Here is a 72,089-nt window from a genome sequence, read left to right as displayed (position 1 = left end):
CACAAGGGAATCTGGGAAATATAGTGGTTTCTTTCTCCTCTGGAAAAGTGAGTACAGGGTATGAGACCTGGACACATTGTAGCAAGGTGGTTCAACGAATTTGGGGCAGGTGTAAACTCTAGGTGGTTGCTAAATCACTTCAGTCGTTTCCAACTCTGTGCGACCCCATAGACGGCAGCCCACCAGGCTCCCCCGTCCCTGGGATTCTCCAGGCAAGAACACTGGAGTGGGCTGCCATTTCCTTCTCCAATGCATGAAAGTGAAAAGTGAAAGTGAAGTTGTTCAGTCGTGTCCGACTCTTAGCGACCCCATGGATTGCAGTCTAACAGGCTCCTCCGTCCATGGGATTTTCCAAGCAAGAGTACTGGAGTGGGGTGCCATTGCCTTCAAGGCTTTTATTATTCTGTTGCTTCAGAAGAAAGTAATTGGAACTCAAATTTTGAGGGGCAGTTCTCATAAAGAAAACCAGATTAGTCCTATAATTGTTAATATATTCAAATTATAATATTTTAATATTTAATTATCTGTATTGTTAAGTTCTCTGAGGGAGCCTCACTATTACCAAGCTTATTTCTATGTATTAGAAATACTGATTTTAAAATGGGAAAACTGTTTTATTTTAGTAGAGATGTGCTCATTATGTATCCCTAAGGCTAGAAAAATTTCTGGCATGGAGGCAAAATCAGTTGGCTCTAGCACCAGCAAAAAGTAATAAAAAAATCAAACTTCTTGCCAAGATATTGGTCCTGGTGTTTCAGGAGGAAGTTTTATTTTAGGAAAATAATTATTTGATATTAGATCTTGTATAGAGAAAAATACAATAGCCTAAAGTATGGCACAATTAAAATTCAAATGTTCTCCAGTGCTACTTTTGAATTTCGGTTATTGTATACAAATCTTAAATTGTTGCAAACTTCTTTCATGATTTCTTCTGTACTCCTGCAGAGGAATGCTTACTCTTGTCTTTCCCTCCCTGCCTGGTCTGTGTCTGTGAAATCAATGTATTTTCTATTGCATTGTTTTATAGTCTCTCTGTGGTGGTTTCTATTGGCTAGTATGAAGAGCAGCCTGGGAGTTACTCCTTGAATATGGTCAATCATTGTACCTTCAGTAAGCCTGATACTTCTATGGAGTATATGTCAATATTTTTTGCAGACACCTCTACCTCTGTTTTTTCCTTGCATTGAAGGCTAAGTCATTTCAGTCATGTCTGACTCTTTGAAACCTTATGGACCTTGGCCCACCAGGCTCCTTTGTCCATGGGATTCTCCAGGCAAGAATACTGGAGTGTGTTGCTGTTCCCTCTTCTAGGGGTTCTTCGCAACCCAGGGATCGAACTTGCTTCTCTTATGTCTCCTGCTTTAGCAGGCTAGTTCTTTACCAGGGGAGCCCAGTATTTGTACCTTAAATACTGAATTTTTATGATTGACAGGAACCCAGTGCAACAAATTTATGCCAACAGGAAGTGTTCTGATTCATGAATGTGGGAAGAATGTGAGAGTAGCTCTCAGTAGATGAAAGAGCCTCAAGGATTTGAACATGGGTCTCAGGGCTACCCTAAATCTTCTTTCTTGTCTCCTCTTGAGTTAATTTTGTGCACAGCCACATGGCAGAAAAAGTGACAATTGGCAGTCCCAGCCACATATCACTCAAGTAAGTGATCCTAGAGGAAAAAGAGTGTCTAATTCCTAAAAGGCAGATTACCACCCTCAGAGCACAATGTCATCGAACACACTTGGCTTGCTTGGCAGTGGACAAACAATTGACAACAGTCTGGGGTATTAGGATTTTCTGAGTCTGTATCAAATGACCACTCCTTTAAAACATCCCTAGGAAAACAAATATTGTGACTGGCAAACCTACTCAGTCAGTCAGTCAGTTCAGTCGCTCAGTCGTGTCTGACTCTTTGCGACCCCATGAATCGCAGCACGCCAGGCCTCCCTGTCCATCACCAACTCCCAGATTTCACTCAGACTCACGTCCATAGAGTCAGCGATGACATCCAGACATCTCACCTTCTGTCGTCCCCTTTTCCTCCTGCCCCCAATACCTCCCAGCATCAGAGTCTTTTCCAATGAGTCAACTCTTCGAATGAGGTGGCCAAAGTACTGGAGTTTCAGCTTTAGCATCATTCCTTCCAAAGAACACCCAGGGCTGATATCCTTTAGAATGGACTGGTTGGATCTCCTTGCAGTCCAAGGAAGTCTCAGGAGTCTCCTCCAACACCACAGTTCAAAAGCATCAATTCTATGGCACTCAGCTTTCTTCACAGTCTAACTCTCACATCCATACATGACTACTGGAAAAACCACAGCCTTGACTAGACAGACCTTTGTTGGCAAAGTAATGTCTCTGCTTTTGAACACGCTATCTAGGTTGGTCATAACTTTCCTTCCAAGGAGTAAGCGTCTTTTAATTTCATGGCTGCAATCACCATCTGCAGTGATTTTGGATCCCCCCAAAAATAAAGTCTGACACAGTTTCCCCATCTATTTGCCATGAAGTGATGGCACCAGATGCCATGATCTTAGTTTTCTGAACGCTGAGGTTTAAGCCAACTTTTTCACTCTCCTCTTTCACTTTCATCAAGAGGCTTTCTAGTTCCTCTTCACTTTCTGCCATAAGGGTGGTGTCATCTGCATATCTGAGGTTACTGATATTTCTCCCGGCAATCTTAATTACAGGTTGTGCTTCTTCCAGTCCAGATTTTCTCATGATGTACTCTGCATATAAGTTAAATAAGCAGGATGACAATATACAGCCTTGACATACTCCTTTTCCTATTTGGAACCAGTCTGTTGTTCTATGTCCAGTTCTAACTGTTGCTTCCTGACCTGCATATAGGTTTCTCAATAGGCAGGTCAGGTGGTCTGGTATTCCCATCTCTTTCAGAATTTTCCACAGTTTATTGTGATCCACACAGTCAAAGGCTTTGGCGTAGTCAATAAAGCAGAAGTAGATGTTTTTCTGGAATTCTCTTGCTTTTTCGATGATCCGGCAGATGTTGGCAATTTGATCTCTGGTTCCTCTGCCTTTTCTAAAACCAGCTTGAACATCTGGAAGTTCACGGTTCACACATTGCTGAAGCCTGCGTTGGAGGATTTTGAGCATTACTTTACTAGCCTGTGAGATGAGTGCAATTGTGCGCTAGTTTAAGATGAGTGCAAGTGTGGGCGGCTGCGATGACGCACAATGCGCGGGCGGCTGTGACGGTGCACAAGCGCAGCTGAGAGGAGCTTCCCACGACTGAGGTCAGGGGCAGAAGCTGGGAGGACCCCATGCCCGAGGGGTGGCGGCCAAGAGGAGATACCCCACGTCCAAGGTCAGGGGCAGCAGCCCAGAGTGCCAGGCTGCGACGGCTCAGGAATGTCCAAGAGGATCTACCCCACACTGGAGGTCAGGGGTGGCGGCCGAGAGGAGCAACACCCCGTCCAAGGAGTGGTGGCTGTGTGGGTGCAGGAGGGCCTAGAGGAGCTACTCCACGTTCAAGGTCCAGGGGGCGGGGGGTGGGCAGTGGTGAGGAGATACCCCTAATTCAAGGTAAGGAGCAGTGGCTGTGCTTTGCTGGAGCAGCTGTGAAGAGATATCCCACATCCAAGGTAAGAGAAATCCAAGTAAGACAGTAGGTGTTGCAAGAGGGCATCAGAGAGCAGACACACTGAAACCATACTCACAGAAAACTATAGTCAATTTGGACCACAAAAATTGGAGGAAGACTTCCTGAAATATAGGACTACTGTTCAGAACACAATAGGAAGACTACACTACCAAGTTACCCAGTAGTCTGCTCTATACCTTCTTATTCTGTAGAGTTTGGCGAGACTCCTCATCCAATGAGTACATGCTTCACAGTCTCTAGTTCCAGCTTTCACCAGTCTGGGACAATGAAAAATATAATAAGAAATAATGCATATTTCAATAGCTTCAAGCCTTTGCCTGTCAGCTCAGAAAGTATTTTTCCCCCCATTGTTTGTTCAGAAAGAGTTTATAAAGGTCAGAGAGAAACCATGTGGGTTACAGTAATTGAATACCCGGTAGATTGAAAGAAACATCAGAAGTGATAAGAATTGCTTCTATTTCTGCTGCATTTCTCTAATGATTGTCTCCATGAATTTAAAGGCCATTTAGACATAAACATTTTTAATTTTTTTTTTTATTTTTAATTGGAGAAAAATTGCTTTACAATGTTGTGTTGGGAGGCTCAAGAGAGAGGGTGATATATTTATAATTATGGGTGAATTGTGTTGTTATAAAGATAAACTCTGCATTCAGATGCTTATATCTTTCCTTTTCTCCTTTGCTTTTCACTTCTCTTCTTTTCACAGCTATTTGTAAGGCCTCCTCAGGCAGCCATTTTGCTTTTTTGTATTTCTTTTCCATGGGGATGTCTCCTGTACAATGTCACAAATCTCCATCCATAGTTCATCAGGCACTCTGTCTATCAGATCTAGTCCCTTAAATCTATTTCTCACTTCCATTGTATAATCGTAAGGGATTTGATTTCTCCCTTTAGGTCATATCTGAATGATCTAGTGGTTTTCCCTACTTTCTTCAATTTAAGTCTCAATTTGTCAATAAGGAGTTCATGATCTGAGCCACAGTCAGCTCCTGGTCTTGTTTTTGCTGACTGTATAGAGCTTCTCCATCTTTGGCTGCAAAGAATAGAATCAGTGTGATTTCAATGTTGACCATCTGGTGATGTCCATGTGTAGAGTCTTCTCTTGTGTTGTTGGAAAAGGGTGTTTGCTATGACCAGTGTATTTTCTTGGCAAAACTCTATTAGCCTTTGCCCTGCTTCATTCTGTATTCCAAGGCCAAATTTGCCTGTTACTCCAGGTGTTTCTTGACTTCCTACTTTTGCGTTCCAGTCCCCCATAATGAAAAGGACATCTTTTAGGTTATTAGTTCTAAAAGGTCTTGTAGGTCTTCATAGAACCGTTCAACTTCAGCTTCTTCAGCGTTACTGGTTGGGGCATAGACTTGGATTACTGTGATATTGAATGGTTTACCTTGGAAACGAACAGAGATCATTCTGTCGCTTTTGAGATTGCATCCAAGTACTGCATTTCGGACTCTTTTGTTGACCATGATGGCTACTCCATTTCTTCTGAGGGATTCCTGCCCAGAGTAGTAGATATAATGGTCATCTGAGTTAAATTCACCCATTCCAATCCATTTTAGTTCTCTGATTCCTAGAATGTCAACATTCACTCTTGCCATCTCTTGTTTGACCACTTCCAATTTGCCTTGATTCATGGACCTAACATTCCAGTTTTCTATGCAATATTGCTCTTTATAGCATCGTACCTTGCTTCTATCAGCAGTCACATCCACAGCTGGGTATTGTTTTTGCTTTGGCTAAATCCCTTCATTCTTTCTGGAGTTATTTCTCCACTGATATCCTGTAGCATATTGAGCACTTACCGACCTGAGGAGTTCCTTTTTCAGTATCCTGTAATTTTGCCTGTTCATGGGGTTCTCAAGGCAAGAATACTTAAATGGTTTGCCATTCCCTTCTCCAATGGACCACATTCTGTCAGACCTCTCCACCATGACCTGTCTGCCCCACACATCATGGCTTAGTTTCATTGAGTTAGACAAGGCTGTTGTGATCTGCAAATCACTGCAGATGGTGATTGCAGCCATGAAATTAAAAGATCCTTACTCCTTGGAAGGAAAGTTATGACCAACCTAGATAGCATATTGAAAAACAGAGACATTACTTTGCCAACAAAGATCTGTCTAGTCAATGCTATGGTTTTTCCAGTGGTCATGTATGGATGTGAAAGTTGGACTGAAGAAAGCTGAGCACAGAAGAATTGATGCTTTTGAACTGTGGTGTTGGAGAAGACTCTTGAGAGTCCCTTGGACTGCAAGGAGATCCAACCAGTCCATCCTAAAGGAGATAAATCCTGGGTGTTCATTGGAAGGACTGATGCTGAGGCTGAAACTCCAGTACTTTGGTCACCTGATGTGGAGACTTGACTCATTGGAAAAGACCCTGATGCTGGGAGGGATTGGGGGCAGGAGGAGAAGGGGACGACAGAGGATGAGATGGCTGGATGACATCACTGACTCAATGGACATGATTTTGAGTGAACTCTGGAAGTTGGTAATGGACTGGGAGGCCTGGTGTGCTGTGATTCATGGGGTCACAAAGAGTCGGACATGACTGAGCAATTGAACTGAACTGAACTGAGTGATAAACATTTTATAGTTCCCTTTTTCACAAACACAAGATTATATCATGTCTCCTCTATGCTCCTGGGGCTTCCCTGCTGTATCAGATGGTAAAGAATCTGCCTTCAATGCAAGAGACCTAAGTTCAATCCCTGGGTTGGGAAGATCTCCTGGGAAGGGAATGGCAACCCACTTCAGTACTCTTGCCTGGGGAATTCCATGGACATGGTAGCCTCGCAAGCTATAGTTCATGGGGTTGCAAAGAGTCAGACACCACTGAGCAACTAATACTTTCACTTTTTTTTTTCTTTCAGTTTGTCTATACACCCTGTGTATATGTGTGTGTGCACTTAGTCAGTCACTAATGTCTAACTCTTGCAAAGCCTTATACTCCCAGAGCATCAATTTAATTATTACATTGAGGAAGATGGAGAGAACGTAAAGTCCTTAGTATTCATTGTGATGTTTAGCACCTCCCTTCTCACCTATATAACTGATGAAAATAAGCTTTAAGTAAAACAAAGACCCCAAAATGAAGCTGAAAAATAAATCATCATATCATTCTCCCTTATATGTAATAGTGTGAAAAGAGGTTTCTCATGAATGTATTTTATTAGATATGGTGTTCTATAATGCAGAAACAGTGGAAGAAATTCTTCATGAACACTCTCTAAAACCTAGATGTTAAACAGTTACCATAAAACTTCACTTAAGAATATCCTGAAGAGTAGAGTCTGAATGACTGTCTAAGTTGAATGGAAAGACCCCATCAATTCAACATGACTAAGTGTCTGTATTGTTTCCATGCTACTATTTGACCTGAAGATTATAGGCAGTCCCAGATTATTTAAGGGGTAAAGTCTTTGAATTTCATCTTTGGAATTTTTTTAGCAGAGTGGGCAGGAGAGTCTAAAAATGCCCTTCTTATACACATTTGGGCTTCCCTTATGGCTTAGCTGGTAAAGAATCTACCTGCTGTGCAGGAGACCTAGGTTCGATCCCTGGGTTGGGAATATCCCCTGAAGAAGGGAATGGCTTCCCAATCCAGTATTCTGGCCTGGAGAAATCCATGGACTGTATAGTCTATGCGGGTCACAAAGAGTCAGACACAACTGAGCAACTTTCACTTCAAACACATTTATTAGACAAAATCTTAACAGCTCATCTTCACTCTACACAGCCATTTGGACACCTGTCCCAGTCTCAAGATATTCCAAGACATCAGTGTTCAGTGGTTGGTTAACATTTGACAAATATCTGCTTGGATCATGATTGAATCTAAAATATCTAATCACTTCTGTTCATAAGAGGAGCATACATAATTCAGTGACAATAATTAATGAGATGCAGAGTTAAGTATTGGGTTAGTCAAAAAGTTCATTTAAGTTTATCCATAAAATCTTATGGAAAAGCCTGTATGAACTGTTTTGCCAGACTAATATAATCTGTGATCATTTCATTCCTTGATAGCCTGCTATATAATCTTATAGTAACATTTACAAATTCTTGTGCTCTTTACCTGTGTGTTTATCTGTCACTATAACATACATCTTAAACAAATTTTTTTAAAGATAGTATGTGTATTTTTTAGAAGATCAATATTTAAAGTTTGTATGAAAAATTCAAAGATTATATGAAAAAATCTTTCTTTTTCTGTCACTCAGTCATGTCTGACTCTTTGTGACCCCATGGACTGCAGCATGCCAGGCCTCCCCGTCCTTCACTTAACTTAACAGCAAGCTATTGTACCTTGTTCACTATTAAATTCTTATCACTTAGAATACTATCTAGACCATAGATGAGTAGGGTTTTAGTAAATGTTTACTGAATGAACAAATTACTTATTTTTATCATGAATAAGGTCATGGGCATACTCAAATTCAGGGGTAGTGACTTATGTCTCTATAGTCTTTGGCAGAATACCACCGATGTAGTCTCTTAAGTAAGTTGAAGTGAAAACATTTTTGGATGACTCTCAAATGAATTGTAATAATCTTTGTGTGTGTGCTAAGTCACTTCAGTCATATCTAGCTTTTTGCGGCCCCATCAACTGTGTAGCCCACCAGGCCTCTCTGTCCATGGGATTCTCCAGGCAAGAATATCGGAGTGGGTTGCCATTTCCTTCTCCAGGGGTTCTTCCTAACTCAGAGATCAAATCCATGTCTTTTATGTCTCCTTAATTGACAGGTGAGTCTGAGTGAACTCCAGGAGTTGGTGATGGACAGGGAGGTCTGGTGTGCTGCAATTCATGGGGTCACAAAGAGTTGGACATGACTGAGCGACTGAATTGAACTGAACTGAACTGAATTGACAGGTTCTTTACCACTAGCACCACATGGAAAGCCCTTGTAATAATTGTTAGGGATTCTCAAAAACATTCTAGTTTTCCTTCTTCCAGATGCATAGTAGAATTTCATTTTCCTGGCCCCTTAGAATATTCATAAGAACATGAGACTTGTTTTGCAATAAAAGATAAATATAAGTGATATGTGTTATTTCCAAATGCTGGCATTAATAGCGCAAACTTAATTTACCACACTGTTTTCCAAGTAAAATGAACTTTATTATAGAAGCAATAAAAATGAGATAAATCACTAAAGAATATTGATAGACATAAGAGATTCATTTATGAGTCAGAGAAATAGAGTTTTCAGACACAGTGTTTATTAAACTCAAAATCACAGTTTGAAGTTGCTAATAGACTTTGTTATTTTTGTGTTCAGACAAGAAAGTGAAAGGCGCTCAGTTGTGTCTGACTCTTTGTGACCCCATGGGTATAGAACATGGAATTCTCTAAGCCAGAATACTGGAGTGGGTAGCCTTTCCCTTCTCCAGGGGCTCATCCCAACCCAGAGATCGAACCCAGGTCTCCCACATTGCAGGCAGATTCTTTAGCAGCTGAGCCACAAGGAAAGTCCAAGAATACCAGAGTGTGTAGCTAATCCCTTCTCCAGCAATCTTCCCAACCCAGGAATCAAACCGGGGTCTACTGCATTGCAGGCAGATTCTTTACCAACTGGGCTCTCAGTTCAGACATAAGGACTTACTTATTCTAAGGTCACAATGGCTTCTTTTTCAAACTGTTAAGTATTATGTTTACCATTTTAGAGTAACTTAAATTGTTGTCAGATTATAGATGACTGTGTCATTATTTATAACATTTACATTAGCCATCATTTATAAAAGCCTGATCTTTTGGTGTAATTCCTTAAATTTACAGCTTGCTTTGCAGAATTTTTTGTCTTTTGTTGTGTTTCTGCTTCTTTTCATCAAAAGGGAATAGGAAAAACTTCTCTTAATCAGGATTGTTCTTCAATTCTATGATCTTCAACCTTCAATAAGAAAAGAATTATGTGTACAAGTTTAAGCATAGGTAATTTCTGTTAATATATCTTTTCATTAAGCTCTCTCCTAGTGACGCTTTACTCTTTACAAATAAGTAATGTGTTGTCATATAATGAAAAGAAGTAAAAGTCACTCATTCGTGTCGGGCTCTTTGTGACCCATGGACTGTAGCCTACCAGGCTCCTCTCTCCATGGAATTCTCCAGGCAAGAACCCACTGGAGTGGGTTGCCATTTCCTTCTCCAGGGGATCTTCCCAACCCAGAGATCGAACCCAGGTCTCCCGAATTTCAGGCAGACTCTTTACCAACTGAGCCACCAGAGAAGCCCACTGTCATATAATGGATTCTTTAAAAAGAAGCCTGGTGATGTTCAATCTATTTATTTTTAAATCCCATGATAGGATACTTAAGAAAAGATTGTCATAAAACCTGTAAACTTACTCACCTTCATGTGGATTTGTAGAAAATCTCTGTGGTATTAGGATTTTTTAAACAATTTCTTGCTCATATGTAGTTATAACATTTGTTCTTCCTATGTTAATTTTATGTCCCTGATTAGACAAATCTAGAAGAGACTACTTTCCATATAATTTATATAAACTATATAATCTATTTTCATCAACTATATATGTGTGTATTTATGTGTGTATGTGAGTGAAAAAAATATATATATATAAATTTGTTTCTCTCTGGCATATAAGAATTTAGTTTATTTACTTTGCCAAGCCTCCTTGATAATAAACCTCTGTTCCAATTCTGCCATAAACTTTAGTTTCTGTCTCCCTAACAAGTCATCAGCCTAGAAATTGGGACATAGTTTTAGCTGTTAATTTTTAAAATGTTAATATGAGTCTTCAGATGCTAATAGAGCTCTTAGAGCAGAAACATAAAATGCTTTGGAGAATGATTAAGGATTGATCACCTTTAACATGTTTTGTTGGTTGGTCCCCAAGTTTATTTCCAGGTTTCATGATACATTTAGAGGCCTCATAAGGCACAGTGGGCAATCATACGCATGGCTAAACCTTATTACAGTGAAAAGACACAAGGGAAAAAGACAGCAAGGGAAAAAGGTACATAGGGCAAAGTCCTTGAGAAACCAGGAACAAACTGTCAAAAGTCCTTTCCCAGTGGAGTCACACAGGATATGTTTACCTCCATGAACAGGCTATGACAACACATATGAAGTGTTTTTTGTTTGTTTTATTTGGCTGTGTTTGGTTTGTTGCAGCATGCAAAATCATTGAGGCACATAGTCTTCTCTAGTTGTGGCATACAGGCTTAGTTGCCTCCTGTCATGTGGGATTTTAGTTCTTGTACTAGGGATCAAAATGCGTTTCCTGCATTGGAAGACAGATTCTTAACCACTGGGGAAGTCTCATATGAAGTGTTTTCTACCAGAGAAGCTCATTAGAGAATCAGTTCTGAAAGTTTTATTGGGTAGAGTAGACACTTTTGGCTAATCACCTACCAAAATTTCAGACTCACAGAAGGAAATTAAGTACCAGTATGAATCACATTTTATAGAGTTTACACACAATGAGACCCCTATCATTTACAGAAAGTTTCAGTTCAGTGGGGGTGACTGTTTACCAGTTAAGTTCTCAGACACAAGCCAAGGGCCAAGCCCTGAAGCAGGCCTTTTGACAATAGCAGTCTCGGGCCTGTGGTGTCAACTGTTTCCCATACACACATTGTGTCCCTTTCCCTGCTGTCACTCTCTGGATTTGTTTCCTGCTATGTTTGGATCTATGAGTTGTCCTAAATTATTATTTTTCTAATTTGCCACGTTCAATTATTTTTTATTCTTAAAAGATGCCTTCTGGGCACAGAGTTTCTTTTCTTTCTTTCTTTCTTTTTTTTTTTCTTTTTCTTTGGGCAGAGGCATGGGGCTTTTTTAGGTTTTTTTTTTTTTTTTTTTTTAATATTTATTTATTTGGCTGCACTGGGTCTTAGTTGCAACGTGTAAGATCTTTATGCGGCATCTTTAGTTGTGGCATGTAGTATCTAGTTCCCTGACTGGGGATCACACCTAGGCTCCGTGCGTTGAGAGTGCAGATCACCAGAGGAGTCCCCAGAGTTTCTTTTTTTGGGTAATAAAAATGTTCTGAAATTATTGGTGCTAACTGCACAACTTTATACATATACTAAAACTCATTGAGTGATATGCAAATTTTATGTTGGTTGACTTGCGTCTTAAACAATTTTTTGAAGACAACTTTACCTTCAGATCTATTTTAAAAGTTTTCTTGTTTGTTTGGTTGTTTGTTACAGCAATGCTTTTTTAAAACACCATTAGACTTTAGTTTGCCTAGTTCCAGACTAAATGTTTTTCACTCCAAGACATTTCAGAGTGAAACATGGCCATAAAACCTTGACAGTAGGGATATCTTCTGTTTGGCATGTACTTTATGCTTCACAAAGGAAGTGTATATACATTATTTAACTTCATCCCCCTCAACCACTCTATGTTCAATATGCAATTGGAGAATCACAATATGATAACCCTTTAATACTGCAACGGTTTATTCAAAGGGCATGACTAGAATTTGTCACTTAGAGAGGTCTTCAGAGTCTGATGTCAGGACAGGTCTGCAACTTCGTACAGATTTGTGTGAATTGCTTTGAAAAAGCAGTTCAACATTCTCCCAGGTGGGTACAAGGACCAGGTTGTCTGGGCTGGTGAAAATGACACAGAATGCACTGTCATTGTTTTGGTTATTAGTTACTGTAATGATAAATCACCCCCCAAAAATTAATGACTTAAAATAACCATCTGTTATGTTAGCTTGTATTTTTTGTGGGTCAGGCATTTGGAAAGGGCCTTGACTGGGTGACACTTCTGCTCCACATGGCATGACAGTATAAACTGAATGCTATTCAGCTGACAGCTGGGCTATTCTGGAAGGTTCTTGTCAGTTTCACTCAAATGCCTGGCATCTTGGTGGGGCAGAACAAAGACTGGGTTCATTTGAGCCCTTCTGCTTAATGTGGTCTCAGGACCTCTCCATCAGGGTGGACAGACTTTATGTGTTGGTTTAAAGCTCCTAAAGAACAAAACAGAAGCTGTCAGTCCCCTTAAAAGGCTGGCCCAAGAGATCCATTAGTGTTGTTTGGATCATGCTGTACCAGCTAAAGCAGTTCCAGCCAGCCTAGACTTGAGGGGAGAGGACAGCCATGACCTTGCGATGCAAAGAATGTCAGAGAATGTGTGGTCATGTTAAACCCACCACAGTTACTCACAGCTGCTTTTGTGTCTTTGATTATGCTTCATTTTGGGTTGAAACTTAATATCTTCTTCTAGTTCCTCAAGCATGTAAAAGCAGAATGAAATTTGATAGCCTCGGACTTTTCTAGCATATCCTTGGTAAATAACAGCACAAACTGGCCAAGAAATGCCCCTGCACAATAGCTTTAAAAAAACCTTTCAGATTCCCCACTGCTATCCTTTGTTGTTACAACTAAACAATTCCTACTAGCCATTCATGCCAATCAGTTCAGTTCAGTTCAGTCACGTCCATTCATGCCAATACTTAGTTAAAATTTACAATAAAAAATTTTAGTGAATTCCTGTTTATGCCTGGGTTAAATATTAGACAGTTATCAAAGATAAGGTAAAATATACCTATTGTATCCAGGAGTTGCCCTCTCTGTAGTGAGTAAGGAATTACTTTAACACATGACCTCTTTCGAGCCACATAGAATTGATATGATAAAGGGTGAATATGTTTTAAAGATGTGAGAAAAGTAAAGTGTAGAGATTTAAAATCCACTAAAATGAGGTTAAAAAGAGAGAAAGCAGGACTTAAGTTCTGTGGTGAACATGACAGTTATTTGTATAGAAAATTGTTTCGAAAAATAAGTGTTAGAAGAAAGACAAATTTCATTTACTTTATACCTTTAACTACCAAATTCTCTGTGTGTGGTCTGAGGTAAAATACTATGAGTTATTAATACTTTAAATATTTACATTCTCTAACTTTCATGCTTAGTAAGTAGTGATATGATCTTCACTTCTGTCCTATTTTAGGAGTTTTGAAAGCCTCAAAATCAGTGAGTATTGTAGTTTTTGATATAGTTTCTCTTTGACTATAAAATATTCTACATGTTATTAAAATATTGCCCAGTATTGATTAATTATATAATTTCTTAATATATGTTAAACACATGGTGTGCAAAGGCTTACAAAATTAAGTTGAAATTGTAAATTTACAGTGACTGTGTTAGTCCATAAATTGTTATCTTCTTCTTCATTATTTTCTTTCTTGCTCTTTATTTTTGAAATAGAATTAGTCTTTTACAAAATCTTTGACCTTCTTCAAATAGTTTCCTGTCCTTTGGAGAGACCTAGACTTTATAGCTGATACCTGGGACTATGAAATGTGCACTTGCCTAAGGTGCCAGAGCTACTGTCACGTACTGTCTGTTGACATTTAAAAATAAACTTTGTCATGTCCAAACTCATGGAAAAAATAGCTACTCCTGCTGTACTTCCAGCTCTCTTCTCTGTTTGCTATCCAGAAACTCTGCCTGGGGTTGAAACGTTGAATGGTTCTCAGATATGTCTAAATGCATTCCTTGCTGTGAAGCAGGATGGAAACTGGATGCTTCTTATAGTCTGAATTTCCTTGCAACGTTATTCACTTTTTCAACTTTTTCTCCCAAAGGCTATAATAGAAAGTAAGCAAAGAAATAAAGCACATCTTGGGACAGGCAGCATACTATAAACTTTAGTTGTCATCTCGTTCACTGTAACTCCTAATGAATTCATGGCAGTACAGTCTTTCTTAAAAAGTGTCTCTTTATGTTTCATCTAAGTCTGACTTTACTCAGATTCTATTATGGAATTCTGCTTCATGCTTCATGTACCACTCTTAAAAGCATTTTTATCTCTTGTCTGCTCCAAATTCTTAGAATCCACTGAATTACAGTTTTTGGTAGTTGGTTATCTAGAAGGCAGAGATGCAGAGATGGCATTTTCCAAAGAACTATATTGTGTGTTTGAATAAAACAGTTTCTGAGCTAAAAATATGGGTATTTTCTAAAGACAATAAAGAAAAAAAGATAAAACCTCCTCACCAAGAGAATTATATATACCTTAAGATATAAAAATAATAGGGCAAGTGTTAAAGTTATTAAAATTTCCATGTGTAAATTCTAACATCAGTTTAGTACAATGATGATAATTGATGCTGTGAAAGATAAACTTGAGATTATTAAATGTCTTATGATTCTTGTTTTCATGATTCCTACTCTGAAGAAACAGCAACATATTTGGAATTATTTGTAAATCTTGAGACTGTAAATATAAATTGCAATGTGCATATATACTACTTTTGATGTTGGAAATATAGAGAAAGATGAATTAAGGGAAAAAAAAACTAAATTTTAAGAGGAAAAGTACTGGAGGTTAGAAGCAACATGACTTCCTTTCTGAATCTTCCCTCCCCTCTCTCCTGTGGTACCCACAACCAACTTCAAAAGGGTGTTTCAAAGCTCCAGTTAAATTTAAGGCATGCATCTATATATAAAGAAGTATCTAATTAAGGGGTTAGTCAGCAGTGTGACTTTATGATTTCTGGAAAATAGCAAGGCTCTTTATCAATGCAAAAAATGTTGCTTACTGAGGAAACCAATTTGGTATGAAACAAAAGGGAATGAAAGCCAGATAGAGTCACCAGGGATATGGAATTGGGCTAAGGTTAAGAGTATTCATTTGAATTCCAGAAATATGGAGAATTGAAAACTCACAGATATACTAGAAGTACAATGATAACAATGGGTTATTTTCATTCATTGATTTTTTAAAATTGGAATGTAATTATTGTGTCAGGCATTGTGCAAACAAAGACCTCAGTTCAGTTCAGTCGCTCAGTCATGTCCGACTCTTTGCGACCCCATGAATCGCAGCACACCAGGCCTCGCTGTCCATCACCAACTCCCGGAGTTCACTCAGACTCACGTCCATCGAGTTGGTGATGCCATCCAGCCATCTCATCCTCTGTCGTCCCCTTCTCCTCCTGCCCCCAATCCCTCCCAGCATCAGAGTCTTTTCCAATGAGTCAACTCTTCGCATGAGGTGGCCAAAGTACTGGAGTTTCAGCTTTAGCATCATTCCTTCCAAAGAAATCCCAGGGCTGATCTCCTTCAGAATGGACTGGCTGGATCTCCTTGCAGTCCAAAGGACTCTCAAGAGTCTTCTCCAACACCACAGTTCAAACGCATCAGTTCTTCGGCACTCAGCCTTCTTCACAGTCCAACTCTCACATCCATACATGGCCACTGGAAAAACCATAGCCTTGACTAGACGAACCTTTGTTGGCAAAGTAATGTCTCTGCTTTTCAATGTGCTATCTAGGTTGGTCATAACTTTTCTTCCAAGGAGTAACCCTAGGGATACAGTAATAAAGAAAACAAAAAATGGTCCCCCCTCACTGAATTTTATATCCTTATGGGAGAGATAGGCTCTGAAAAAAATATGTAGGGAGAAGTTGTAATTTTAATATATAAGACAAAATATAACAAGTTGTCTGAGACCATAAGGGAAGATTAATTTTTCATTTAACTATGAAGTTGAGTCCCAAATTGACAAATAAGGACCGTTCAATATTATTGTTATTCAGTTGCTAAGTCGAGTCTGACTCTCTGAGACTCCATGGATACCAGGCTTCTATGTCCTTCACTATCTTCCAGAGTTTGATCAAATTCATGTCCATTGGTTTGGTGATGCCATCTAACCATATCATCCTCTGTCACCCCTTTCTCCTGCCATCAACCTTTGCCAGCATCAGGGTCTTTTCCAATGAGTCAGCTGTTAGCATCAAGTGGGCAAAATATTGGAGCTTCAGTATTAGTCCTTCCAATGGATATTCAGGGTTGATTTCATTTAGGATTGACTGTTTTGATTTCCTTGCTGACCAAAGAACTCTCAAGAGTCTTCTCCAGCACCATAATTCAAAAGCATCAATTCTCTGGCTCTCAGCTTTCTTTACGGTCTGACTCTCACATCCATACATGACTACTGAAAAACCATAGCAGAGCTTTAACTATACAGATTTTTGTTGGCAAGGTGATGTCTCTGCTTTTTAACGAACTGTCTAGGTTCAATATTATGTGACAACCTAAAAGAAAAAATAATTTGAAAAGGAATAGACACGTGTATGTATAGTTGAATCACTTTTCTGTTTACCTGAAACTATCACAACATTGTTAACTATACTCCAATATAAATAAAAAGTTAAGAAAACACCACAAAGTTGGGTAAGAGAAGGAAGAGAAGTTCCTAATGCTATGAAAGATTGAGGACAAAAGGAAAAGAGCGCATCAGAGAATGAGATGGCTGGATGGCATCACTGATGCAATGGACATGAACTTGGGCAAACTCTGGGAGATGCTGAGAGACAGGGAGGCTTGGAGTGCTGCAGTCCATGGGGTCATGAAGAATTGGACATGACTAGGAGACTGAACCAGAGAAGGTAATGGCACCCCACTCCAGTACTCTTGCTTGGAAAATCCCATGGACGGAGGAGCCTGGTGGGCTGCAGTCCATGGGATTGCGAAGAGTTGGACACGACTGAACGACTTCACTTTCATTTTTCACTCTCATGCATTGAAGAAGGAAATAGCAACCCACTCCAGTGTTCTTGCCTGGAGAATAGCAGGGACAGAAGAGCCTGGTAGGCTGCCATCTCTGGGGTTGCACATAGTCGGACATGACTGAAGCGACTTAGTAGCAGCAGCAGCAGCAAGAATATACAGAAGAACTTCATGACCCAGGTAATCACGATGGTGTGATCGCTTAACCTGGAGCCAGCCATTCTGGAATTCGAAGTCAAGTGGGCCTTAGGAAGCTTCACTCAGACCAAAGCTAGTGAAGGTGATGAAATTCCAGTTGAGCTATTTCAAATCTGAAAGGATGATGCTGTGAAAATGCTGCACTCAATATGCCAGCAAATTTGGAAAACTCAGCAGTGACCACAGGACTGCAAGAGATCAGTTTTCATGCCAATCCCAAAGAGAGGCAATGTCAAAGAAAGTTCAAACTAATGCACAATTGCACTTATCTCACACACTAGTAAAGTAATGCTCAAAATTCTCCAAGCCACGCTTCAACAGTATGTGAACGGTGAACTTCCAGATGTTCAAGCTGGATTTAGAAACACCAGAGAAACCGGAGATCAAATTGCCAATATCTGCTGGATCATTGAAAAAGCAAGAGAGTTCCAGAAAAATATCTACTTCTGCTTTATTAACTATGCCAAATCCTTTGTGTGGATCACAACAAATTGTTGAAAATTCTTAAAGAGATGGGAATACCAGACCACCTGACCTGCCTCTTGAGAAACGTGTATGGAAGTCATGAAACAACAGTTAGAACTGAACATGGAACAACAGACTGGTTCCAAATAGGAAAAGGAGTACATCAAGGCTGTATATTGTCACCCTGCTTATTTAACTTACATGCAGAGTACATCATGAGAAATGCTGGGCTGGATGAAGCATAAGCTGGAATCAAGATTGACAGGAGAAATATCAATAATCTCAGATATGCAGATGACATCACCCTGTGGCAGAAAGCAAAGAAGAACTAAAGAGCCTCTTGATGAAAGTGAAAGAGGAGAGTGAAAAAAATTGGCTTAAAACTCAACATTCAGAAAACGAAGATCATGGCATCTAGTCCCATCACTTCATGGTAAATAGATGGGGAAACAGTGGAAACAGTGTCTGACTTTATTTTTTGGGGCTCCAAAATCACTGCAGATGGTGACTGCCACCATGAAATTAAAAGACACTTCTTGGAAGAAAAGTTATAACCAACCGAGACAGCGTATTAAAAAGCATGGTATGTCTAGTCAAAGCTATCGTTTTTCCAGTAAGCTTGTATGGATATGAGAGTTGGACTATAAAAAAAGCTGAGCGCAGAAGAATTGATCCTTTTGAACTGTGGTGTTGGAGAAGACTCTTGAGAGTCCTTTGGACTTCAAGGAGATCCAACCAGTCCATGTTCAAAGAAATCAGCCCTGAATTTTCATTTGAAGGACTGATGCTGAAGCTGAAACTCCAGTACTTTGGCTACCTAATGTGAAAAACTGACTCATTGAAGAAGTCCCTAATGCTGGGAAAGATTGAAGGCAAGAGAAGGGGACGACAGAGGATGTGATGGTTGGGTGGCATCATTGACCCAATGGACATGAGTTTGAGTAACCTCTGTGTGTTGGAGATGGACAGGGAGGCCTGGCATGCTGCAGTCCATGGGGTCGCAAAGAGTCAGGCATGACTGAGTGACTGAAGTGAACTGAATCTATATTCTAACCTAATACATTCTACAATGAGTTGTGTCCTTTTGGCTAATAGTGAAACTGTCTCAGAGCCTCATTATAAACAGTTTTTCTACTCAAGTTTATCAGAATAAAATGAACAGGATATGACTGCATGTTGTCCTCTACTATATTAGGTAAGGTGACATTTCTACATTCTGAATATAGAAAATTTACATTTTTTTCCAATCAAAATAATCAAGACACTCAAATAAAACTAGTTTGCCTCCATGAGTGTTGGGATATGTGGGGGTAGCCTGGGATTTTGGATGGAGCTTCCCTGATGGCTCAATCAGTGAAGAATGTACCTGCAATGCAGGAACTCTGAGTTTGATCCCGGGGTAGGGAAGATGTTTTGGGGAAGAGAATAGAAACCCACTCCAGTATTCTTGTCTGGAAAATCCCATGGAGAAAGGATCCTGGTGGACTACATTCCTTGCGGTCCCAAAGAGTCTGACATGACTGAGTGACTAACAATTCATTTGCCCCCTCTACTCTAGAGACCAAACAGTTGGGCAATATATTAAGGAGCTAAGTGGAAATTGAAATACTCTGAGCACTTCATTGCTCTCATAAAGCTCTATCTAAGGACTTGATGTGGACCTGAAGTGCTATGTTTTCTCCCCTAAAATGTAACCATTGCCAGGAAGGAAAAAAATAGGTTATTGGAGCTTACCTAGGCAACGTAGGGAGAATAATAACTTGCCATGTTCTGTCTTATGTTGTAGAATAGCCCTTTCCCAATGAAAGTATAGAGTGAGGCAAGAGTAAAGAGAAAGTGTGTGTGTGTGTGTGTGTGTGTGTGTGTGTGTCTGTGTGTGTGTGTGTGTGTGAGAGAGAGAGAGAGAGAACACAGAGAGAGACAAAGAGAGAGAAGGAGACAGAGAAAGGATGGAAGGAAAGGGGAAACTGATTGTGTTAAAAGAAAACTCTGAAAGAACAAGTGACTTTTCTTCTCATAAAAGCAAGAAGATATAAGAATGGGCTGGCTGGTGCTAAATAAGATGCCCTTGTGTTATCACTAGTAGGTTTGTCTCACAGGCACAAAGCATAGATACATGTGGCCTTCTACTTTCTAGCCAGTAAACCTACTTCCCCTTCACATGGAGATTCTTCCTAACCCTTTACAAAGAAAACAAAAAGTTCAATGTGAAACACTACCAAGGAGTCAGGGACTTGTGAATTTTGGCAGATATAGTCAAATAGAGAGTATTTCACTTTACTGAGGTGGTGGTTTATACAAAAAATAGAGAAGATGCATTTTTCAATAACTTTTCATTGGGGATTTAGGATTTCAAGACTAATACTCTAGTCTGTCTTCTGATAAGTATCTTGGGGAATGGGTTTGACCATTCTAAGCATTGTAGTAACTGGATTAAGGGCATCCTTTGATATACCCTTGCCTTTGACATCTGACAGCCTCACCCTGTTCCCCAATGAAGGGGTTAGCAGGAAGACATATGATCTCTGACAAGGGTTGTGTATAGATCAATAGGAAGTAGGCATAGCTGACCCAGTGTCTTCACAATTTAACTGCTTTGTTGTACCATCTGTCAAACAAGTCTAGTGATAAGTGCTATCGGGTTACATTGGAGAAAATTGTAGACTCAAGCCATAGGGCTCACTACTTTGGGAGGCCAACCGCATGATTCACCAGGCTAATAAACTCTCCTTAACAAATTTGAGGCTGAGGAAACATACTGTGAGACCCATTACAAGTTAGAGCCCTAGTTTCATGAGTTTCTTTTGCTATGCAAATCATGACTTGATAGAATGGCCAAGATAAAGTGACTTTAATGTTCAATTATATTTCAAGGAACAATGTTGTAGCACACTTGCCTTGCAACAATGCCCAGCAAATAATTAATTACAAGTGGAGTAGTTTAATAGCAATTAAATATATATTTAAATTAATATATATTTAATCCCATATATGTTAAATATATTATTTACATATTTAATAAATTTTGTTAAAATTGTGCATTAAATTAAGCACACACACTGGAATTGGGACCAGAATCTTCATTTTAGTGTATTATTAAAGTTAATATATACATCGGGACCCAGAAAATGGAGGCCACCCCAGTAGTCTGGCCCATGTCATAAATCTAAACTTTAGTCTAAGTCTACACTGATAGGAAGCACCTGTCAAGGAAACCTAACATACATCAATGGTAGTCCTCTATTTCAACTTTAGCCAACTTACCTTACCCTTGAAAATAGGACCCGCTGGCCTTATAAGGAAATTCCCCATCTCCTAGTTAATCTTGTCTTGTTTCCGTAGTGCCTTTTCTAAAGCTCTATAAAAATCTCTCTTGCCCCAAATCTCTTGTGAACAATGTTCAACTGTTTGTAAGGCACTGCATACCCCAATCTATGGATTGTGTTCCTTTGAATAAAGGACATCAAATTCATTACTAGGTCACTTTAGTTTTGTGACTTAACAATGCAGTTAACTGTTGATTAATGTGAGGGTTGATCCTTGTATAACTTAAGTTGGTTGGCCCTCCATGTCCCTTGTTCTTCCACATCTGAGGATTCAGCCAACCACAGATCCTATAGTAATGTAGCATTTACTTTTGAAAAATATCTGAAAGTGAATCCAAGCTGTTCAAACCCATATTGTTCAGGAGTCAACTATATATATATATATATAATGTATTACAAGGTAAGTATACAGTACAGATGATATTGCTACTGTTGCCTAGATTTTTGTGGTTATCTCATTTTGTTAGTTTTTTAGAGGAGGAATGACTTAATAGATTAAGTTTTCAGCAGCCACACACTATATTGATATAGATTCAATATATTTTAGGTTTCCATGGTGGCTCAGATGGTAAAGAATCTGCCTTCAATGCAGGAGACCTTGGTTTTGATCCCTGGGTTGGAGAGATACCTGGAGAAGGAAATGACTACCCACTGCAGTATTCTTGCATGAAGAATCCCATTGACAGAGGAGCCTGGCGGGCTACAGTCCATGAGGTAGCAAAGAGTTAACACAACTGAGCAACTTTCACTTTTCACCTTCAATATAGTCTCTTTTTTCTTCCTGATTTTTTTTTTCTTCCATTATCTCAAAAGGTGCCTAAGTTTTTCCTTAGTAATTACACAAGTATCATTTTGTCACTTGAACTAAATCATTAATCCTTTGGACTAAGACTCTATTATGTCCCTTACTTTCTTGATCTATATTGTTTGAGTCTAAGTGTCAATTCACCTGTAGATTTCTCTCACTCTGAGTTCTATTTTCTTTATCACATTAAGAAAACAGTAAATAGATAAGGTCTTGTGCTCAATTGAATTATATTCTGAGTTGTTATGACTAACAATGATAAATGCAGAAAATAACTGGTTAATTTATCACTCTCTTCTGAGATTAAAGGCATTCTTTTCCATTCATCTTTAGGGGAAAGAAATGTTTCCTTTGATCCAAACTTCAGGCTTTTGTTGTTGTTCAGTTCCTAAGTCATCTCTGACTCTTTGACATCCCGTGGGCTGCAGCCCACCAGGTTCCTTGGTCCTTCACTATCTCCTTGAGTTTGCTCAAATTCATGTCCACTGAGTCAGTGATGCTGAAAGTGAAAGTGTTACTCTCTTAGTTATGTCTGACTGTTTGCCACACCGTGGACTGTAACCCCACCAGGCTCCTCTGTCCTTGGAATTCTCCAGGCAAGAGTATTTGAACAGGTAGCCATTCCCTTCTCCAAGGGATCTTCCTGACCAGGGATCGAATCCAAGTCTCCTGCATTTAGCTTGATAAATTATTTTTTTAAGATCAAGTATGAAAATTTATGACTGTCAGGACATCTGTCAAATCAAGTAGCTGAAATATTTATCTGATACTCTTCTAAGGCCTTAAACTTTGTTATTGACTGGGGTAGTTATATCATCTGTATTAAGGGATTTAGATCACCTTTAGTTGATGAATAATTTAATACCAGAAACAATCTATTTAAATAGTTTTTGAAAGGTAAAATTTTTCTTAAAACCCAAAGGAAAATGTTAAAAAGCAAATAGAATGCTATGTCAGTAAGAAAAAAAAAAGTCCTTAAAAATGTTCTCTTAAAATCTTTATTGAATCAGCAGTAAAATAAAAGCAAATATAATATATATATATGTGTGTGTGTGTGTGTACAAAATAAAGATGGTGCAATTATCAATGTAATTACTGAATTTACTACTACCAGAGCTTCCCTAGTGGCTCAGATAGTAAAGAATCTGTCTGCAATGCAGGAGATCCAGGTTCAATCCCTGGGTCAGGAAGATGCCCTGGAGAAGGGAATCGCTACCCACTCCAGTATTCTTGTCTGGAGAATTCCAAGGACAGAGGAGTATCATTCTCTTAAAATCTTTCTTGAATCAGCAGTAAAACAAAAGCACATATATGTACAATATAAAAATGGCACAATTGCCAATTTAATTTTTGAATTTACTACTGCCAAGAAGTAATTAATGAGCTTAGCTCAGAAGCAATACTAGAAGACTACAAACTTGTAGAGATGACAAAACACAAATGATGTATATTATTTTGAAAGACCATATGTTTGCATTTTAGTGCCTCTTGAAGATTATACTAGAATGATAGTCACATATGTACACAAAATGTGGATCTAAAGAATAGCATGAATTAATTATATTGTTACACAATTAAATTTAAAGAATCATTTTCAAAGTCAGCTTAATGTATAATCCTTAAAGAGTATTTAATTAGTAACATTATAAATGCATTATAATGATCAGTTCTTGAGACTAGTTGACAGACAATGGCACTTCCATTTAAAGAGAGAAACACTTCAGATTGTTGCTTCTAAAAATTCTTTAATTCACCTAATCACTGTTTAAAAATTAGACATGTGGCAATATGTGAGAACCTAAATTATATCATACTGATTAAGTAAACAAACTTCTCAGTTTTAAAGAACACTGATTTTATTTTCAAGTGACAGATAGAAGAACAATCTCCTATATGTTTACAACTATAACAAAATACTGTAAGGTGGCTCATAATGTGCTTGAGTTCCTTAATGTTCTTCTTTCAAGTAGAATTTACAATATCAAACTGCAAAGACTTTTAGAAAATGTAAATTATAGATTTAAATTCTTGGTCTAAATTAATAGACTTTATGTTGTATTGAAACTGTCTTGATATCATTAAAAATAATTCTGATCACTTTCTATTTTAATAGTAAAATAAATATAAGCTACTTGGAAAATACCAAATGTTATTTGCAATTAAATTACATTTTGACAAAAATACACTTATACTGTGATAAATAATTCACAGAAAGTTTAATATCCTCATAAACATTGACATAAATGGCATATCTTGGTTTGCTGACAGCTTAGCCTTCAGTTACAAAAAAATATTGTTCTATTCTAGGAAACCAGGAAAATTTCATCCTTGCCCTGTCATCTTTATTTTTTTATCTAATAATAATAGCAGTACCATTTAAGGACACAGTGTGGACACACACCATTATTCCCATCAATCAGAACAATTTCTATTTTCCTAACTTGAGTTTTTAGAATGTCAAAGTTATTTCAAATTCAATTATAAATGGCATAAAGTTACTGACTACAGTGGTGGCTGTTTTTGCAAAGACTTTTTGGGTTAAGGGTGACAGGAGTGTAACAGTAATGTTATTTTGCTTTTAAAAATGTGTATGGATCATCTATATAATTTTTTTATTATTCCACATATATGCATTAATATATTATTTTTTTTCTTTCTGACTTACTTCACTCTGTATAGTAGTCTCTAGATTCATCCACATCTCTACAAATGATTCAGTTTTAGTCCTTTTATGATTAATATTTCATTGTATATACATATATCTTCTGTGTCCATTCGTCTATTGAATATTTAGGTTGCTACCATGTTCTGTAAATAGTGCTTCAGTGAATACTGGGGAGCATGTGTCATTTTGAATTATGGTTTTCTTTGGGTATATGCCTAGATGTGGGATTGCCAGGTTATATGTTAGTTCTGCTTTTATTTTTATAAGGAAACTTCATACCATTCTCCCTTTTGGCTGTATCAATTTATATTCCCACCAATAGTGTAAGAGGGTACCCTTTTCTCCACACCCTCTCTGACATTTATTGTTTATATATTTTTTGATGATCATTCTGATGCATGTGAAGTGATATATCATTGTAATTTTGAGTTACATTTCTCTAACAATTAATGATTTTGAGCATTTTTTTCATGTGTTTGTTGGCCATTTGTGTGTCTTCTTTGAAGAAATGTCTATTTAGGTCTTCAGCCTATATTTTGATTGGGTCATTTGTGTTTTTGATATGATCTTATTTGCAAAACAGAAATAGAGAAACAGATGTAGAGAACAAACACATGGACACTAAAATGGGATGAATTGGGGGATTGGAATTGACATATATACACTCTTGATACTATGTATAAAATAGATAGCTAATAAGAACCTATTGTACAGCTCAGGGAATTCTACTCAGTGCTCTGTAGTGAACTAAATGGAAAGGGGATCCAAATTAAGGGGATTTTTTTTTTTTTTGATATGTACAAATGATACAAGTGTTGATACAAGTGTTGATACAAGCGTTGATTCACTTTGCTGTACAGGAGAAATTAATACAACACTGGGATTTGACTTTTTTTTGATACACATGAGTGATACAAGTGTTGATACAAGTGTTGATTCACTTTGCTGTATAGGAGAAGTTAACACAACACTGGGATCATTTCTAAAAGTAGGTGAAGAGACCTAATCCTTATGTCCTTGATGGAGAAACAGGGCAAAAAGGTAGAAGATCAGTATACTGGGAAAGTTTCTTTGGGTTGAAAATTAGATAAAAAATCTCAGCTTAATAAGCTATAGAAAGTAATATGAAGTGTCTTGAAGGCTTCAGAGCAATAGCTAAGGAGCTGAAGGGAAGCCATGTAGATGGTCCCAATCATCTTTTGAGTTATTCTGAAGTTTTACCCACATAAACTAGATGTAACACATAGAGATTCACACACACACACACACACACACACACAAGATTAAAAAATGTATCTAAGCAGGTGACATGTGAAAATCCTTTTTAGACCATGTTGCATATGTGGAAAACTGCCTGACCTAACCTCTAGCTAATATAGTACAAGGAAAAACAGTGCTGCAGTGATAAAACGCAGCAACTGGATGTGCAAGTGGAGTATTCAGATGAATGACCTGTGCTGGGACAGAAACCTTGCAACCCCGTCAACTTTCAAAAATGTTAAATTCAGGACAGAGAGTCATACTATTATCTTTTTAAGACATAAAAGAGATTTAAGGAACATATATGAATAATACTTTTGTAGTATGAAAACTTAATTATAAATTAATATAACTTTAAAGTAAGTAGGGTAAATATTCTCTTTCTTAAAAATGCTAGGTATATTTTGTTTTATTTTAAAAATATTAGTACTCTTCATTTGGTCATACTGTATATCATCAAATTCATTATATTGCTGTTTACTCTTAGGGTGAGTCTGAGAGTGTTATTTTTTTTTGCTTTTTGACTGAGTAACTTGAAATCCAAACATGTTATTTTTCCATAGCTTATTTAACAAGATTTGTTTTGTGAACAAATGCTTAGGCAGGACTTTTAACTTACTCTGATAATCAATGTATATGGATAGCATTTTTTTTTCTCATAAGGAGTATTTTATTAAGGTGTAATAACTAAAACTGAGGTCTGAGATTTAATATGTAAAGTGAGGAGGTCACACTTTCTGTCTTCCACTTCTTCCTTCTCTGGTGGAATCTATAGTTGAGCATAGGAAGGGGGCCTGTGGAGTAGCTGAGCCATACAGACAGGCCTGGGATAGTCCCAGACCACAGGGTAGGGAGGAATGATGTAATGACTCCCTGAAACAGCCCAGAGAAGGCCACAGGCTTGTATGTTGCTGGTCTAGGCTGGTCGTTAAGATCAGCCAGATAATCTTTAAAAATACCAGCGTTGGGTTTCCCATACACTGAAATTCTCATTTAGTTTTTCTAATGGTAAAGAATATAGTTAGATCAGTCTTGGACCGTCGGGCAGCGTTTGGTGTTGTTTATCACGTCAGTGATTCTAATGACCAACCAGTTTTGAGAACCAGGACTCAAGAGGAGCCTTGCAGTTGGCCAGGTCCAAAAAGAAAGAAAGAGAGAGTAGCAGTAGTGTGAAGTGATTGGCTGTAAGTTCCTGACTGCCAGGATCCAGTGTGCAAGAATCTAAATGTTCCTGTGTGCCTTGCTCACAGAGGGTGAAATTATTGGTCAGATTTCTGTTTCACAGAAGTAATTCAAAAGATCTGCTCAGGCAGGGTCCTGATGACTGTGAGCATTGGCATGGTAAGAAATGAGAAATAGATGACTTTTAGTATCAAAAGGCAGGAGGAATGGGATCATGGCTTGGAGAACCTAGTTTTAGGCACCCACTTCTACTCAGACATAAAGAATGACATATGTGGACCCTGACATCCAGTGAACATAATGCCCAGGGTACATAGATTTAGACACTTTCATTGACCCCTAGATAGAAACTTGTCTAGGAAGTTCAACCATGGAATTTAATGTGTGTGTCTCCATTTGTATTGGAAAGAACCCATCTTTTAATAGAGAACCTTAGAACCTAGAAATGCTGAGATTCACAAATTTAAAGCTTGCCCAATTATAGCCCCTTTTTTCCTCTAAGCAGAGGCTAAGAAGAGAGGTTAGAAATAAATAGCTGTATTTTTTATTGTGTTATACATATAGCATAATTTTACACAGCCATATTCTAAAATATAATTACTATAAATATATTTTTAATCTTGGAGTTGAGATATTTTTATTGATAAAATTGACTATAAAACATGATGAATTTTAAGTGCTGACAACTGGAAATAAAATAATTTTGAAGCCAGAAAGTACCTCCTAGCTCTGCCATCTGCCAGCTACAGGACTTCAGTTCAGTCAACCCTGGTTTCTGCATTTGTAAAGTATGAATGAATATGTTTAGTTTACTTTTTTTTTTTTAATTGAATGTGCTAGTACATATTGTAAAGATACTTTTATCAATAGGAAATAGTATGTAAATGTTTAAATTCAGTTTAGTTCAGTTCAGTCACTCAGTCATGTCCAACTCTTTGTGACCCCATGGATTGCAGCACGCCAGGCCTCCCTCTCCATCACCAACTCCCGGAGTCCCAAACTCATGTCCATTGAGTCAGTGATGCCATCTAACCATCTCATCCTCTGTCATCCCCTTCTCCTCCCACCTTCAAACTTTCCTAGTATCAGGGTCTTTTTAAATGAATCAGTTCTTCACATCAGGTGGCCAAATATTGGAGTTTCAGCTTCAGCAACAGTCCTACCAATGAACACTCAGGACTGATTTCCTTTAGGAGGGACTGGCTGGGTCTCCTTGCAGTTCAAGGGACTCTCAAAAGTCTTCTCCAATACCACAGTTCAAAACCATCAGTTCTTCAGGGCTCAGTTTTCTTTATAGTCCAACTCTCACATCCATAATGACTACTGGAAAAACCATAGCCTTGACTAGATGGACCTTTATTGGCAAAGTAATGGCTCTGCTTTTTAATATGCTGTCTAGTTTGATTGAAACTTTCCTTCCCAGGTGTAAGCATCTTTTAATTTCATGCCTGCAGTCACCATCTGCAGTGATTTTGGAAAAATCAAAAGTCTGTCACTGTTTTCACTGTTTCCCCATCTATTTGCCATGAAGTGATGGGACCAGATGCCATGATCTTAGTTTTCTGAATGTCAAGCGTTAAGCCAACTTTTTCACTCTCCTCTTTCACTTTCATCAAGAGGCTCTTTAGTTCCTCTTCACTTTCTGCCATAAGGATGGTATCATCTGCATATCTGAGGTTACTGATATATCTCCTGTCAATCTTGATTCCAGCTTGTGCTTCATCCAGCCCAGGGTTTCTCATGATGTACTCTGCATATAAGTTAAATAAGCAGGATAACAATATACAGCCTTGACGTACTCCTTTTCCTATTTGGAACCAGTCTGTTGTTCCATGTCCAGTTCTATCTGTTGCTTTCTGACCTGCATACAGGTTTCTCAAGAGGCAGGTCAGGTGGTCTGGTATTCCTGTCTCTTTCAGAATTTCCAGTTTGTTGTGATCCACATAGTCAAATGCTTTGGCATAGTCAATAAAGTAGAAATAGATGTTTTTCTGCAACTCTTTTGCTTTTTCCATGATCCAGCAGATGTTGGAATTTGATCTTTGGTTCCTCTGCCTTTTCTAAAACCAGCTTGAACATTTGGAAGTTCACAGTTTACATATTGTTGAAGCCTGGCTTGGAGAATTTTGAGCAATTGTCAAAATTCGAATTGGGGTTGGAATGAAAACTGACCTTTCCAGTCCTGGGGCCACTGCTGAGTTTTCCAAATATGCTGGCATATTGAGTACAGCACTTTCACAGCATCATCTTTTCGGATTTGAAATAGCTCAACTGGAATTCCATCACTTCCACTAGTTTTTTTCATAGTGATTTTTACTAAGGCACACTTGACTTCACATTCCAGAATGTCTGGCTGTAGACGAGTCATCACACCATCGTGATTATCTGGGTTGTAAAAATCTTTTTTGTACAATTCTGTGTATTCTTGCCACCTCTTCCTAATATGTTCTGCTTCTGTTAAGCCCATACCATTTCTGTCCTTTATTGTGCCCATGTCTGCATGAAATGTTCCCTTTATCTCTAATTTCCTTGAAGAGATCTCTAGTCTTGCCTATTCTATTGTTTTCTTCTATTTGCACTGATTGTTGAGGAAGGTTTTCTTATCTCTCCTTGCTATTCTTTGGAACTCTGCATTCAGATGGGTGTGTCTTTCCTGTTCTCCTTTGCCTTTGTGTTGTCTTCTATTCACAGCTATTTGTAAGGCCTCCTCAGAGAGCCATTTTGCTTTTTTGCATTTCTTTTTCTTGGGGATTGTCTTGATCCCTGTCTCCTGTATAGTGTTTAAATTATGTCATAGGAAATGTTGCTTTTTCTTGCCAAAGAACAGAAAATGGTATATGCCTTACAGTTGTTGGTAAATTTTTAGAACTTGCTTTGTAGTATAGTAAAATTATGAACCTCAATCATGACTTATTTTACTGACCATGTAAAAATCAGAAAGGCAGTTTTCTTTGGCTAATTTCTCCTGTCAGCTCCTGTCCAATATCCATATGTGCCCTCACTCTTATAATCTATTTTCCAAAAATATGAAAAAGTTAAAGAGTAGAATAAATTTACAGTATTCTGTGCTTCAATTCTTGTATGAAGGTATAATTTCAAAAAGAGATCAAACTAAAGATGAAGCAGGTTTTGGTGATCAAAAATGATTTAATGAGTTTTTTGTGTGATGTATGATTTACTCATTTCTGTTAGATATTAAATAATATTTCTTTAGATTTTATTTAATATGTTCTATAAGGACATTGATTTTTAAAGTAGAGTATTTTCTTTCCATTTAAGGGAGGGAAAAAAAAAACTCTCCATAGAGAATTTGCTTAGGCCAGTGCTTTTATGAATGTATCAAATATATAATTCTAGAAAACAGTTTCAGTTGACTGTACTTGCCCACTGTTCCTTGACTTCAGTAATAATGGTGGCCTCAGTACTGCTGTCCATTAAAATCCATGGATGTACAGGGAGATGGAGCCTGAAACTAACAGACTTGACAAAATTATTGGCCTCATTCCATTCTGCAATTAGCATAAAGATAGTTTACATTCTGGCATTTCACCTTTCCTTTCTCTTCCTTGTGTCATTTACCAAATGAGACTGTATTTCCTTTAAAAAGAAAAAGGAAAGTCCAAGTATTACTCACATATCTGCTCTGCTGATTAGTGACACATTGTTCCACTATGCATAAGAAATCAGAACTCGATATGTTCACCTTTAGTGCCAGGAAATTTTAGGAGAAGGGGGAAGTTAAAAGAAATGTATATTCAGCCTCTATTTGAAATATTAACTGACCCTCCCAGGTAATAAAAACTAATCCCCTGCAATAAATTGGGTTCTAAGCAAACCTATATTATGATCTTCATATTGAATTGAACCTAAGGCAGCTACAAAATTCTGATCATGCATCTTTAATTTCAGGCTTAATATTGGCTGCAAAGCTTCTGGCAAGATACAGGATAACTTCTAAAGAGCCAGGTAAACTTTAGAGTAGAAAAAAGCAAGGCTTATTATTTCCTCATGATAGAATATTGATTGTGAATATGAAAATTTCATACTCTTAAAATTTGATCTTCAATAGTACTTGCAAGTTGCTCATTTCTTACACCAAGAAGTATAATATTTGCCATCTGTAGTTATGGTATTATATTAGCTCACACATAAATCAATAATTTTAACATTCCTGAATCTTTGTTTGTAGAAGTGAGATGAATTCAGCGTGTCTCATTAGAGATGTACTTTTTCGGAGGGAAGATTAGGTAAATACTTAACAGATTTAGAAAGAAATGAAAGTTAAGTTTCAAGATTACAGTGATTCTATTCTAAGACATTTGTAGATTCATTCTCCATATTTACCAAAGTAGAGTATGTCATGTAAATTATTATGGAATAAAAGATATTAAAACTAATCAAAGATAATAGAGAAGATGTTTATATATGATTCTGTATAATCTCCTCATTTAACTGACAATTATAAGTAAAAGGGTGAAATGACTTCACCTTTTACAGAATTTATCAGTGACAGCATTAAATTTACATATTTTTTCTCTCTATTGATCATGGTCTGCCATTTGGTTCCCTAAAAGCTAAAATATAAGAAATAATTGCTGGTGGTTAAAGAGTTCTGTTTGGGTGAAGGGAGAGAGATAGATTGAGGTCATCATCCAACAATTTACAGTTCTTTATACTGCTGCTCTATCTGTATGTCTTTGAAACTAAGCATTTAAAATATTTTAATTGCAGAGAAACTCCTGATGTAAAAATCAGCCTCTGGTATGTAGGCAAATTAGTTAACTTTTGCATACATGCTATAAATATCCTTCCCTTCAGTCTGCTCCCTGTACCCACCAACCCAATTCCCAACAGCCATTATTAATACTGTGAATTCTCTTCCTGCTGCAGACAGCTATGGCCATAATACTTGACTCACAACACTATTATTAATTTTCATTTTTTCCCAAATATGCTTTTCTTTTGATTTTCATGTGACAAAGTATTGGTTCCCCATTGCCTTTAGAAAGGGAAACCAAAGCAACTACCAGTTTATGGCCCCTGTGAAACATTATTATATCTTGTGGTTTCATTCATTTATTTATACATATATTCATTCATTCAGTTATATCAGTCAGTCAGTTCAGTCACTCAGTTGTATCCAACTCTTTGTGATTTCATGGACTGCAGCACACTAAGGCTTCCTGTCCATTAGCAACTCTGGGTGTTTACTCAAACTCATGTCCATTGAGTTGGTGATGCCATCCAACCATTTCATCCTCTGTCATCCCCTTCTCTTCCTGCCCTCAATCTTTCCTAGCATCAGGGTCTTTTCAAATGAGTCAGTTCTTCACATCAGGTGGCCAAAGTACTGGAGTTTCAGCTTCAGCATCAGTCCTTCCAATGAATATTCAGGACTGATTTCCTTCAGGATGGACTGGTTGGATCTCCTTGCAGTCCAAATGACTGTCAAGAGTCTTTTCCAACACCACAGTTCAAAATCACTGATTCTTCAGCACTCAGCTTTCTTTATAGTCTAATTCTCACATCCATACATGACTACTGGAAAAACCATAGCCTTGACTAGACGGACCATTGTTGGCAAAGTAATGTCTCTGCTTTTTAATAAGCTGTCTAGGTTGGTCATAACTTTTCTTCCAAGGAGCAAACGTCTTTTAATTTCATGGCAGCAGTCACCATCGGTGGTGATTTTGAAGCCCAAGAAAATAAGGTCTGTCACTGTTTCCACTGTTTCCCCATCTATCTGCCATGAAGTGATGGAACCAGATGCCATGATTTTTCTTCTGAATGTTGAATTTCAAGCCAACTTTTTCAATATTCTCTTTCATTTGCATCAAGAGGCTCTTTAGTTGTTCTTATATTGGTGGTTATTGATATTTCTCCCAGCAATCTTGATTCCAGCTTGTGCTTCATCCAGCCTAGCAGTTCTCATGATGTACTCTGCATATAAGTTCAATAAGCAAGGTGACAATACACAGCCTTGACATGCTCCTTTCTCTGTTTGAAACAATTCTGTTCCATGTCCCATTCTAAATGTTGCTTCCTGACCTGCATACAGATTTCTCAAGAGGCAGGTCAAGTGGTCTGGTATTCCCATCTCTTTAAGAATTTTCCACAGTTTGTTGTGATCCACACAGTCAAAGGCTTTGGCATAGTCAATAAAGCAGAAATAGATGTTTTTTCTGGAACTCTCTTAATTTTGATGATCCAGCGGATATTGGTAATTTGATCTCTGGTTCCTCTGCCTTTTCTAAATCCAGCTGGAACATCTGGAAGTTCATGGTTCACATACTGTTGAAGTGTGGGTTGGAGAATTTAGAGCATTACTTTGCTAATGTGTGAGATGAGTGCAATTGTGTGGTAGTTTGAGCATTTGTTGGTATTCCCTTTCTTTGAGATTGGAATGAAAACTGAACTTCTCCAGTCCTGTGGCCACTGCTGAGTTTTCCAAATTTGCTGGCATATTGAGTGCAGCACTTTCACAGCATCATCTTTTAGGATTTGAAACAGCTCAACTAGCATCGAATCACCTCCATTAGCTTTGCTCGTAGTGATGCTTCCTAAGGCCCACTTGACTTCACATTTCAGGATGTCTGGCTCTAGGGGAGTGGTCACACCATTGTGATTATCTGGGTCATGAAGATCTTTTTTGTATAGTTCTTCTGTGTATTCTTGCCACCCCTTCCTAATATCTTCTGCTTCTGTTCGGTCCATACCATTTCTGTCCTTTATTGTACCCATCTTTCAAATAAATTTTCCCTTGGAATCTCTAATTTTCTTGAAGAGATCTCTAGTCTTTCCCATTCTAATGTTTTCCTCTATTTCTTTGCATCGATCACTGAGGAAGGCTTTTTTATCTCTCCTTGCTATTCTTTGGAACTCTGCATTCAAATGAGTGTATCTTTCTTTTTTTCCTTTATCTTTCCCTTCTCTTTTTTCACAGTTATTTGTAAGCCCTCCTCAGATAAGCATTTTACCTTTTTGTTTTTCTTTTTCATGGAGATGATCTTGATCACTGCCTCCTGTACAATGTCAGGAACCTCTGTCCATAGTTCTTCAGGTACTACATCTATCATATCTATTGCCTTGAATCTATTTCTCACTTCCACTGTATAATCACAAGGAATTTGATTTAGGTCATACCTAAATGGTCTATTGTTTTTCTCTTTCTTCAATTTAAATCTGAATTTGGCAATAAGGAGTTCATGATCTGAGCTACAGTCAACTCACAGTCTTTTTTGTTGTTGTTGTTGATTACTGTACAGAGCTTCTCTATTTTTGGCTGCAAAGAATATAATCAATATGATTTCGTTATTGACCATCTGGTGATGTCCATGTGTAGTCTTCTCTTGTGTTGTTGGAAGAGGATGTTTGCCATGACCAGTGCATTCTCTTGGCAGAACTCTATCAGTGTTTGCCCTGCTTCATTCTGTACTCCAAGGCCAAATTTGCCTGTTATTCTAGGTATTTTTTGACTTCCTACTTTTGCATTCCAGTCCCATAGAATGAAATGGACATCTTTTTTTGGGTGTTAGTTCTAGAAGGTCTTGTAGGTCTTCATATATCTGTTGAACTTCTGCTTCTTCAGCTTTACTGGTCAGGGCATTCACTTGGATTACTGTGATATTGAATGGTTTGCCTTGGAAACGAACAGAGATCATTCTGTCATTTTTAAGATTGCATCCAAGTACTGCACTTCAGACTCTTTTGTTGACCATGATGGCTACTCCATTTCTTCTAAGGGATTCCTGCCCGCAGTAGTAGATATAATGGTCATCTGAGTTAAATTCACCTATTCCCGTCCATTTTAGGTCGCTGATTCCTAGAATGTCAACAATCACTCTTGCCATCTCCTGTTTGACCACTTCTAATTTGCTTGATTCATGGACCTAACATTCCAGGTCCTATGCAATATTGCTTCTTACAGCATCGGACTTTACCTTCCATCACCAGTCACATAATCACCTGGGTGTTGTTTTTGCTTTGGCTCTGTCTCTTCTTCTTTCTTGAGTTATTTCTCCACTGATCTCCAGTAGCATATTGGGCCCCTACTGACCTGGGGAGTTCATCTTTCAGTGTCCTTTTTTTTTCTATCTTTTCCTATTCAGTTATATATTTATATTTAACAGTGATTAAGGAATAGAACTTATGGCAATTAGGTGGGGAAAAAACTGGCAACCGTGACAGATTTTATTTTCTTGGTCTCCAAAATCACTGTGGGTGGGGACTGAAGCTGGGAAATTAAAAGACACTTGTTCCTTGGAAGAAAAGCTATGATAAACCTAGAGAACATATTAAAAAGCAGAAACATCACTTTGCTGACAAAGGTCCGTACAGTCACATACAGTAGTGAGAATTGGACTATAAATAAATTTTTTCAGTAGTCATGTACAGATATGAGAGTTGGAAAATAAAGAAGGTTGAGCTCTGAAGAACTGATGTTTTTGAACTGTGGTGCTGGAGAAGACTTTTGAGAGTCCCTTATACTGCAAGGAGATCCAACCAGTCCATCCTAAAGGAAATCAGTCCTGAATGTTGATTGGTAGGACTGATGCTGAAGCTGATACTCTAATACTTGGGCCATCTGATGCAAAGAAGTAACATATTGGAAAAGACCCTGATGTTGGGAAAGATTTAAGGCAGGAGGAGAAGGAGACAACAGAGTGAGATGGTTGGATGGCATCATGGCATCATTGGCTCGCTGGACATAAGTTTGAGTAAACTCTGGGAAATAGTGAAGGACAGGGAAGCCTGGCATGCTCCAGTCCATGGTGTCACAAAGGGTCAGACACCACTGAGTGCCTGGAAGTCAATAACAAAGAAATAGGACAATGATATCACAAGGTCTTTGAAAATCCCCATGTAAAGTTTGTACATAATCAGATCCCACAGATTTTAATTCAAGTACAATCTCTAATTTGAATGTTATTATCATTCCCTAGTGGCTCATTGGTAAAGAATCAACCTGCCAAGTCAAGAGATGTGAGAGGCGTATGTTAATACCTGGGTCAGGAAGATCCCCTGCAGTAGGAAATGGCAACCCGTTCTGGTCTTCTTGCCTGGAAAATTCCATGGACAGAGGAGCCTGGTGGGTTATGGTCCATGGGCTCACGAAAGAGTCAGCACATGACTGAGTGACTGAACAGGCACACATCATTCTGTTGCTTTCCTTTGTAGTTTACTACATGTTTGGGCTTCCTGGTGGCTCGTGTGGTAAAGAGTCTGTCTGCAGTACAGAAGACCTGGGTTCAATCAATCTGTTAGAAAGATCCCCTGGAGAAAGGAAATGGCTACCCACTCCAGTATTCTTGCCTAGAGAATTCCATGGACAGAGAAGCCTGGCAGGGCAACAGTCTGTGGGGTTGCAAAGAGTTGGTCTTGACTGTGTGACTAACACTTTCAGTTACTACTTGTTTTGATTAGTAAAACACATACTGTTTATTTTGCAAGTTTGAAATTGTATATGAGTAGTGTCATACATTTAGTATTCCTGTGAGACTTATTTTATCACTCAATATTGTATTTTGGAGATGCATTTATAATGAAGTATAGGACATAGTCTATTCATTTATACTACTGCACAGCCTTCTGTTTATGGATATACCACTGTTCATTCTTCCATTCACGTTTCAAAATACATTTCAGTTCCCAGGTTCTTGTCATTATAAGTACTTCTGCTGTGGTCATTATTGTACAGGTCTTACTTAACAAGAATGAGGGTTTCTCTAGGTTATGGACTTGATGTGGATTTGTTGGCTCAAAGTCTGATCTTATTAGGTTTTACTAGGTAATATGAAATTGTTTCCAAAGTGACAATATCAAGGTTCTCTTTCATCCACAGTGAATGAAAGTTTCTGGTGTTAATCCTGGCCTTATCTTATCATTGTCTAACCTTTTAAATTTGTCAACCTGATGGGTTTGTGATGATTTGTTACTGTTGTTTTAAATGACATTGCACTAAATTTTAACAATATTAATCATTGTATTTATTGGCAAATCATATTTTCTCTTCTGTGAAATATCTGTGCTATTTCTCTTTCCCTTTTCTATTATTTTATTTCCTATAGATATGCATGAGTTATCTATTTGCTAAACAAATGTTTGCCGTATATGTAGCAAATGGATTCTCCTTGTTTTTGCCCTGATTAGCAGCACTTAAATGGACAAATGGATTTTTAAAAATCACTGTTTAAGAAATTTGATATGCATGAAGCATTCTTAAGTATGTATTATTTTTAAAAGCTTCATATACATTTGAAAATAAGGGTGATTTAAAAAGGAAATAAAAGTTATCATAAGTCTGTATTGGTATCTTAGGGACAGCTTGAAACTGTTAACATTAAAATGTTTCACTTTGATAATATTTAAAAATGTTTATATTACCTGTGCTTAATGTTTTGTATATTTTACATATTTAAAAAATGAACAGTTCCTACAATATGTATGCAAGAAAATTGTAGCCACATTTTCTCTATGAAAACAGTAGTTGATATTCACCTGCTCCTTAAAGCCCCCTTTAAAGGAGAATTTTGACTGCATTCTGTTAACTTCCCTAATGAGAGCAAAGATGTTGGAAGAATGAGGGAATCTCTGATTTTAGAAAATACAAATGAAACATTTCCAAGTCTGCAGCAGTCTCTTTTTTGGAATTTTAGCTTTTACCTATTTTCATTGTTGTGCAGGATTTCTCTCCACTCCCATCCATTCCCCACCCCCAACACACACACACACACACACACATACACACACACACACACACACACACACGTGTGTGTATACATATATATATATATATATATATATATGTATATGTAAAGGAATTTTTTCTGTTATTCAAATATGGGACTCTTATTAATTATAAACATTTTTCTCTAGCTTTTAGAGAAACTTTGGTGGTTTTCAGAGGAAATTATCTGATCATCACTTTATCTTTTATTTTGTAACTGAGGCTTTATACAGAGATAAAAATGCTGACTCTTACTGTTTTGTGATAAAAAGTAAATAATAAGGACACATAGCTGTCAAAGGGTGGTGATTTTCAGTCAGCATTAGGCTTGGAAAGAATCAAACTTGTGACCTGAAGATGATAAACTTGAGTGGCCTTCACCCAGAAAAGCAATCCCATGTGTTCATTTCTTTATCATTTGAGTGTCTTGAACTGAGTTAGAAACAATCTATCATCTTTAAATCAAAATTTGTCTTTCTTTGTAACTTTTAAACAAAGTAAAATATTTTCAAAAAGTATTTCTTTTTGTAAACAAAACCTTTATCAGTTGAATTTTACCTTATTTAGTTACTGGTATTCATCATTGTCATAAATTAGATGTTTAGGAAAAATGTTTTCTTTATGAAAATGTAGGAAAATAAAAAGCATAATGATTCAATTCTATGAATCAGATATATAGAATGCAATCCTTTGGTTAGAATGCAATTTCTTGAATGACCTAAACCTGTATACAAATGTGGCTCCCCACATATCACCTTGATGATCTTTGGAAATTATTTAATTTCTCTGAGTCTTGTTTCCTAATCAATAGAATGGAGTTAATATGGAATATCATCGCAGAGTGCTTTGATTCATTAAACAGATGTAAAAGAACTGGAAGCTTTGGGGCAAGGAAGCATCCACATTCTGAATCAGTGGACAGCTATGATTTACAGTTGGCCAGCAAGCAATTGGGAACAAACTAAATGTCCCTCAGTAACAAAGTGCATATCTAAAATATAAAATATATGTGCTATGGACTACTACCTGCCAGATAAAATGGGAGACATTATTTCATATTAACACCAGAGAGAGACAAAATATAATGTTAGATAGAAAAGCAAGTTAATAAGAGGAGTCACACAGAAACATACTCACAGACACTCTGTATTGTTTCTGAATATATTCATATCTGGCAAAAATATAAAATGAGAAGCTGGAAAGATGCATCTTATACTGGTAATGTTAGTTTTCTCAGGGATATTAATGAAGAAATGAAACTGGGATGAGTACAAATGAGATCTCAGTTTTTTATGTAACTTCTTTTTTGGCTTAAAAGTTTTGAATCAAAAAATACGTTTGTGTATACAAATATAGATAAACATATATACATTGTGTATATATATGCATATATTTTACATATATGCACTTATGTGTGTACATACATGTATTTATATGAAATGAGGACTTCTCAGTTGGCACTAGTGTAAAGTATCAGCCTGCCAATGCAGGAGACATAGAAATGTGGGTTTGATCCCTGGGTCGGGAAGATCCACTGGAGGAGGGCATATAAACCCACTTTAGTATACTTACCTGAAGAATCCCATGGACAGAGGAGCCTGGTGGGCTACAGTCCATGGGGTTGCAAAGAGCTGGACATGATTGAAGCGACATGGCACACATATGAAATAAAAGCCATAGGATGAAATAAGTGATTTCTTGGTTAAAAATCTAAAACCAATATTCCTTAAAAAAAAAAAAAAAAAGTTATAATCCTGTTTCCTCTTTTTCCTATCTTCCTCTCACTCTTCCTCTCCCTTATTTTATATTTTTATTTCATACTATTCCTTTTCAAAAAGATGGAATATGTTACTCTGTTTGCCTGCATATATTCTTTTTAATCCTTTCTCTTTTTTTTGGCTGTGCTAGATCTTCATTGCAGTGTGGACTTTTCTCTAGTTGTGGCTAGTGGGGGCTGCTCTTTGTTGTGGTCCATGGGCTTCTCATTTTCATGACTTCTCTTATTGAAGAGCGAAGGCTCTAGGGCATGTAGACTTCAGTAGTTGCAATTTCCGGGCTCTAGAGCACAAACTTGGTAGTTATGACACACGGGTTTAGTTGCTTCTCTGGCATGTGGGTTCTTCCAAGATCAGGGATCGAACATGTGTCTCCTTCATCGGCAAGAAGATTCTTTACCACTGAGCCACCAGGGAAGCTCCTTGAATCCATTCCTTTTAAGTTGTGTATAACATATTCTCATGTGAATTTCCCTCAATTTATGTATACCTCCCATTAATAATATAATTTCACTCTTGTGTACTGTGGTGCAACTGCTAAGCTTGCCCATATCTCCTAGGTGTCAGGTTGAGAAAACATTATTCTCTTTATCTTATAGCCTCCTCAAACCATGCTGATTTCTCTGATGTCTTTATATCAGAATTCCACAAGGAAGTTTCAATTCTTCTTCCAGTCTATCTCGAACCAGTTTTCAATAGGCATTTGTCTCCTCTAGTCTGTTAAAGCCATTATTAATACTATCCAGGACACCAAGGCCCTTAATTTCCTAAATGTAAGAATCTATTCCATTTCATCTTCCTTATTGGAAGCATTTGACACAAGTGATCACAAATATTCCTTTCTACATTTGTTTTCCAGGATACCATATTTTTCTCATTTTTCTTCTACTGAGCTGGCTCTTCCTTTTCATTCATTGAATTCCCCACATTTCCCCAAACTCTTAACTTTTAATGATCAAGGTGCAGTAATTTATCATTTACTATTATTCACTTATTGTTGAGTTTGTCTATTTTTCTTCATTTTGTATATAATCTGTATGCTGATGACTCCAGAATTTATATATCCAGTCTTGTTCTCTACAGAATCCTAGATATATTTATCTAATAGTCTGTTCAGTATTTCTATGTGGATATCTAAAATATAATTTAAACTTATTATGCCTAACATCAAGCCCCTTGTCTTCCCCTTTAAACTTCTTCCTCTTGTCGTTCTCTTCATCTCAATGAATGTCTAATCTTCCCTTTCAGATATTCAGGGCAGACAACTTACATTCATCTTTGACTCTTCTTTTTCTCTTAAAAATCACATCAGCTAACCTGTTGACTTTCCCTTTAAAATGTACTCAAAACCCAGCCACTTCTCACATACTGACTCTATGAAGTTCTGAAACTGTCATCCCTCTGAGAGGGTAACAGGCAGAAAGGCCAGGGGTCTCCAAATGGAGGAAATAGCCTGCAAGTGTCAGACATTTTTATCTCTCTTAAGCGGCAGGATGAAACAAACTAGCAATATTTTTTCCTCCTCTATACAAATTTAAAGGGAGGTTTCTCTTAAAATACTGTGTTGCCATAATGACACCTGGTTTCACCTGAATTTAGCTATACTTGAGCCTAGAGATAACCAATGCCTTTTTCTTATGGAAATGTTTGTCTCAAGCTATGCTAATGTACTATGCCTTTACCCCAAACTCTGTCTCCAAGTCGGTTCTGCCTCTTGGCCCAGAACCTACTTGACAAACCAGTATGTTATACTCAGATATTGTTCCCCTAATCTATGTAAATGAAACTATTTGTATGGTGGTCTGCCCTTCTTCAAGATTCAAGTTAATCATTTTATGGCCCAGGATAAACCATTTGGTGCCAAGATTATCCCAAAATGCATCTTATGGGTGAGGGGCCTGGTGCCATTCTGAATTTTAAGACGTTCCTTTCTTTCATTAACAGACTGCTAGTGACTATATAACATCCAGCTGAAGACTAGCAGGGGGGTACTCTTTCTGCCCCCTTCTGATGCCTATGTCAGAAGCTTTCTCTATCTCCTTTATACTTTAATAAAACTTTATTACACAAAAGCTCTGAGCGATCAAGCCTCATCTCTGGCCCCGGATTGAATTCTTCTCCTCTGGAGGCCAAGAATCCCGGTATATTCACATGATTCAACAACAACCTTTCACCTCCTTTTTGTTATAACTTGTTTCCTTAGTTTGTGCCCAAAACCTTAGGCAGAATGTTCTCTTTTTAAACATAGGTCAAATCATAGTGGGCTTCCCTGGTGGCTCAGCCGGTAAAGAATCCGCCTGCAATGTGGGAGACCTGGGTTCGATTCCTGGGTTGGGAAGATCCCTGGAGAAGGGAATGGTTACCCACTCCAGTATTCTTAAAGATTCAGACAGGACTGAGTGACTTTCAATTTCACTTTTCATTTTCAAATCATAGTATGCCTCTCCACGAAATTCTCCAGGGGTTTCCCATGTGAAGCAGAATCGGTCAAACTCTTGTGACCTTCAGGCTCCCTGTGATCCTCCCTCTTTATTTCTGTAACCTCATGTTTGTGATTTTTTTTTCTCTCAGTATGTTATCCTCACAATTCCTTCCACTAAACATGGCCCTTATATGACACCTTTGCATCAATTTTTTCTATCTAAAATATCCTCCCTATCCCTTTTCAACTTTCTGTTCAAAAGTCATAGTATCCATCATATCTCCTTTGATTATCCTATTTAAAACTGCATATTCCAATCATCTGCCTTAATTTTTCATTTATACATATTATTGATTCTCTTTATATCTATATTTCTATGTGTATATTTATTTATTTATATTTTATCTCAACTCAGTAACCTGTCAGTTTTGGTTGTGATAACATCACATATTAGAAATTCAAACTTTTTTAATGCATAAATAAGTCTCTAAAAGGTACAAATCTATTGACTTGGTCTAGTTCTCTATGGAATTAGAAGCTTGTTTAAATTCAAGGGAGAAGAATATGCAAATTATACTAAAAAGAAGTAATCACAGAAATAAAACTGAAAGAAACTATAAAACAGCAGTTTTTATTAATAAGCATGTAGGGAAAAGGGCGCTCATATGTTGCTTGTCTGAATGTGGAATATTATAGTCTTTTTCTAAATCAGTCTTATAACATTGCTGCTACTGCTGCTAAGTCGCTTCAGTCGTGTCCGATTCTGTGCGACCCCATAGACAGCAGCCCACCAGGCTCCCTCGTCCCTGGGATTCTCCAGGCAAGAACACTGGAGTGGGTTGCCATTTCCTTCTCCAATGCATGAAAGTGAAAAGTGAAAGTGAAGTCGCTCAGTCGTGTCCGACTCTTAGCGACCCCATGTACTGTAGCCCACCAGGCTCCTCTGTCCATGGGATTTTCCAGGCAAGAGTACTGGAGTGGGGTGCCATTGCTAACTTTAAAACTACTCACTGAATACACACTTGCAGGACAATTGACTGTGAAGAAAGCTGAACGCCGAAGAATTGATGCTTTTGAACTGTGGTGTTGGAGAAGACTCTTGAGAGTCCCTTGGACTCCAAGGAGATCCAGCCAGTCCATCCTAAAGGAAATCAGTCCTGGGTGTTCATTGGAAGGACTGATGTTGAAGCTGAAACTCCAATACTTTGGCCACCTCATGCGAAGAGTTGACTCATTGGAAAATACCCTGATGCTGGGAGGGATTGGGGGCAGGAGGAGAAGGGGACGATAGAGAATGAGATGGCTGGATGGCATCACCAACTTGATGGACATGAGTTTGAGTGAACTCCGGGAGTTGGTGATGAACAGGGAGGCCTGGTGTGCTGTGATTCATGGGGTCACAAAGAGTCAGACACTACTGAGTGACTGAACTGAAATGAACTGAATAAGGATACATGCCATAATGATTTTTAAAATATGATTTTAATATTATATGAGAGCCTATATAGATATTTAATAGGATTACTGAGAAAAATATCAAGAAAAACTACAGATAATTACCTCAAAGTAAGTTTTGGTTAAATAGATAGGAAAATTTCATAAGCATGACCTAAAATAAAATGATAAAAACTATGTAAGCAGCAATTTAATATGAATGACTTTCAGTAAAAATGCCAAATTTCTAAAATAAACTCACATTAGCACTTTGTCTATTTGCTATATCAATTAAAATTAATCTTTATAATCAGATCTTCAGCTTTATTTTAAATTTGTCTTCAGGAATTGATACCAATTTTGGTTTCTGAATCATGCACCTTTTCTCTGAGGCTCAATATTTAATCAGTCATTGCTTAATTATCTGGAATTCCTAGATATCTAGATTTGTATAAAAGTAGTATTGAAGTTTGGTATATTTCTAAATATCAAATGGAAACAATAGATTTAATAGTAAAAGATCTATACCAGGTAACTGACTTGACAAATGTTGCTTAGAGTTCTTTTCCCAATACAGTGTTTTATCATTGGTATAATTTTATTTACCTCAAAGCTATTGTTGACAAGCATATTTATTGCTGATTGAAATAATGTGAAGATATTTCCACCTTTCATATGCTAGTAGTGTCATAAGCTTCAGTTTAGAAAAAAAATTCATATAAAACTTTTCTACTTATTACATGTATAACATATAGTAGATAAATAAATAAATATATTATTTATTTTTGATTGCACTGGGTCTTCATTGCTGTGCCCAGGCTTTTCTCTTGTTGTAGCAAGCTGGGCTACTTTTCTTTGCCGTGCACAGGCTTCTCATTGTGGTGGCGTCTCTTGTTGCAGAGCACAGGCTCTAGGTGCACTGGATTCAGTAGTTGTAGTGCGTGGGCTCAGTACTCATGGGGCACAGGCTTATTTGCTCCATGGCCTGTGGAATCTTCCCAGCCCAAGGAGCAAACCTGTGTCCCCTACATTGGCAGGTGGATTCTTATGCACTGCACCGCCAGGGAAGTCCTATATGTGTGTGTGTGTGTGTGTGTGTGTGTGTGTGTGTGTGTGTGTGTGTGTGTGTGTGTAATGCTTATTCTTAACCTGTGACTTCTGGAGTTTTAAGGATTATGTTTCATGATCTGCTTTACTGATCTGCTTTACTGTGTTTCTCCAATAACTCAAATTTAAGCAGAGGATTGTTAACTTTAAGTGCAGTTCAATATATTCAGAGGCCGCTAATGCATCATATTATGTCAAAAAGCATGAGAAAATATTTCAGAAACAACTATTGCATGATTCAGATGATGACATGATTTCATTCATGATTCTGAGTTTACTCCTTAAGAAAATAAAATTTTTTGTCACTTTAAGGATGACAACCATAGGTTTGATTTTAGTGTAAATGGCTTTACTTTATAGGATGATATTAAAGGAAATTCAGCAAATTCATCATTTATGCCCTGTGTTTTTCTTATTTCTCCTCAGTAACTAGGCATAAGGCCTGAAATGAAATATATTCTCATCAGTCTCTCCTTGACAGGCCACTTTTATCTGTTGCATGCTGTGCTTGTATGCAATAGATCAGAGTGTGTGAACTTGACACTTTCATCACAAGGTATGACTCCCCTTGAAATGGTGTCTACTCCAGTCACAGAAACCATATACTAAGATTACAGCAAGAGCTCCAATTCTGTGAGTTCACTACAGAGATAATTGAACAAAGCTTTGTTCACCTTCAAAAAGGAAATTCTATCAACATTTGGGATGGAGGGCAAAAAACAATAGCATGAAACTAAGTTTACTTGGCACTCTGATAAGGATGATAAATTCATGCTCTTTTTTCTTTGGAGAAATTAAAAGTGAAGTAATGGGATAGTATCCTATAAACACCAACTTTCTTCTAAACAGCTTAAGGCTTTTTGATACTCAGTTCTATCAAGCTTTATTTTATTGATCATCTATTCACCAGAGACTGAAAGATTCTGGGATACATATACGAATAAGATTTGCCCTCACATTTAGAGACCTCATAGTCAGACATGATTGATATTTACACAGATATTAGCAGTTAGTTATAATACATTTTTGACTGACTTCCCTGGTGGCTCAGACGGTAACGCATCTGTCTACAACACGGGAGACCTGGGATCAATCTCTTGGTTGGGAAGATTCTCTGGAGAAGGCAATGGCAACCCACTCCAGTACTCTTGCCTAGAAAATCCCATGGACGGAGGAGCCTGGTGCAGGCTACTATCCATGGGGTTGCAACGAGTCGGGCATGACTGAGCAACTTCACTCACTGAGAGTTGAAGCATACCATGTATTCTAGTAGATACAGATATTAAGGAATGATCATGGAAGGTCTCCTGTGAGATAGGAAGATTAAAGAGACACCTGAAGAAATCTCTCTTAACACTTACAAGTATGGTGCTTATACATTTCTGAAGTATTGAAATTATACTAATTTGTGACATCTCTTTTTTCCTCTCCTACTCCCTACTTGGTTTTAAGCAATTAGTTATTCACTCTATGCCTTCTCTCACACTTATCTAAAACTCCTGGACATCACTTGCTTCTGGAAAGGGCTTTTGAGCACATTTCTGTCATTTTAATCCTGAGATAGAATGTGACCAATGTATATCTTGTGCAGAAACTGCTCTTTTACTCTTGCAAGAGCTAATTATCAAACATTTAGGAATTTAGCAAGCCAATTTTGGGGATCTTAAAGGTACCATGGCAGTCATTTACACCATGGAAGTTTGTATATGCTGCTAATCAACCCTGTTGTCCTTTCCCACAACTTATTTACTCTTGCACCATTATACCAAATGGGCCCTAAATTAGCAGCCTGCTGCTGCTGCTGCTAAGTCACTTCAGTCGTTTCCAACTCTGTGCGACCCCATAGACAGCAGCCTACCAGGCTCCCCCATCCCTGGGATTCTCCAGGCAAGAACACTGGAGTGGGCTGACATTTCCTTCTCCAATGCAGGAAAGTGAAAAGTGAAAGTGAAGTCGCTCAGTCGTGTCCGACTCTTAGTGGCCCCATGGACTGCAGCCTACCAGGCTCCTCCATCCATGGGATTTTCCAGGCAAGAGTACTGGAGTGGGGTGCCATTGCCTTCTCCAAATTAGTAGCCTAGATAGATAATATTTTGGCATTCATCCAAACCAGTATTCTTATTTTTTTCAACATTAATCCAGTGGAGTCATTGAGTGTTAGAGTGAGAGAGAGAAAAGACAGATAAGAATATGTTTTTGACAAACTTGAGCTCTTCTTTATACAAAGGAATTTGATACTTTTCCAGACTTCCTTATACTACTGAGGGAGAGGGAGAGGTGGAGGGAGCACAGCGCAACTTACCATTTTGATCCTCTTTAGAAGACAATTTAACAAAATCCATGGGATTTGGAAGGAATGATGCTAAAGCTGAAGCTCCAGTACTTTGGCCACCTCATGCGAAGAGTTGACTCATTGGAAAAGACTCTGATGCTGGGAGGGATTGGGGGCAAGAGGAGAAGGGGGCGACAGAGGATGAGATGGCTGGATGGCATCACTGACTCGATGGACGTGAGTCTGGGTGAACTCCGGGAGTTGGTGATGGACAGGGAGGCCTGGCGTGCTGCGATTCTTGGGGTCGCAAAGAGTCGGACACGACTGAGCAACTGAACTGAACTGATGGGATCTACAGTAGATCTCAGATTTTTCCTCCTAATCATATAATTTCCTCTCTGAACAGGGCTCTGACATAGAGATTTGTCTCTATATTATTGCATTCCTTCTCCTCTACTTACCGTCCAGTGGTACTTTATTTCCTATATAATGCTGACCACCAGAAGCTTCCAACCTCGATTCCTGTTTAATTTATCTTTGTTAGGAGGTGCCCAAAAGTAGGTAGTGAGTCATATGGCCTGTCTGCTGGAATGTGTTAACTGCTGGTCACTTATTTTAACTGATAATATTCCAAGATAATCCATAATCTTGATGTACCATTTACAGTCATTTATACCATGGAAGTTGGTAGATGCTAGAAATCAAACCTATTATCCTTTCCCACAACTGATTTACTGTACCATTATATCTCATGTGCCCAGAATTGGTAGCCTAGGTAGATAATATTTTGACATTTATTCAAATCATTGAAATGCCTCTGTTATTTCACCTTTTCCATGCTTCTTCTTAAGCATTGCCAGGTAAAATACAACACAATATTATTTCTTGTTTATCTGCAATTAAATTTTTATTGGATGTACTATAATTTTTTAAAACTGACAGCCCTACTTCTCTCTAAGTTTTAGCCTGATGTCCAGACAGACAATAGAATTTTGGAAATATTATAAGCTTTTTAGATTTATAATCAAAGAAAGGGACAGTGATAAGGGAATGATCTTTCTAATCTACTACTTCTCTGTGGAAAGTTACCGAGGCTTACAGGCTCACCTCTAAAAATCCTGTTTCAGAATATGTTTTTAGTACACTTTAAGTTTGGAAAAGGAGCAAAGTTTGAGTTGGAAAACATAAATGTCTTTCTCAGGAAGAAAAGATATATCATAAACTTTCTAAAAATAATAAACCTATATAAGTATTTTATTTAGAAAGAAATTTTCTAATATGTAATTTTAAATGAAAGCCCTTATATGCTATACCTTCAAGTAACTATTTGGTATTGCAGTGTGTGAGGTTTTAGAACTGAAAAATATCTATTTCAGTGTCTGTAAACCTTGTTCTATGGAGCTGGTACTTTGCAGTGATTAGATTGCAGGCTTTAGGTTTGGTCTAGCTCAGTGTGAATTCTATCTTCATTTCCTCTCCACTATGTGCTCTTGTGCAAATTCCTTAATTTTCTGAGTCACAGTTTTGTCATTTCCAAAGTGCTGGTAACTAAAGCACCTTACTCAAAGAATTGTAAATAGGAGGTTAGTGTATATAAAGCACTTAGAATACTGCCTGTCATGACATAGGTACTCAATCCCCAATCAAATATTATTATTACCAGTATAATTATATGATAAAGGAGAGAATGAACACCAAACAACCAACTGTGAAAATGGTTAACAAAGAGTGATTTTAAATGTTTACTATGTTCAAACACAGTGTAGTTTTCATGGTTTATGGTAATAATTATGCAGTGTATTCGTGAAATAAACTGGAAAAGTCAGTATAAAGTGTTCCAGCTGTCTGCCACTGACAGTCTTCGTGAAGTTTATCTTTTGTATTGGTTGCCAATAAACTGATGGAAAGCTGAGTGTCCTTTTCATGTGAAAATTTATATTCTTGATCAAATCAGTTTTATATTATCCTTGTCCTGTGCTCATGCTCTGTTGTGTCCAACTCTTTGTGACTGTTGGACTGTAGCCTTCCAGGCCCCTCTGTCCATGGAATTTCCCAGGCAAGAATATTTGAGTGGATTCTTCCTCTGGGGGATATTCCTGACCCAGGAATTGAACCTACATCGCCTGTGTCTCTTGCACTTCAGGAGGATTCTTTACCTGCTGAGCCATCATGGAGGCTTTTTAAAATTATTACTAAGGATTTATTGAAATATCCTCATAGCTCAGCATATTGTTCTATCCTTAATATTTAGAGGAAAAAATGGATAGCAGTCTATAATATCAATCATTTTGTTGATTAAGACTATTGAAATTTGCCGTGAAATACAAATCATAAATTGACATAAGGATCAAATGGAGACTTTTTAACTGACACTTAAATTCACTATTACTTTAAAAGAATGGCTTTATAGAAAGCTAGCAAAACTTCTTTAATTATAATTTTCTGGTTTTATCTCATATGCCTTTTTCATTGAATCCATTTCTTTCAGAATATGGTGTTTCTTATTTTCTGTTAGTTCATATGCACGGTATACAAGCAAATGGGATTTTTTTTTTTTAATGGTCAAGACACAATCTCAGCAGCTTCTTAAACAATACTAACAACCACAGTGATGTCTTGCATGGACATAATTAAATAACAAGCAGAGTGATATTTAACATGTGCCTTTTATAAAAATTGGCTTCCCTGATGGCTCAGTTGGTAAAAAATCTGCCTGCAATGCAGGAGACCTGGGTTTGTTCCCTGGGTTGTTAAGATCCCCTTGAGAAGGGAATGGCTACCCAATCCAGTATTCTGGCCCCAGAGAATTCCATGGAGTGTATAGCACCTGAGTTCACAAAGAGTTGGACACAACTGAGTGACTTTCACATATATAAAAAAGGATACCCTTCTTTGCTAATCACTGGAAATATTTCTCCATGAATTGTGGAAAATGGCAAATGTGGTCGAACACTTGTAATTTAGAAAATTTTTAAGTGACCCAACCTAATTTATTAACAAATTGGGTTGTTTCTTTCTTTTTTTTTTTTTTGGTCAAAGGAAATAAACCAAAAAATAAAGAAAAAGTATGGTTTATTCTAGCCAAAAATTGAGTGAATGTATCATTGAAATAAAGCCCATTAACAGAATGGGAAAGACTAGAGATCTCTTCAAGAAAATTAGAGTTACCAAGGGAACATTTCATGCAAAGATGGGCTCGATAAAGGACAGCAATGGTATGGGCCTAAGAGATGCAGAAGATATTAAGAAGAGGTGGCAAGAATACACAGAAGAACTATACAAAAAAGAACTTCATGACCCAGATAATCATGATGATGTGATCACTCACTAAAGCCAGACATCCTGGAATGTGAAGTCAAGTGGGCCTTAGAAAGCATCACTACGAACAAAGCTAGTGGAGGTGATGGAATTCCAGTTGAGCTACTTCAAATCCCAAAAGATGATGCTGTGAAAGTGCTGCACTCAATATGCCCACAAATTTGGAAAACTCAGCAGTGGCCACAGGACTGGAAAAATGTCAGTTTTCATTCCAATTCCAAAGAAAGGCAATGCCAAAGAATGCTCAAACTACTTCACAATTGCACTCATTTCACACGCTAGTAAAGTAATGCTTAAAATTCTCCAAGCCAGGCTTCAGCAATACGTGAACCATGAACTTTCAGATGTTCAAGCTGGTTTTAGAAAAGGCAAAGGAACCAGGGATCAAATTGCCAACATCTGCTGGATCATCGAAAAAGCAAGAGAGTTCCAGAAAAACATCTATTTCTGCTTTATTGACTACGCCAAAGCCTTTGACTGTGTGGATCACAATAAACTGTGGAAAATTCTGAAAGAGATGGGAATACCAGAGTACCTGACATGCCTCTTGAGAAACCTATATGCAGGTCAGGAAGCAACAGTTAGAACTGGACATGGAACAACAGACTGGTTCCAAATAGGAAAAGGAGTACGTCAAGGCTATATATTGTCACCCTGCTTATTTCACTTATGTAGAGTACATCATGAGAAATTCTGGGCTGGAAGAAGCACAAGCTGGAATCAAGATTGCTGGGAAAAATATTAGTAACCTCAGATATGCATATGACACTACCCTTATGGCAGATTATGAAGAGGAACTAAAAAGCCTCTTGTTGAAAGTGAAAGAGGAGAGTGAAAAAGTTGGCTTAAAGCTCAACATTCAGAAAACGAAGATCATGGCATCTGGTCCTATCACTTCATGGGAAATAAATGGGGAAACAGTGGAAACAGTGTCAGACTTTATTTTGGGGGACTCCAAAATCACTGCAGATGGTGACTGCAGCCATGAAATTAAAAGATGCTTACTCCTTGGAAGAAAAGTTATGACCAACCTAGATAGCATACTGAAAAGCAGAGACATTAGTTTGCCAACAATGGTCTGTCTAGTCAAGGCTATGGTTTTTCCAGTGGTCATGTATGGATGTGAGAGTTGGACTGTGAAGAAGGCTGAGCACCAAAGAATTGGTGCTTTTGAACTGTGGTGTTGGAGAAGACTCTTGAGAGTCCCTTGGACTGCAAGGAGATCCAAGCAGTCCATCCTAAAGGAGACCAGTCCTGGGTGTTCATTGGAAGGACTGATGATAAAGCTGAAACTCCAACATTTTTCCACCTCATGTGAAGAGTTGACTCATTGGAAAGGACTGATGCTGGGAGGGATTTGGGGCAGGAGAAGTAGGGAACGACAAAGGATGAGATGGCTGGATGGCATCACCAACTCGATGGACATGAGTTTGAGTGAACTCCGGGGGTTGGTGATGGACAGGGAGGGCTGGCGTGCTGTTATTCATGAGGTCTCAAAGAATCGGACACAACTGATCCACTGAACTGAACTGAACTGAACTGACTGAACCTTTAATTAAAGAAGGAAATGGCAACCCACTCCAGTATTCTTGTCTGGAGAATTGCATAGACAGAGGAGCCTGGTAGGCTATATAGTCCATGGGGTTGCAAGAGTCAGACACAACTTAGCAACTAAAACCACCATACTTTTTAATGAATCATCTTGAGTCAGCATTTAACACACAATGTTTGTTTCAATGCTAGTTTTCATTCACTGTTTCGGTGTCTTCTACCCATATGGCACTTTTCATCCTAATTTCATTTGCCTCAAGTCAAAAGTCTCTGGTGCAATTTTATTTTTATTAATATTTTCCTCATATTCCATGCCATAGAAAACATTTGGCCAACTTTGGTTTCTTTTTTTTTTTTTTTTAATTTTTTCTCTAATTTTATTTTATTTTTAAATTTTACATAATTGTATTAGTTTTGCCAAATATCAAAATGAATCCGCCACAGGTATACATGTGTTCCCCATCCCGAACCCTCCTCCTTCCTCCCTCCCCATACCATCCCTCTGGGCCATCCCAGTGCACCAGCCCCAAGCATCCAGCAACATGCATCGAACCTGGACTGGCAACTCGTTTCCTACATGATATTTTACATGTTTCATTGCCATTCTCCCAAATCTTCCCACCCTCTCCCTCTCCCACAGAGTCCATAAGACTGTTCTATACATCAGTGTCTTTTTTGCTGTCTCGTACACCACCACCAACTTTGGTTTCTTATGGAGAAAATGTTTTACTACTTGATTGACTTTTGGATTATTTTAATTTTCCTTTTTTTTTTTTTTAAGATGCTAGTACAATATTAACTTTTTTCTAGAATATATTAATCTATTCAGTTTTTAAAAATATATTTATTGCTGTATCTAGAAAATTATCTATTAGATACAGGTTTTACTCATTGCATTTACTGAAACAATTGAGTAAAACTGCGTATTTTTTTAATTTGTATTTTTATTAGAATTTAGTCAATTAACAATGTTGTGTTAGAGTCAGGTTTACAGCAAAGTGATTCTGTGATGCATATACATATGTCTATTCTTTTTCAAATTCTTTTCCTATTTAGGTTTATATCAGAATATTGACCAGAGTTCTGTGCGCTATAGAGTAGGTTCTTATTGGTTATCTGTTTTACATATATCATTGTGTACATGTCAATCCCAAACTCCCAATCTGACACCACCCATTCCTTTCCCATTTAACCATAGGTTCAGTCTTTAAGTCTATGAGGCTGTTTCTGTTTTGTAAATGAGTTTATTTTTATCATTTTTTTAGATTCTGTGTATAAGTAGTGTTAGACTTCCTTCACTCAATATGGCAATCTCTAGATCTATCCATGATGCTGCAAATGGCTGTATTTCATTCCTTTTAATGTCTGAGCAACATTCCATTGTATATATGTACCAGTTCTTCTTCATCCATCTATCAGTGAACATTTAGGTTTCTTCCATGTTTTTCTTAGCTATTGTAAATAGTGCTTCATTGAACACTGAGGGTGGGGGTGGGCATTTATGCTTTCAAACCATGATTTTCTCTGCTTTGTTACAACGTTTACTGGTGACATTGTAGAATTAGGATATCAGACTGCTCTGGATCCTTCAGAATTTACTGTGAAATTCTTTGGAGTGTGTGAATCTCCTCCCCATCAGTTGCCATTCTCAGATTGATAATTCAGGCTTTGCAATGAGTACCTCTTGACTCATAGTCAGTCAAATGCTCCACTGCTTCCTCTTACATAGTTGTGAGCACAGCACAGTTTCTGCTGTTACCAGTGTTTGTTATTTTGAAGTTAACCTGGTCATCTGGCTTTCTTTTTTGATGCTATTTATGAATTTTTGTTTTGCTATCCTTGTTTTTCTATTGTTAAATTAAGAGCTATAGATGAATGAAAAAAAAAAAAATGCTGGTATCTTTTCATCCCCTCCTCACCAAATTTGGTATTGGGATTTTTTTGTGTGTGTGTGATTTAAGATAAGAAAGGAATGAGGGTGATTTTACTATTATATGTTTTTTTAAAATATTGTGAAAAGTCATACATAGAAAGGTATAAAGAATAATAAGTTAATATTATAATAATTCTCATCTGAAGAAATATATATTATAGCACAATAATATCATTCTTATTAATCTTTTTTCTGGAAATACTGCTAGCTTGGCTTTTTTTCTCATTCCCAAGCATTTTTTAATCCTTTTAATTTTGTATAAATGTGATGGTGTTGTTTAAATTTTTCTGTGAATTGATTTTTTAGCTTACTCATGTTTTAATTTGTTTTTATTGCCATTAGAATTTCATTTTTTCTATATACTTCAAAATATTCATTTTCTTGTTTAGGTTTATAGATACTTCTAACATTTGTTTTCCACAAGCTTTTACTTATCTTTTCATTTTTTCAGTGTTTTTACTTATCATTTAAAATACTTGAATTTTAATGTGATCAACTTTATCAGTCTTTTCCTTTAAGACATCATTTTAGAATTTATAATTTCTTCTGAGAGTCTACCTACCCAGATCTCATACAAATAAGTTCCTACATGCCTTTTAGAAGTTTCAAAGTTCACTTTTCATATTTACTTTTAATCTATCTGGAGTCATTTGTTGCATAGCAGAAGATTTTAATTTTTTTCTCCTCTATGAGTAAACAACTGTTGAAGCAACATTTAAATGTTCACCACTGATCTATAGTACCATGTCTTTCACAATACAAGATTTCATGTATATTTAGTTCTGGTTCTGTGCTATTTAATTAGGTCCATTCATCTATTTGTTTGTGTGACAGTGTTACAATGTCGTAATTATGATAGCTTAATAATTTTTCATTGCATAGTAGCTCAAGACCTATAACCAACCATATTCCTTTCCTTCTAATTTGACTTGCCTGTTATTGACACTTTGTTCAATTCCATAAATCTTAGATTTACTTTGTTTGAAGTCCACATCAATATTCAAAAATATTTTGTTATTTTGACTGTAATTACACTGAATTAATAATTAACGCATGGAGGACTTTTTAGGATATTATAAAAAGTTGAGTGATCTAGACATCTATATTCAAAAAACGAAGGTCATGCCGTCTGGTCCCATCACTTAATGGCAAACAGATGAAAAAAAAAATGGAAACAGTGACAGATTTTATTTTCTTGGGCTCCAAAATCAGTGCAGACGGTGACTGCAGCCATGAAATTAAAAGATGCTTGCTCCTTGAAGAAAAGCTATAACAAATGTAGGCAGCATATTAAAAGCTGAAGCATCACTTTACTAACAAAGGTCTGTCTGGTCAAAGCTATGGTTTTTCTAGTAGTCATGTACGGATGTGAGAGTTGGACCATAAAGAAGGCTGAGCACTGAAAAACTGATGCTTTTGAACTGTGGTGTTGGAGAAGACTCTTGAGAATCCCTTGGATTGCAAGGTGATCAAACCAGTCAATCCTAAAGGAAATCAACCATGAATATTCACTGGAAGGACTGAAGCTGAAACTGAAGCTCCAATACTTTGGCCACCTGATGGGAACAGCCAACTCATTGGAAAATACCCTGATGCTGGAAAAGATTGAGGGCAGCAGGAGAAGAGGGCAGCACAGGACGAGATGGTTGGAGGGCATCATCGACCCAATTGGCAGAAGTTTGAGTAAACTCCAGGAGATGGTGAAGGATAGGGAGGCCTGAGGTGCTGCAGTCCATGGGGTCACAAAGAGTCAGACATGACTGAGTGACTGAACAACAACAAACACATTAACAAGGCATATTTTCAGTATAGTTAAATTTGTTCACTTTGTGTCAAGACTTGTTCAACTCCCTCTCCTTAATGCCTAATTATTCTTAGGGTATGCATACTTTCAATTATTTAATGTGTTAAACTCAATATTTGTCTGCATTTTTGTGGAGCCTATTGTGGGTTGCATCCTGTCTCTCAAGGCATGTTGAAATCATAACCCTCTATACTTGTGGATGCAACCTTATTTGGAAACCATGTCTTTGCTGATGTAATTATATTATGGTGAGGTCATGCTGGATATGGATAGACCCTAAATCTCAAGAGCCAATGACAGATGTCTTTATAATAAGAAGAAAGAACAGGAGGTAAAGACACAGAAGGAAGATGGCCCTTGAAGGAGGAGGCAGAAGACGACAAGCCAGCATTGCTGACATCTACCAGAAGCCAGAAATAAGCCAAATAGAATTCTTTGCTAGAGCCTTCAGAAGGAGCACATCCTGCTAACACTTTGATGTCAGAGTTCTAGCTTCCTGAGCTGTGAGAGAATAGATGCCTGTTTAGAGCTGCCTTGTTTGTGGTATTAAGTAGTTTGTTACAGCAGCCCTAGGAAGCTAACACAGAGTCCTTTTTTCTTTTGCTTTTTTGAGGGTAGCCTTTGACTAATTGTATTATAAAAATGCTATGATTAATAACAAAATCAATTTCCATTTAATATTATTATTATATTTGATTAAGAATACATATTATGTATGACAAAAAGTGAAAGAGCATTGATGATATTTTTTGTGTGCCTACTGTTTTTTAACATCTGTAATAAGTACTCTTTTTGGATTACTTAATTTGCTAGTTAAGCTACCTCATGAGGCATTAGTTAATATAATCCCCCTTTTTATAGATGAAGTGATCAAGAGAGGGAGATTTTGTTTTCTCTCTTAAAATTGGTTAAGTAGCTAATCCATGATAAAATTTCAATTCTAACTTACATTAAATTGAGAGTTTTTAAACACCTTACAGTAACTGCATTATTGTTAATCATGCTTGAAGGTTTAAATATTTAAATAAAGATTTTCCTAGAACTACAATATATGAAAGTGGGCAGAAGCTTCTGGAGCTCTGTTAGCATGTCATCATGCCCCTGAAAACACAGGTCTTTGCAAACATAGAGTTAAAACAGACTTAAGGAGTATAATCTGTAAAAATAGTGAATCACTATACTGTATACCTGAAATGAACATAATACTGTAAGTCAACTGTACTTCAGCTAATAACACAGACATCTTCATTTTACTAATAAGGAGAATGACACTTGTGGAAACAAAGTGCTTGTCCACAAGCCTTGGATCAGATCCTGACAGAACTCAGATCAATAGGAGTCCTGCTGGGAAGGAGAACACCAGCCAACACTTTTTACAGCATAATTGATGCAGACCATCTGGGCTTCATGTTTTTATTCTCACAGGTAAACTAGGAAGTCCAGGCATTACTAAACAAACTATCCAGCAGCTACTAGGCAGTACCATGAAGAGCTGTAAGTAATGTGCATTTTATGAAATAATACAGATGTTCTGCATTATAAATATTACTGAGACATTAAATGCCATTTTAAATAAAGTTGTATTACAAAGATAATAACTGACAGGAAGAGAACACATGTCTTAGTTATGTATAAAACACATTGTCTTTCACATATTATTTATCAGACCTTGAAAAATGCAGATTTATTGAGCCTAATGAGGAAATAATGAATTTGAACCAATGGCTGAAAATTTTCATTTACTCTTTTTCCTTGTATCTAACATATGGAGAGAAGCATTGATCTTAGGTCAGCACAAGTAAATATTTCCAATTATTATTTTTTTTAAATTAAAACTCCTGTACACACAGGGACTTCACTGGTAGCTCAGACGGTAAAGAATCCACCTGCAATGTGGGAGACCTGGGTTCAATCCCTGGGTTGGGAAGATCCTCTGGAGAAGAGAGCAGCTACCCATCCAGTATTCTGGCCTGGAGAATTCCATGAACAGAGAAGCCTTGCAGGCTGAAGTCGATGAGGTGGCAAAGAGTCAGACATGACTGAGCAACCTTCACTTTCATACACACAGAGCATCACAGTCTTGATTGTGTAACCTGGCTTCCCTAAAATGCATCAGTACCTTCCAGCATCTATTGGTTATAAATTTAATAAACTTTCACATGTTGGAATATATTAGCTAGAATGAGCTCATAAATGATGTCAGAATATCCCCTGTGGTCATATTTCCTGGAAATATGTTTGGTATGATAAATGGCAAGAGAAGGGTTAAAAATAAACCTTGCATATTTTGTAAGAAAACAAGATAAAATCAGGATTTATTGAGATACATGTCCAAACACTGGTTGCATTTAATGCTATTAGTATATCAATCAATTTATAATAAGCAACCATTGATATAGTGTCAAACTAACTGATACAGAAACTTTGCCTCAATACTCTAGAGTAATTTATATGGTATTCAAACATGGCTGGGGCACAACAATAAAGTGTTAGGGGAAAACTTAAAAGAAGAACATCTTTGTGACATTAAAGTAGGCAAGAGTTATTTAACTGGACACTAAAAGAATTAACTATGAATGAAAAATATGAAGTTGGACTGTATCAAAATTAATAACTCCTGTAGTCAGTTACCATTAATAGTGTGTACTAATAAGACATAGAGGAGAAAATATTTATATGTATATGAAAAATGGCTCATCTAGAATACTTGAGGAAGTTTTAATATATAAGAAAAAAGATTAGTAATGCAACAGCAAAAGGAGGAGAAAAGTTGAAAACACAATAATAAAAAAAATCCAAGTATTTAATAAAGATATGATTAACATCATTAGTCATTAAGACATGCAAATCAAAACTTCCAATGTGATACCATAAGAATGACTAAAATGAAACAGAGAGGAAGGTCAAGTGCAAGGAAGATGTATAGCCAGCACAATTTTTCTACAATCCTGTGGGTGTATAAATTACTACAGTAACATAGGAAAGCTGTTAATCAGCATTTACTAAATCTGAATTGAATACTTCATGATGTAGCAGTTCTATACCTAAGTATATACTCAGAAAAAATAGATCTGAAGGCTTAAAGATATGAGGTAGGATGTTTATAGCAGCACTAGTAATAATTGCCTCAAACTAGAACATGACTGAAGCGACTTAGAAGCCGCAGCAGCAGAAATTATCAAGGTGCAGAGTAAGAGAGTAGTAGGTAAATTGTAATATAGTGACACAGTGAACTATTATTCAGCAATGAGAATTAATGACCTACAACTATAGAGAAAAACCTGATGAATATTACAAAATACTCTTGAGTTAGATAAGTCAGATGTAAAACTTATATACTATATAATTTAACTTACAAAGGTGAAAAAAGTTAGGCAAGACTAGTTTATGCTTTTATGTTCAGGATAATGGGAACTTTGCAGAGATGGTAATGACTGGAAAGGATCTTTAAAGAGGCATCTAAAGCCCCAATGATACTCTATTTCTTATTTTGGGTCCTGATTACATAGGTATGTTTAATTTGTGAAAAGTTACCATGCTGACTGTTAACGATGTTTGTACTTTCATTTTACATTATAATATAAGAAAATGTTAAAAATAAGTGCTTTTCAAGTGTCAGGCACTTATAAGCAACTGATTTTTCTGCTCCTAAATCACTTCTTATTTTCCTGCCTAACTGGTGGTCTATCATGGGATCCACTTCCATTTTATCACTTGAACAGTGTTTTGTTCTCAGAGGTCACATACGTTGCCTGGGGCTCTCTCCGTCTCCGGGCAGTTTCTTTTTTCACTTGGAGTTGAATCCTGCTTCTAATAAACCTTGCACATCACTCTGATGTGCTCCCTACTGACACTGACATAAAGCCCCTCCAGTTTTGGGAATCTCTACTGCTCCATTTTGGATACATGGGCACTGAGGTCTGAACCAGGCATGGGTTTTTTATGCCCCATCAAGATTTAATGACTTGAGCTTCAAATGTCCCCAAGAAGGAGACTGAGGAGAAAAACATAATTCCTTGATGAGTTTATTCTAGTCCTATCGAAGTTGCCTCCACACAGACTCAAGATACACCAAACCTCTGTAAGAAGAGACCCATTAGGCTAGTTATGTATTTTTCTGAAAAGTTGTCTGGTTAAGTTATGCTTGAAATTTAAGTTATTATGCAGATATGACTGCTTTTTGTATTGTTATTTAAGAGAAATAAAGATTTATAATTTTTGTGAAGTAATATATAAAGTTTAATTAGTTTTATAGAAAACATTTCAAGGCAGTATCAGATCTAAGTTTTCTTTCACAATTCATCACATTTCTCATTTAAAAGGTACTTAATAGGCAGAAATGAATAGTTATATAAGAAAATTATTTTTTCTTGCTGCTTATTTCAAACGTGTTTTATCACATGCTAATTTTCTATCCCATGGGATCTTGGGTATATCGCATAACATTTTGTTTACTTCTAGACATTAAAAACAATTAACAATACAATAATATAAAATAAAATATTTGTTTATACTAATTCAAATTTGGGACACGTCTAAATCAAAGCTTTGCTCTCACATTTATTTTCAGTCTTTTCCTTGAACTTCAGCTCAAGCCTGATCTTTTTTTTTTTTTTCCAGGGCTGTAGGGAAGAATATTGTGGTCTGTTTCAGACCCTCCATGTTCCATTTTATTCCTTGCCTCAGCTCCTCATTCCCAGCTTCTGGCTCATTTAGAGTTGGACTGGTAAAGCAGGATGAGAAGAAGGGCATATACTTCTCTACTTAGCTGACCCCTGTGATTCAATATTAGCTGGTGAGAAACAGATGTTCTAGTGCTGGCTCCTTTGTGTGGACTTATTGGTACATCTTTTCAAAACTGTGAAAAGCTTTCTGAATTTCACTGTTCCCTGACATGGTGATATAATCTCTGGCTGACTTTATATTAATCAACCAACAGCCATTAACTTGTAGTGGAACTCGAGACAGATTCTTTCTTCTGGAACCCCTTTGGCCCCAGTAGATACTTCTCTTGGGCAGTAGCCTTTTAAGATATGCCAAATCCAGCTACCTTTGTGGTATCTATGCGGCCTTAAGGAACTGAAGTACTCTGTCCCTCACCCACCACTGGAGTACAACTTGTTTCCATTATTGTTCTCTCTCTCTCTCTTTCTCTCTTTTTTCCCCCACACTGTTAAAGCAAGCCTCCTGTTGATACTATTTTGGAGGAAAGTCATTACAGGTAGCTTTGCCCTACCCCTACCTCTATATAAAGATTCTCTCAATAGTGCTCTTGAATTTTGTCCACCCTGAACAAGCTGAAGAGTTTAAGCAGATCAGTCAGCATGTTTTCAGTAGTAAGCTATGAGTGTCCCTCCTGGCAAGCATCCACAACCTCTGAAAGTGTTCTTTTGGTGCCTTCTTCACTTGCCTTGAGGTGGGAAGGGGAAGAGGGGCATCCCCATACTCTCCACTATGGGGATATAGAGTATTTTATATTCAGTGTTCCATACTCCTGGCAATTCCTTCATAACCATTCCCCATATTCCAGTGACTAAATCCTTATCGTGCTTGATGTACGTTGGAGACAGGTATTAGTTACTAAACCTGATTACCTTATTCTTAGTTAGTCCTGCATTTGTTTCTACCTTTGCTATTTAGAATTATGTGCATTTGTATCTTATTCACTTCAGCTTTGAATCTTTCATGAAACTCTAAAAAATGTCCCAATTGACATATTTTTATGTATCTAATACTCTAGAACATATTTAGAACATATATTCCCTTAAGTCTAAAAACTGCATCTATGATTCTATAGGCCATTGCAATCTAATGGGAATATAGCGTAAGCCACAAATGTTATTTAAATCTTTCTAGTAAAATGATTAAAACATTAAAAATGGATGGAATTAACCAAATAATATGATATTTAACCCTGCATATTCCATATATAATCATCTCAACACGTGGTCATTATAAAAATGTTAGTGAGATATTTTATGTACTTTTAAAAAATCTTCCAGTATTTAAAGTCTGGTGACTATCTTACATCACCTCTCATTTCTAAGTACCTGTATTTCAAGTGCACAGTAGCCACATGCCCTAGCAGCTAGCATATTGGACAGTGCAAACATAGCTAACTTCTTAGGGGATGATCTAGGTTTTATTCATCTCATTATGCATTTGGCACATGAAGTAAATTGTTAAATATAAGATAAATGAAGACATGAATTAATTTATGAGTACCTATGAGAAAAGTTAAAATATGTTATTGTGAAGAAAGTTATGAGAAATGTTCATCCAAGATTTGGAGGTTTTCATTAACATTATGCAAGATAAATGTTTAGCTATTCCTGCATGAAATAATTAAAAATTAAAAACAAGGGAAAATGATATTGAATTAGGAATTATTGGATAAAGTACTGAGGAGTTGGCAGTTCCTTAAAATATGATTAAGAGTTTGAATTGAGCAACTTAAAAATAAGTTATTTTTAAATAAAAAGCAAACCAAATAGAATATTACAGTAGTTCCTGTTATGGATTTTCCTGATGATTAAGACCGTAAAGAATCTCCCTGCAATACAGGAGACCTGGGTCCGATCCGTGGATTGGGAAGATCCGCAGAAGAAAGGAATGACAACCTACTCCAGTATTCTTGCCTGGAGAATCCTTGTGAACAGAGGAGCCTGGCAGATTGCAGTTCATGGGGTCTCAAAGAGTCAGACATGACTGAGCAACTAGTTGTTAAGCGTATTAGTGGTGATCCTGGACCTTCCCAGGGTCAGGATCCTGAGGACATCAATGCACCATCCTTCCCCTGTTGTCAAATCATGCTAACTCTAGGTCAGGTAACTAGGAGGGAAAATCCAATATTTTAATTTAGCCTGCAAACAGAAATGAGAAGCACACAGTAATGTATACTAAAAGTGTTTTTGGTACGAAGAGCAGGGCACGATTTGCTTTTTCTTTCTCACATTTGCTTTTTATTGACACAACTGTTCAGGATAAGACTTCCACTGCTTATATATTCTATTTCTGTTTCACTTAGTAGAATTTCTGAGTTATACATAAATATAGTAAAGTTGTACTGCCAGACAAGCCTACCCACAGACAGTATTGACATTTATATTCTATTGAATCTGCAGGGGGCTATAAATGTTTTTACTGCCTTCCAGTGAAATTTGAAGATATCCTATTGATATCAATCAGATAATTTATAAGAATAGTAGTAACTTATAACCAGAATGAGTATACTGACTATCTTGAGAATATCTTTTGTTTTATCCAGAATAAAAGAAAATATATTTGTACAGGATACATGAGATTTGGAGACTGGTATTCCTAAATTCAAATCCTAGTTGAACTTGTATCACCTTTGGAAAACTACTTAAGTGTTCTAAAGTCCATTATGAAGAGCTGTTGCTAGAATTAAAAATAAAACAGCAAGTGCTAATTAACAGAGAGGAGCTAACTCAGTTATTGGCCATTTTGCTTCTTAAATATAGATTCGTTTTCATTTGAAGTGAGGTAGTGATTGGGAAGTTCCCATGTTGGTGTTGGCATTTAAACTGGTCTTTAAAGAGTACGTATAACTGTGATAGGCTGAACAGGGCAGAGGAAAAAACAAAAAAAAAAACACAAAAAAACAGAAATAGATCTATTAAAAATGTTCTTATGAAATTATAGACAGCTAAATTCAAAAACTTAAAAATTCAACTGAACCTATTTATTTCCTCCCTTGGTCATTATCTTTCTTAACCCCTTCATTAGTGATTTCTCAGTATAAATCTTGAACCACTTGTAAACAAAGCAAACAACTTTTAGTCTGTTATTTTTGAATGGAAGATTGCCATTGAGATTACAAATGGAAATGCTAAAGTGTTTGTTTATATTTCCTTGTTAAGGACTTAATGTTGTTGCCCTCATAGATTTTCTATCCTTTACTACATACAGTACTTTCTAGACATTCTAGCAATTCATCCTTAGATGAATAAATTGTTGATGTTAAAATTATATATATATACATATGTATATATACACACACACACATATATATATACATATATATAACAATTATCAAGTAGGCATTAATATTGAAATAAAGATTTGGAGAGAAAGGCAAGCATATTTCTCCTAAATTAGTGGTATAAACTACTGTGATTCTATGTTTGAGCACAAATTGATTCTAAATATATGGATTGTAAGGTGAGGGACTAAGTTTTAAGATGTGATTTCATATCAGAGGTTGTATTGAATTATTTTTTCCCTGAATATGTATGTAGTATTCTGATATACTTTTAAAGAATGATATACCATACTTTTAGAACTACATTTTAGTTGATCACTTTGCTTTAAAAAATTTAAGACTTGATGTCCTAGTAGGAAAAAAAAATGAGACTAAAGGTATAATTTAAACTTACAACCAGAATTGAAAGAGGCACGTGTACCCCAATGTTCATTGCAGCACTGTTTATAATAGCCAGGACATGGAAGCAACCTAGATGTCCATCATCAGATGAATGGATAAGAAAGCTGTGGTACATATACACAATGGAGGATTACTCAGTCATTAAAAAGAATACATTTGAATCAGTTCTAATGAGGTGGATGAAATTGGAGCCTATTATACAGAGTGAAGTAAGCCAGAAAGAAAAACACCAATACAGTATACTAATGCATATATATGGAATTTAGAAAGATGGTAACAATGACTCTGTATACTAGACAGCAAAAGAGACACTGATGTATAGAACAGTCTTTTGGACTCTGTGGGAGAGGGAGAGGGTGGGATGATTTGGGAGAATGGCACTGAAACATGTATAATATCATATATGAAACGAGTCACCAGTCCAGGTTAGATGCACGATACTGGATGCCTGGGGCTGGTACACTGGGATGACACAGAGGGATGGTATGGGGAGGGAGGAGGGAGGAGTGTTCAGGATGGGGAACACATGTATACCTGTGGCTGATTCATTTTTATATATGGCAAAACCAATACAATAAAGTTAAAAAATAAAATTAAATTAAAAAAATAAAATTAAAAAAAAATTACAGCCTAGTTCATTGTTCTATCTTATAATGTATTTTTTGCAAGGTAAAGAAAATATTTGGAATTAGAATATTAAACTCAGTAGAAAGTGCAATAGATGAAAGATTGTTCATATTTCCATGGAAAATTGCATATATGATCCCATTATCTCCTACAACTCCTCTCTCATAGAGCACTCATTCAATGGATGTATTTTATAGTTCTGTAAAACTTTTTTAGATTATAAGGTGTTCTGATACGGGAAGCAATCCTAAAGCCTTAGGCTAGAATTAAGGTTATTGAAAATGAAAGAGCTGTGTAATATTTTTGGCCTTTGGGAAATTTCCAGACATTATATTGGTGATTTTCTTTTTAAAAATTTAATACTTCACAGATATACTAGAAAAACAAAACAAAAACTTCATGTATCAAATGAAACATGTACAGTAAAGAATGGTACTTAATTTGTTTTCCAGCCAGGGGTTAAATCATCAGTGTCATAATGGACCAACACAGGTTATTTTCTAGCCAAAGCATCTAAAATGACAACTTCTGAAGTGCCATATTCTTTCATTTCCCTAGGTTTCATGGTTTATTTGAATAGTTGCAGCACATTTTTAGGCTATTTGATTTGGAGTTAAGGACAGGGGTAAATCAGAGCTCTCAAATATTTTAAGTCAGTACTGAGTATGACCTTAGCACTTTCATATGCATCAGTATTCTCCATCCAGGATTCATGTTAGGAAGTTGCTAGAAGGAAAAAAGAAAAATAAAACCCTGAACCAAAAACCTTATTATTCCTTTGCTGCAGGCCTCATTGTCTATTTCATATCAATCAAGAAAGAAACTGCAGTTTTTCTTGTTTCAAATGTCTATCTGCAGAGTTTCCTCTTGCTATGCCTGGCCTATTAATTCTCTTGAAGAACACACCTTACTTCATGCAAAACCTTCCAATAATTCCTCTGTTTCACTGATCATGTTTAAAGACATTCAGCTGGGCAAGGAGACCTTTCTTGTTTATGCAGCAACCACACGTTCACCATTTCATGCATTTTCCTGGAATACATTTTGTGTTTTCCACTGAATTTTCTTTCCATACTCCATTCTACTTCTATTCTTCCCCCTTTAAAAAAAATTCACTTTAAGATACATATATTAATAAACATTTAGTTTATAAAGTGTAAGAATAAATGGCTAATACATCCAAAATCATACCATCCAAAATAATATTGTTAACATTAGCTCAAACATTTCCCTAAGCATAGTTAGAGAATGTTATCTGGCCAGATGGGCAAGCAGAAAAAGTAAGTCATGTATACAGTGGGAAAAGTCATAGCTCTCCAGAATTTTTCCATTCTATTTGACACTATTGTTAATGAAACGATGTTTAAAGGAGTTTTTAAAATAACTTTTGGCCTATGAAAAATATATAGTTACATGCTTATTCAGGCTTAATGAAGATATTTTGGTAGTCTTACACATGAAAGATCTTAAGAAAAAGAGACTTCCTGAAAGAAAGTGAAAGTGAAGTCATGTCCAGCTCTTTGCGACCCTGTGGACTGTAGCCCACCAGGCTCCTCCGTCCATGGGATTCTCCAGGCAAGAATACTGGAGTGGGTTGCCATTTCCTTCTCCAGGGGATCTTCCCGACCCAGGCAGACGCTTTAACCTCTGAGCCACCAGAGACTTCCTGAACCTGAATTAAAAGAACACCTACAATGAAATTATTTTTAAAATGTAATTGTTTTCATTGCCTTAACTGGAAATGTTAGGAACCATTATCTCTTCTACTAAAGAAACATTAATCTGAAGTTCATAAATTCCTGAAAAAAAAGTCCTGTTAAATTCTAATACTTGCTCATATACTTATGTATCATACAGCCATAATTCTCAAATAAGAGAAGATAAAGAATGACTTGGAGAAATCTGTAAAATGATAGCTTCTCAATGGTTGGACAGCTAGAAAGATTATTTTACAAGAATAATGCATTTAGTTTTAATTAACTTTAATAGCTTATTTAGCCACTTATGACTGGGCTGGATTTCATCAAGTTGTTTTTTGGTCCATGTTGTTTCTTTTGATTTATTTTGTTCTGTGTTATTCCAGAAGAGCTCACCAGAGTTATATTACTGAATTCTTTTAATGGTGAGAATATTTACTATTTTTCTTTCTAGTTAATAGTAGTGTTGATGGGTATCATATTCTGAGGTCAGCTTTTCACCATTTCAAAACTTTTAGGAAATTCTAAAAATATCTACAGACTTTTATTCATAGTTTACTGATGATGGATAAGACAATAGTCTCCTTCATTCTTCTCCCATTCTCCCAACCACTACTTGTAGTCAATTGTTTAGTTCTTTTAAGTTACTTTTCTCTGTCAATCTGAATATTTAGATTTTCTTTCATTTCAGGGACTTTTTTTTCTGATATTCGTCTTTGAATAATTTTGATTCTCTTTTCTATTCTCTACCTCATGGAAGCCAATTATTTTTAAAAATTATTATATTTTATCTTTAATTATTTCATTCTGTATTTCACTGTTATTTCAAGACTTTTTTCTAAGTTACTACTTGAATTTCAAACCATTGTTATTCTCCTACTCATGGTTTCAAACTCATTTTACTGTGAAAAACAGACTTCTAGTTTCCATTCTGCAATATCAAGATAGAGCTTGGAAGTTGCCACTCCATCCGAACAAAAAGTAAAAGGCTGAACAAACTAAAAAATCAACAAGTCTTCTTACTAGATTTGTCAGAGAAAAAATATCATGGGGCTAGCTGCTGCTCCCAAAATCTGAGACACAAAATTAGAGAATGGATAGAGAGCATCACAACTTACTGAAACATAAACCTATGAACAGACACTTCCATGGGAAGCAGTACCAGGGTGAGGAGACCTAAACAGTAGTAGACAGATTGCTAGAGGCTCAATGTGGACTACTCTGAGAGTTAAAACCTGGAAGGCAGTGCAGTCATCGAGGAACCCTCACTTCTGTTTTACCTTCAGGAGTTATATTTATTTTGTGGATATCAACAAACTAAGTCTGAATTTTAAATGGAAAGGCAAAAAATCCAGATGAGCCAACGAAATATTTGAGAAGAACAAAATCAGAGGATTGACAACATTGGATGTCAAGATTTTCTGTAAAGCTAAAATAATCAAGATAGCATGGTATCACAATAGAACAGACATATAGAACAATGGACTAGAATACAGAGCCCAGGAATAGACCTGCATAAATATAATCCACTGATCTTCGACAGAGGAACAAAGGCAACGCAATGGAGCAAAGATAACTTTTTTAACAAATGGTGCTGGTACAACCGGGCACAAGTGAAATAAAGAAAGACTACATGCAGAATTTAGATTCTTCACAAAGGTTAACTCATAACTGATCACAGACCTAAATGTATTTTAATATAAAACTATAAAATTCCTAAAAGATAAAATAGGAGAAAATCTTAATGATCTTCAGCAAAATATGACTTTTTCAATGTAACATCAAGGGCATGATACATGAGAAAACAAATAAAAAATGTAGAGTTCATTAAAATTTAAAACTTTTTCCCTATGAGAGCCACTGTCAAGAGAATGAGAAGACAAGCTGCAGACTGAGAGAATATTTGCAAGAGATATGTCTGATAAGGGACTGTTAGCCAAAATATACAAATAGTTCTTAAGCTCAACAATAAGAAACAAAGAACCTGACTGAAAAGTGGGCAAAAGAACTGAAAAGACACCTCATCACAAAGTTATACAACTAAAAAAAATAAACATATGAAAAGATATGTAATGTCATATGCCATTAAATTGAAAATCAAAACAACCTCAAAATAATACTATAGACCTATTAAAATGATTAAAATCCAGAACATTGATAGCACCAAATGCTCAGGAGGATGGGCAGGAACTCTCATTCATTGCCAATAGGAATGAAAGTGCCACTTCAGAGAACAGTTTGGCAGTCTCTCATAAAGCTAAATATACTGTAACCATATGACCCAGCAATCATGCTCCTTGGTATTTACCCAAATGAATCAATAGCTTATGTCCACATCAAAAACTACACATGGGTGTTTATGGCAGCTTTATTCACAATTGCCAAACTAGAGGCAATCAAGATGTCCTTCAGTGGATATATATAAACAAACTGTGGTACATTCAGACAATGGAGTATTATTCAGCACTAAAGAGACATGTGCTATCAAGCCCTGAAAAGACATGGGGGAAACTTACATTACTATTACTTAATATTACTGCCTGAAATAAGCCAATCTGCAAAGCTATTCATTGTATGATTTCAAAAGTACCTATGTTATCCCAGAAGTGGCAAAACTATGGAGACAATCAAAAAACAAAAAAAAAGAGATTTGTCCAGGATTGTGGCAAGAAAGGTATGAATGGTAGAAAACAGAGAATTTTTATGTCAGTGAAAACTATTCTGTTTGATTCTCTAATGTTTGATATATGTTACTATATAGTTGAAAACCCATATAAGAAACATCAAGTGGGTGAGTTTGTGTGTGTGTGTGTGTGTGTGTGTGTAGACAGGGGCACTTGGGAACACTGTAATTTCCAATCAGTTTTGCTCTGAACCTAAAACTGCTCTAAAAATGTTTATTAACTAAAAATAGAGATTAAAATAATAGCTGTTTTTGATAGCCAGGAATTGGCCTGGCATTGCTGTTTATTCTTTGATATTTCTAGGCGCTAGACCTATATTGTCTGGCCTTGGTGTTCTGCTATTGAAGCTGAGCGATTTCACAGAACACCTGCATTAGACAAGGTCACTATGTGACCATAATGGATCAACATAAAATCAAGATTACTCTGTAATCACATCTGAATGAAGGTAAAACATGCAGTTTATTCATACTACAAAAGTGGCTAAATGTTTTACTATTTTGCTTAATATAAATGATTGATGTTTCCTTTCAGTTACATGTTAAGTCTCACTTCACTCTTTCTGTCTCTCTGATAAAAATTATGAAGGTAGTCACTGAATTATCTTGCTTTCTGACAGCATCCAATGCAAAGTAAAGTCTTTCTTTATTGAAGCCATTCTCCCAAAACACTGAACACAGATCAAATCCTATAATAAGTTCCAACATTCTCTTCATGGGACATCCCATGGTTGCTCAAGGTGTGAGATCTCCATCAATGAAATGCATCAGTGAGTTCAACTTTGTTCAGCTACAGTTGTGTCTCTGGTAGTCTTTGAATGAACATCAATAATTATTCCTTTAATAGTATAAATATAATATTCTTAGACCTCCCATCCCTCCTTTTCACCCTTTCTGTATTTTCAAATTGGGTCTAGGTTTTCCTTATATTCAGTTCATTTTCATATTAAATTATCCTAGAGCACAAAACATTTTGGGAAAAGATATTCCTATCCCTAAATCTATATCTTATTCCAGACTAGAGTTTGTTTGTTTTTTTTTTTTTTGTTTTTTCCTGCCTACTGTTTCTCTTTTACTTATTTTCCTATACTCAGTAAAATTTCCCTTGGCATCTGTTTTTCAAATTGATTATACTTTAGTTGTCAGGACTATGCAACATTTAATTTGTGTAGTTAACATGAGTAAATTATTGTTACCACCCAACCCATCTCATCTGAGAACTGTTTTTCTTCTTTTCACAACTAGTGGTCAACATGCATTTGCGTGCTAAATTGCTTCAGTCGTGTCCAAATCCTTGTGCTCCTGTGAACTGTAGCCCTCCAGGCTCCTCTGTCCATGGGATTCTCCAGGCAAGAACATGAGTGGGTTGCCATGCCCTCCTCTAGGGGATCTCCCTGACCCAGGATTCAAACCTTCGTCTGTTACTTCCCCTGCATTGGCAAGCAGGTTCTTTACCACTAGAGCCACCTGGGAAGCTCTAATCCAATCAATGAGTACTGTTGTATTTACTTTGTTGGAGAATAGAGTGTTGTAGTGCAGTACAGCTTTGACGGGCCCTGTTGCCATGTAAGAGGTGTTATTACACATGTAAGTCAGAATCCATTTCACCTAGCTAAATTTTATTGTGCCATTATGTAGAATATATCTGGGTTTTAGATAGAGGTCTCATTTTAATAGTGATTCTTTTTTTTTTTTTTTTTTGTCTTTTTTTTTTTAATGGAGTATGTACTGCATTTTTATTTATTTATTTTTTTACTTTACAATATTGTATTGGTTTTGCCATACATCAACACGAATCCGCCACAGGTATACACATGTTCCCCATCCTTTAAAAAATAGAAATTCCTTGCAATTTTTTCCTCTTGATAAAATTTTAACCATCTGCAATGGTTGTCATTTTTTTTCTGGAAATTAGATGATACTAAGTGGGAGATATTAGGAATTTATTCATATAGTCTCTTTTTCCATCTGGAATAGAAAGAGAAGAATAGAGTCAGCAGAAACTGAACCATGTCTGAATCTTTTATTTCTTTTTATTTTTCTTCCTGTTGTTTTCTTCTTAACTAATTCTTCCCATTTTTGTGATGTGAGAATTTCTTCTGCAATTTCTTCTGAATATTCTTCTGTTCTGTGATTTGTTTTTAAATATTACCTCAATACTGAAGGAGGGATTATCTATGATTCAGCTGTATGTGTATGTGCCTGTATGTCTTTTTACCTTCTGTCTTACAAGTTCAAATGGAACTCCTGTTATATTCCAAGTCACTAAAATACATTTTTATTCTCATATCCTTTAAAAGTTTGTTATCCATGAAAATTTCCTGATTTTTAGCTGAAATAAATTTTTTCTTCTCTGAAATCCCTGGCATGATATTTAAACAGTTGTCCAAATATGAATTCTTTAGGAAGAAATGACAGTTATCTTATAGGTCTGTATATTATGGAAAACTTGCAAAAGATATGTAGTATATAGGTTATTCCAGAAAGAGTATTTGATAAAGAATTTAACAGTGTGAACAATATTATCAGGGACACAATGCAACCACTGAAATTGTTTTAATAGATATGAGTTTCCTTAAAACTTAATAGTCTTCTTTCCTCTCCATTTTATACTTTCTAGTTCCATGATATAGCAGTGTTGATGTACAAGTTGATAGCTTCTATATTTCTCCACAGCCATATATTAAATACAAAGTATAAATAAATACAAACATATTCATGCCATTTTTTCATGACTTGTTTTCATTAAAAAGGATTATTCATCACAGCTTTTTTTTTCAAACTGTCTTATTCATTAATGCATCATGACTTCCTTCCACCCACTCATCAGGTTTAATTGATTTAACTAAATGGTTTTAAAGTATTTTATTTAGCCAATGAATGTCTAAACATTTTATTTCTCCAAGATGTTTTCTAAAAGCAAAATTGTTAGATCAAAGGGCACACACATTTATATTTCTAAAAGAAATTGCAAGGTTAAATTCTAAACAGCAGTAGAATTTCCATGATTAATGTGTCATCAATGCACAGTATTTCTAAATCTTCTAAATCTCATGGGTGAAAAGTTGACATGTTACTGTGTTAATAATTTCTATTTCCCTGGCTGCTGAACAGTTCAGCTTATTTTCACATGTTTATTGATTCTTTGAAGATTTTTATATTGAATTGTTTCTATTTCTGCTTTTAAAATCAGTATAAACCTTCTGCCTTTGACCTGTTACCCTAGATATCACTTGACTTCCTACTTTTGCATTCCAGTCCATAGGAATTCTACTCCGTAGGAAGGTGAGAGTTGGACTATAAAGAAAGTT

The sequence above is a fragment of the Bos indicus x Bos taurus genome, chromosome 1 (genome assembly GCF_003369695.1).
Source record: "Bos indicus x Bos taurus breed Angus x Brahman F1 hybrid chromosome 1, Bos_hybrid_MaternalHap_v2.0, whole genome shotgun sequence".
NCBI lineage: Eukaryota > Metazoa > Chordata > Mammalia > Artiodactyla > Bovidae > Bos > Bos indicus x Bos taurus.
Note: the sequence above shows the minus strand (reverse complement) of the source record.